Genomic DNA, 72,089 nt, shown 5'->3' with positions numbered 1-72,089 from the left:
GCAGTAGTCATTTTGTTCATACTTACTGAAGAGGGAGAGTAACATGCCTGGTCAAACCGTCTTCTGATGAGAGCGATAAAAATGCCAGTAGTTGCTTTCTAAAGTGGAGACAATTTTCTTGCTGGCCACCTACCAAGGACATAGTACTACAGATATAACTTTTCAAATGATTGTCTATATTCTGTATTAGATCAGTATTCTGCTCTTACACTGTCAATCACAATGTGAGTCCGAAAATGACTAATCTTATATAAAAAAAAGAAATAATCTGTTCACATAAGCTGTATGTGTCTCACACTATCCCTTTGCACAGATCATACTGAGCTACACTTGTCACAAATTGCTGCTCCATTCCCAATCACTTTGAGCAATGCATGTCATGCATTGACCTTCACTGACCTCTGTGCACTCTGCAAGACCTGTCACATCAATATGTAATTGTAAAGAGATGAGTTGCATTCATATTTCCAGTGAAGATTGGAGAGATCCTCAATCAGGGTCACGTAGATCATTTGCTTGAAAAAGAATGTATGACAAATGGAAAGAATGAAAAACCTCCTACAATCCAAATTAATTTTACAGCCCAAAGCAAAAGTCATAAAATAAAGGTGAAAATCACAAGGAAACTGAAATTTTCCTGGTGTTACAGAAGTTACTGTCCTAGCAAAGTGAGGCAGGGGCTTCAATTCAGACAGATCAATCAATGCCATTGGTCTCAACCAGTATGTCGGACACACAGCCAAGATCAAACTCCGATTTGACACAGTCAGAGTTGCTGTAATGGCAGAATCAAGCTTATAGAAAACAATGGAGATGTCTGGATAGAGAGAGAAAGGCGCCTGATACAGGGCATTCTGGTATAATGTGACAGCTGCATTCCTCTGTTACCTCGCGCTATGGAAAATCACGCTGTAGAAGATTGCTATACCCATTCAATGGAAAGTTTGCATTATCCAAACACCGCTCACAATTTGGCAATCGCATTATAGCCAGTTCGCTTTGACATAACTAGCAGTATATCAGAACAACCTGCAGGTTAATTGAAATTATGTTGTATGGAACAAGAAGAAAGTCATTTGTTACTTCTTGTTAAACAATTATATTTTTGTTTTGGAAAATCTTTTTTACATGTGAATTACTCTGACTTCAAACAGATCTAAAATCTCAAGATTGAGCATTCATGAGGCGCTGTTGACCATCAACAGCTGCAGAATTGTACTCCAGTATAATCTGCAACCTGTTATATCCCCCACTCAACCATTACCATCAAGCCAGAGAATCAACCCTGGTTCAATGGAGAGTGCAGGAGGGCATGCGAAGAGCAGCACCAAGCATACCTAAAAATGAGGTGTCAACCTGGTGAAGCTGCCAAACAGTTTTTACACAGCTTCAGCAACAAGTGATGGACAAGCTCAAGTGATCCCGCAATGAATGAATCAGATTTAAACTCTACAGCCGTGCCACATCCAGTCATGAATGGTTGTGGACAATTAAGCAACTCACTGGAGGAGGAAGACCCACAGATATTCCCATCCTTAATGATGGAAGAGCACAGCACATCAGTGCAAAAGCTAAGGTTAACACGTTCACAGCAATTTTAGCTGGAAGTGTCAAGTGGATTATCCAACTCGGCTTCCTCCAATTTGATTCACACCACCTGGCATCAAGAAATGGTTGGCGACACTGGACATTGCAAAGGTTATGGGCCCTGACAACATTCCAGCAATAGTACTGAAGACTTGTGGTCCAGAACTTGCCACTCCCCTAACCAAGTTGTTCCAGTACAGTTAGAACATTGGCATGTGGCATGTACCCAACAATATGGAAAATTGCCCACTTGTGTCCTGTACCCAAAAGGCAGGACAAATCCAACCCAGCTAATTACTGCCCCATCAGTCTACTCTCGATTAGCAGTAAAATGATGGAAGGTGTCATCAATAGTGCTATCCAGTAGCACCTGCTCAGCAATAATTTTCTCAGTGACGCCCAGCTTGTGTTTCACTAGGGCCACTCAGCTCCTGACCTCATTACAGCCTTGGTTCAAGAGCTGAATTCCAGAGGTGAGGTAAGAGAAACTGCCCTTGACATCAAGGCTGCATTTGACTGAGTGTGGCATCAAAGAGCCTGAGCAAAACTGGAATCAAAGGGTATCAGGAAGCAAAGTCTCCGCTGGTTGGAGTCATACCTGGCAAACAGGAAGATGATCATGACTGTTGGATATCAGTCATCTCAGCTCCAGAATATCTCTGCAGGACTTCCTCATGGTAGTGTCCCAGACCCAACCATCCTCAGCTACTTCATCAATGAGTTTCCCTCTAGCATAAGGTCAGAAGTGGGGATGTTCACCAATGATTGCACAATGTTCAGCACCATTCACACCTCTTGATACTGAAGCAGTCCATATTCAAAAGCAACATGGCCTGGACAGGCTTGGGCTGACAAGTGGCAAGTACCATTTGCCCCACACAGATGTCAGGCAATTACCATCTCCAATAAGAGACAATCTAGCTATCAGCAGTATATACTATCTACAAGATGCACTGCAGAAATTCACCAACAATCCCGACACAGCACCTGTGAGCACTTCCGTCTGGAAGGATAAGGTCAACAGATACATTGGAACACCACCACCTGCAGGTTTCCCTCCCAGCCACTCAGCAACCTGACTTGGAAATATAACACAAATCCTTCTCCGTCATTGGGTCAAAATCGTGGAATTCTCTCCTTAGGTGCATTGTAGGTCAACCTACACAACATAGACTGTAGTAGTTCAAGAAAGCAGCTTCTCACGACCTTCTCAATAGCAACTCAAGACGACAATAAATGTCAACCATCCTGCAACGTCCATTTCCCATGAATGAATTTTTTAAAAATGCATGTCAAAAATACTTTGTCTCACAGTGAAAACGATTTTGCAAAGCTGTTAGATTTATAGGTACTACTAAGAATAGTTTAGTCATATTGTATTCTGAGAACTTATGTACATGTGCCATTTTCATTTAAATGTATAAGTTGCATTTTTAATTAGGAAGGAAGAGTAATATATTGCAAGATCTAAACATTTTGTTGACTTATCTCATCTACAGCCCTCTCCCTTAGGGAAATATAAATTAAGTTTGTTTATTAAGGCCTACCTGAGCATGGGATAGTCTTACTCAGTGCAATGCACAACACTCTGGTTCTGCCTGAAGACTTGTTTCACACATCAAATCCAATCCTTGCAAAAGTACCTGTAAATACATCAGTATAAACAGACTGCTGCAGGCCATCATCCGATTCATTACCTCCATTTGGTCAAGAAACCTGAAAGTCAGTGATAAAGTCAAAAAAGCACTGGCAAAGTGTTGCTGAAACTTCTTTGATCCTGATGCACTGTCAAGTGGGTAGCAAAGTTAAAATTCAGCCTTTAGTTACAGCAATCCAGGACTCAAGTTGAAATACTGCTAATGGAGTTCAAGTGCCAGAGAGAACCATCACAAATACAGTTCAATTTTGTTGTGACTTCCCTCACTCCACTTCACTACTTTTTTTAGGACAAAACAAATGATATAAACTCAGCACTTAATCCGCATAATGAACCCCACTGCTCCTGACTCTTCAAATGGAACTATAAACTTCCATCCCTGTTCCTCAATTAATCCTATTTTATCTTCTTGATTTCTAAATATTTGTCCAGTTTTCCTTCTGTATAATGTTATAAACATGACCTTATCAGTCACTTGCACCTAAGCATTGCATGTTCCAATAACTTCCTGCATGAAAGTAATTCTCTCTTCATTTTTTTATGAGTTTAGGTTTATTAACAGATGATCTTCCTGCCAAAGTATAACAAGGTTCCATACAGTTATCAGACCCTCTTGGTGTCTCAAAATGAACATAAATAGTTTCCTGCATAAGTAGGAAATGCCTTTTTTTATGCAACAGGAAAGATGCTCACAGAAATGTCAAAATTGCAATGTTTGTTTCTCTACAAGACGTTACAGATATGATTTGTAACCTTTATACATACATATACAAGATTTTTTATGAGTAAAGAATATTTTGGAAATAAAAGTTAAACAGTTGGATATTATTTGTTGTTATTTAGCTTCTTTATACCTTGATGACTTTCTCTGGATTGGCAAAGAGTAAGTGTGGACTGTAGATGCTGGAGATCAGAGAGAAAAAGTATGGTTTTGCAAAAACACAGCCAGTCATGCAGTATTCGAGGAGCAGGCAGTCAATATTTCGAGCATAAGTTCTTCATCAGGAATGTGGGGGTGGGAGTGGGGGGCGCCCAAGGGAGCTGAGAGATAAATGGAAGGAGGGTAGGGCTGGGGGAAAGGTAGCTGGGAATGCGATAGGTAGATGGAGGTGGGAGGGTGATGGTGATAGGTCGGAGTGGAGGGTGGAGCGGATCGATAGGAAGGAGGATGGACAGGTAGGACAGTTCAGATCCTGTCTGTTTTGAGTAATGACTTCTCATTCTTGGTAACATTCAAGTGAGTACTTGATGTGACCTTTTTGTGGCTGCAATAGCTTTCCGATAATGGGCAGCCAGGATTATAAGATTTTGGTTCACCTTTCCTAACCCCTGTTAGTATGGCCATGTATAGGATTTATTTTTGACAACTTATATCTCTTTGAAAAATGTTATGGTGCTTTTCTACAATAAATACATCCTGTTCTGAAGTTGTTATTACATATCCCCAGTTGTGACTCTTTCACATTTCCATGGGCTCTCTGATGGCGCTACATGCACTTTTTCTGCAAAATACTTAACAAGCAAATCTTTTATTCCTTTATTTTATATAGATAAGAACACCTATAAGTGGCTCCAATTCTTCTATGCAAAAGTGTGAACTGAAGATGCTGGAGATTAGAGTCGAGAGTGTGGTGCTGGAAAAGCACAGCAGGTCAGGCAGCATCCGAGGATCAGGAGAATCGACGTTTCGGGCAAAAGCCCTTCATCGGAATGAGGCCGTGAGCCGAGGGTTTGGTGAGATAAATGGGAGGGGGCTGGGGCTGGGGAGAAGGTAACTGAGAGTGCGATAGGTAGATGGAGGTAAGGGTAAGGGTGGAGTGATAGGTGGGAAGGAAGATGGACAGGTAGGACAGGTCATGAGGGTGGTGCTGAGTTGGAAGGTTAGAACTGGGATAAGGTGGGGGGAGAGGAAATTAGGAAACTGGTAAAGTCCACATTGATGTGAGGTTGGAGGGTCCCGAGGCGGAAGATGAGATGTTCTTCCTCCAGGCATCAGGTGGTTAAGGAATGGTAATGGAGGAGGCCCAGGACCTACATGTCCTTGGCAGAATGGGAGGGGAGTTGAAGTGTTCAGCCATGGGGTGGTGGGGTTGGTTGATGCGGGTGTTCCGGAGATGTTCTCTGAAGCACTCTGTGAGTAGGTGGCCTGTCTCCCAAAAGTAGAGGAGACTGCATTGGGCACAACGGATACAGTAAATGTCATGTGTGGAAGTGCAGGTAAAATTTTGATGGATGTGGAAGGCTCCTTTGGGATCTTGGATGGAGGGGAGGGGGGTGGTGTGGGCGCAGGTTTTGCAACTCCTGCAGTGGCAGGGGAAAGTACCAGGAGGAGAGGGTGAGTTAGTGGGTGGGAGAGGGGTTGGGCATGGACTTTACAAGGGAGCCACAGAGAGAATGGCTCTAATTCTTCTATATCAATCCTCTTTACCTATTTCCTTAGCCTTTAGCCCTAATCTAACCTTTATATTGATTGACAGATTTCTTCCACAGCAGCCCCTGAACTTTCTTATTCTTGCACTAGTTGGTCTTCTCAGCTGTTATACTCTTCTCAACATTTTTCTGCATTTTCCATTCAATACTCTTCTTCTGTAACTTACACTGCATTCATCCAAACTTTCCTATCAAAACAAACCATATTCACCCACTTCCCTAGCTGCCTCAGTTTTCTTGTTTTACTGCAGCGCAACTACCTCTCAAAACATACATTTTGGCCATTCATTATCCTTCTGTACAGAATGTTGGATGCCTAATCCTTTCTCAAGTTTCAGTCCATTCTTGCATCATTGATTGTCATAGAAAGTTGACTTTTCGAAACTTCTGCTTCATGCAAGCTTTGTGCAACACTCGTTTTGTAAATTTTGCAACACTGCATTGATACAGACATGAAAACAACTAAAACAACTAAAAGGTGAATTGGCCATGCTAAATTGCCCATAGTGTTAGGTGCCTTAGTCATAGGGAAATGGTTCAGGGTGGGTTACTCTTGGGGCGGCACGGTGGCTCAGTGGTTAGCACAGCTGCCTCACAGCACCAGGGTCCCAGGTTTTGATTCCAACCTTGGGCGACTGTCCGCGTGGAGTTTATACATTCTCTCCATGTCTGCGTGGGTTTCTGTCAGGTGCTCCGGTTTGCTCCCACAGTCCAATGATGTGCAGGCCAGGTGAATTTGCCATGCTAAATTGCCCATAGTGTTAGGTGCATTAGTCAGAGGGAAATGGGTCTGGGTGGGTTGCTCTTCGGTGGGTCGATGTGGACTGGTTGGGCCGAAGGACCTGTTTCCATACTGTAGGGAATCTAAACAAGACACCCAAGCTAAATTCAACTGGAAGAATTGTAAATGTTCTTCAATTTGGAAATAATGATGTTGCCTAATTGTCGTGTTGACAAATCTCAGTGGAAGCTATTAGTTTGGTGGTAACATTCATTTAGAATTGGCAAGAGTTATCAATCACACAAAAATGTATATTTCATTAATGTTATTTTATGGTTCATTTTATTCTCAAATATTATGAAAAACGTATGGCTGACAAAGCATTATTATTTTTGTGGGATGTGCAATACTGCACTACTTAATCTTGGTACGCTTATAAAGATTGAATATGTTCTGGAATGTAAAACAAACTGCAGAAGGCATACCTGGCCAGTTCACAAAATCAATGAGTAGTTACAAGAAGGACAACATTTGACACAGTCTGTCTATACCAGGTATCTGAAAATTTAAATGCTTGAATACAGGAAATTGAGTGCCATTTATATTGTATAGATTTTCAGTTAATTGGAACTATCTGGAGTTCGGTAGCAAAGTAGGGGAGAGTCTAATGTTATTTAGACCGCTGGAACATTTTTTAAAAAGCATCTGCTGTTGTGCAAAATGCTTCTCAGAATTTGCTTGCAGAATTAAAACCCCTCTATTCTACAGATATAGAGAGTAGTATTCATAATTCTACGTACACCATGCAAGCTGTCTGTGTTTGTTACCAATACAGTTTGTGACTGATTGGCAGTGATATATACGCTGACAACAACTCACAGCACATTGTTTGTTGCCATGAAAAATCCACAGCTAACTGAAATTTGGGAAATGTATTTTAACACCTTAGTAATCAATATAGAAATGGTTGTGCTCTCATTTTGTAAAATGTATCTTCCATTATTTCTATTCCTCTCCTCTCTTATTGTAACAATTGCAATTGCAAAGTCATCCAAAAATTAAAGTTTGGAATAAAAGGATGTTGAAGACCTGCTTGTTTGACTTAGGTGTCTGAACTGAAATCCAGTGCAGAGCAGTACATAAAACAAAGAAAATCCTTCACTAGCCTGGGCTTCTGCTATTCTGGAGAGTTCCAGGATAGACAAATCTTTCATAACTGGATGCAATGCCTCCAAAGGCTGTCAAAGATATATTTCCATTCATCTTAATGGCAACTTTTCCCGTGAATATTTCAATTTTTATCACAATGCGTACTTAATATGTACCAAAAGAAAACAGACAAGAGAAAATTTTATACCTCCACACTCTGCAATGTAACTTTAAATGAAACCAGATTTTTTAAAAAAAACTTCATTGTATTTTTCAGCCTCCAGTCATGAGTAGCAAAGCTGTGCTAATTAAAAAAAAGAGGTCACTGGTGCAACTAGAATACTGATTTTCAGAAAGATGAAAGCCTGTGGGAAAAGACGCCTAATGCAGGTTTAGTTAAATCATTGCTTCCCTAATAGAGATGACAGTGTGAGTCCCTGAGTGAGCCTATTCTCTGCATTAAAATACGCTGGTGAGAATGTGAAAACTCAGCATGTGATCACTGTTCTAAGCTCCAGGGACTTAGCTATCCTGTGCAAATTTCTGATGACGGCTTCAGACGCTAAGCTATTTCTCTTCTCTCAATCATTTCCAAGTTTTAAAAAAAACAGATGGTTAGAAAATATTCCTATTTTTGTTGCCATCTCCTTAAGCCTGGGGTGTTAATGTGCAACAGGGGATGTTAAATTTATTTCCATTCAAACATTATTTATAAATAATTTTTCTACATTTCTATAATACGAATCCTCCAACAATATTGCCCGATTAGGTGATTCTGTATGAACCTCCTAAACAATGGTCACATTCTTCCATTTAACAGCATAATGTCAAGCAATCTTTCCAAAAGCAGGAAGCACATTTTACACCCAGTAAATGCAATTTGTCAAAGTAGGCATTTTGCTCTATTGAATACCTTCAGTTCCCTGAATACTGAGGAATCATTTCTTTTCCATACATAAAAGGAATGGCACATATTGTTAAAATCGCTTCCAGAATGGCATTAACTCTTCAAATACTGTAGTATTGCACCAAGGATATGATTTGCAAATAAGACGCAATGATATATATTCACTTAGAATTTAGTTAGATGTTTGGCCTTTGGTATGTCAATGGATTAGAACCTTAAAGAATTTATAGGCATATTTTATTTTTACTTCAAAAATGTGTTGTTTTTAAAAGAAGGGTTGCTTCTGAAGAACTGTGGATTTAAATTCAGTGACTATCATCCAATGTCCTGTATAAAGCCAATAGAATGTCACACATGTAAATTGTCAGGGAAACTTCAAACAGGGAGAGACTTAACAGGAAGAGGTAACAAAGGGGCTGACTAACATTTCCTTCATGGCTGAACACCACCACTTGCAGAGCAGGAATAGCTCCTTCAGCCCAACATGTCTGTGCTGACCATGAGGCCATTCTAAACTAATCCTATTTTTTCTAATCAACCTGTTAAGCGATGTTAGTACATAACTCTGGAGCAGGTGGGGTGTGAACACAGGCCTTCTGGTCCAGGCCAAAGTCTGCACCACTACACCACCAAACTAATCCCATCTACCCGCATGTGATCCATATCCTTCTATTTCTTGCCTGTTCATATGTCTGTCTAAATGACATGTTCCTATCATCTCTGCTTCTGTCACCTCCCCTGGCAGCATGTTCCAGGCGCCTACCATCCTATCACCCTCTGTTGAAAAAACATGCCTCTACGTCTTTAGATTTTCTCCCTTTCAAATAAAACCTATGCCCCTTAGTATTTGACATTTCTACACTGGGAAAAAGACACCTACTAACCTTTAAATCCGTGCCCCCTCATAATTGTATATATTTATATCAAGTCGCCCCTCAGCCTTTAATGCTTGGGCAAAAACAATCCAAGTTTGCCCAACCTCTCCTTATTGCTCATACATTGCAATCCAGGTAAACTTCCATTGCACCCTCTCCAAAGCCTCTAAATCCTTCCTATTAGTATGGCAACCAGAATGGCACACAACACTTCAAATGTGGCCCAACTAAAATCATATAAAGCTGCAACATGGCTTGCCAACTTTTGTATTTAATACTCTGATGGAAGAAGGCAAGCATGCTGTACGCTTTCCTTATCACATTATCCACTTGTGTTGCCACTTTCTGGAAGCAGTGGACTTACACCCAAGATCCCTCAATGCTGTATGACTCGATGACTCTATGATTAAGTACATTCTTTAAGAAATATGAGTAAATCCTAAGAATCTTCTCCAATAATTTTCTGACTACTGATGTAATGGTCTTTAGCCTATACTTTCCTAGGTTATTCCTGTTGCCCTTCTTAAACAAAGGAATAACATTAGCTGTTCTCTAGTCTTCTGGGACATTGCTTGTGGCTCAAGAGGATACAAAGATCTCTGTCAAGGCCGCAGCAATCTCCTCCCTTGCCTGCTTCAAGTGTCCTGAGATGGATCCCATCAGCATTTGTCAAGACACCAACACTTCCACCTTTTTAATATCATATGCCCTGGAATATCAATACAGCCCTCCTTAATCTTACCATAATCTGTGTCCTTTTTGGTGAATATCAATGTAAAGTACTCATTAAGAACCTCATTCACTTCCTCTGGCTCCACATATAAATTCTCTACTTTATCCTTGAAGATCTACCCGTTCCTTGGTTATCCTCTTGCTCCTAATACAAGTATAAAATACCTTGGGTTTCTCCTTGATCCTACATGTCAAGTACATTTCCTGGCCCCTACTTCCTTGTTTAAGTTTCTTCCTGCTTCTTTTATATTCTTGAGGTGCCTTGTCTGATTTCAGTTTCATAAACCTAACATATGCTCTCTTTTCCTTTTTGATTAAACTTTCAATATCGCTTGTCAAACAGTGTTCCCAAATTGTGACATCTTTATCTTTCCTCCTCAATGAAACATGCTGAGCTCTGATCAACTGGCCTTTAAAAGATTGCAACATGTTAACTATGGAATTACCCTCAAATAGCTGGCCCCATTCTAATTTCTTCAATTCTTGGCTAAGACAGTTGCAATTAGCCTTCTCTAGTTTAACACTTTCACCTCAGGACCAAGCTCATCCAACCGATCCATACTGTCTGAGAGGAGTTGCAGGTGGACACACTTCCTGCAGATATAACTGTCAGGAATATTTGATGTCTCTCACATCTTTCACATCTCACAGGAAGAGCAGACCACTGCAATGACTGCCATTGCTCCCCATCTAGTAATTATTCAATTAAAAGAAAAGGAAAGACCTTAGCTTGCCATACCTTAATACTGCTCACCCTCTTCAGTGAAGCCCAATGCTAACCAAAGCCCACACTTTGACCTCAGTAGCACTTTAACCTCACAACCGTTCTCCAAAATGGCTGGTCCTGCTAAAGCTTGCCTCCCTGTTATATGTTGCTGGTAAGAAGGAAAACCTCCTGTTGGGAGGAAGGAAAAACTTTTATCGAATGCTCTTCCTCCTGTTCAGGATCGGGTTCTCCGTGATTCCCTTCTCAGCTATAATGAGCAAGCCGACTTCTCCCAGAATCCTTCTCAGTCACTTCTAATAACTGCCCTCTGTTCCAAAGTTTTAAGCATACTGGTGTCATGTATCCACTTTTGTGCAATTTTTTAACTTCACTTTTTAAAAAACAACCTGTTCCACCATGTTATTACACAGCTCTAGGGCATGCAAGACATGAACCCAGATTTTCTAGCTCAGAGATAGAAGCATTACAACTGTGTCACAAGATCTTTTTGATATGTCAGACTTCCCCTCCAGGAATGCACAAAGACAATGTTTAAAAAGCCTGTTTCATCTCTATTGGAGTGGGCTAGTGAATCTGAAAGTTCTCGTGTCTGCCAACTTAAGATTGAGCATTAGTCTGCTGTGCAGGTCACAGTTGAAGAACTATCTCTTAGTTACTACTGTGTTGCAGGTTAAAACTCTCTCCAACTCCAACTGCTGAAAATCAGTTGTAACAGAAACAGTGCAGCAAAGGACCTCTCACTCATTCTGAATGGTGAAATTGAATTACAGGCAAAGGCATCAAAACTACAGAACTTCAACCAATCTGCAAAACTAAGGATTGTGAAGCCAACTGTTTATCTCCCAACATCAACACCGCCAGTAACATTCACACTGCAATGGGTTGCACCATTCAATTTTCTCCACAAATAGTTCATAGACTGATCTGTGTGTCTGTTTTCTTTAACCTTTTTTTGAAGACATTTCTTAATTGTTAAACAAAAACAGAAATTGCTGGAGTAGCTCAGCAGATCTGGCAGCATCTGTGGAGAGAAAGCAGAGTTAATGTTTTGAGTCCAGGGACCCTCCTTAAGAATTGAAGAACTGGATTCTGAAGTAAGGTCACTGGACTAAAAATGTTAATTCCGTTTTCTCTCCACAGAAGCCAGGCCGTTGAGTTTCTCCAGCAATTTCTGTTTTTGTTTGATATTTCTAGCACCTGCAGTCCTTTGTTCTTTTCTCTTATTTTTAATCAGTGTTTATGTGCATTGCATTACTAATTCTTCTCACGCTTGGTAATTAATAAACTCGGTCTTTGTTAAGTCAGGAGAAAACTGGTTAAATTGGCTCTGTTTAAAATGTAAGTTCATTTGGGTCCACATTTTCAATTCACCTTGTTTTGACTATTTGAGGTGATGGACAAATAAAGAAAGGAAGCCAGTTCATCTCTCCTCACTGGGGAATGTAATAGTCTGGGATACCCCATCTGGAGCCATAACAAATTGGGGAACCTTACCCAGCATCTGGCTGTAAATCTAAATATAATTCTCAAAAATCCTCTGGTGGCTGCAGCGATTGCTATTCTCAAGCTAGAATGCTTTATTTTCAACCTTGCACAAAATTCTTTGGCAAGATACCCCCCCAAAAAAACATATGAACTGTTGATGAAGCATTTCAGTATGTTCTTTGTATTTATTTATTCCATTGGCTTGGAAAGCTCTCAGCCAGTGACCCAGGATAGCTTTTTTGCTGGCCTGGGGAGAGATGCAATATTTCATATCTATTACAAGGAGAAAATCACTCACTTACAACTTTTCATGTACAAGTCACAGCACAAGAATGAGTTACATTTGTGATCCAGCAGTGTGAGCATTCAATGAAAACTGGGCCTTAAGGCAGTAACACAACCGATATTCTTCACTTGAATTACAGGATATCATCTATCCTGTAAGAATTGTAGAATCATTTTTGTACCCATTGTAGTGCAGCTTTCATTAATCACATTATCAATACTGCATAATTAAGTCTTCATGTGAGGCCAAGCCATGTATTAAAGCTATATATGCAATGGTATGAGAAAGTGGCAAGCTCAGTGACATTTCATAGCAGTAGTTAAGAAACCTGGGTTCCTCCAGAAAGTGCCAACAGATTTAGGTGAATGAATGCCTAATGATGAGGGGAACTTTTGATGGGGAAAATGCCATCAAAAGCTGATGAGCTAATCTTTGAATACAACATCAGCACACATAACCTACACCTTTTGATACAGCCTCAGCACTTAGTACATCAATGAATCAGTGACCATATCCAATCCAAAACACAATATCTGTGTCAACATTATCACTTTGAGAGGTGTAGAAGCCAAAATGTGGTTGACTCTTCACTACTGTCTGGGCAATTAGGAATGTGTAATAAATACTGGCCCAGTCATCAGTGCCCACATCCTGTGAATGAAAAAAAAACTCTGTGGTGCTCAGACAATATCTCAGCTTGTGATGATAAAGTTCTATAATAGAGAAAAAATATTTCTGTTTTGGTTGCAAAATATGATACATAATAAAATAAAACAGTGTACAATCAAATGTAATGATATGTATATTCAATGACATATTATGTATATTAAATGATATATATCATATTTTATGGCACTGTATAAGGCCTCTTTACATGGATAGTTTATGTGTGCATGAAGTTAACCTCACAGAGGTTTTGATTAGAGTGGTGCCGGAAAAGCACATCAGGTCAGGCAATATCCGAGGAGCAGGAAAATCGATGTTTCGGGCAAAAGCCCTTCATCAGGACTGATCTCCAGCATCTGCAGTCCTCATTTTCGTCTCATAGAGTTTTTGCTTGTCGCAATCATTTTTTTTTATCCTTTGTTTGAAATAAATTAATCCTGAAACAAATAAACCAAAATGACCTGCTTCCCCTGATTTCGAGTGGAAATTCTGCATCTTGTCCATTGCTTAAACCATCTCTAAGATTACTTCCCCATATCAAGAGCAACATTTTCTCTCAATATCTTTCTTTAAAACCCAGCTCCATTCATGATTTGAATACTGTTTAAAAGTATATGGATTCCTCATCTAACAACTCTCTTCAATCCATGAACAACTGCACATGAAAATATTTTGATCTTGTGGGCACCTGCTTGTTCACAATTTTGGACAAATGATAACAGAAACATGAGAGTAGTCCCTTTCTCTAAGCTTTTTCAGAGCTACTAATCCCGCTGAAAAACATTTTCTTAAAGAAAAATATCTTTATATCAGGAAAATTGTCCCCAAGTGTCTAAATTTAATGATACAATTCACAGCCTGTATAAAATGAATGTTTGCCCTGCTAGAATCATGGAGCAGACACTATTTCTGTAAAGAAACCTTCTACAAGCTTCTTGTGTTCTTTCACTGGTCTTTCTACTTCTCCACCCTGATTTTATTCCTTCTTTCCAGTTTCTTTCTTTCCAGGGTCCAATATATTTGAACCCTTTCTTTAACTTCTCCAGGGCCTTTTTCCCTTGCCAAGCCTCTTTTCAGCTCTCCTAGGATTTTGATGCCTACCTTTACCATTGTGTTTGTTTTTGTTGCTTTTATCATATATTTTACAGTATTGTTATGAAACAATATAGTGTGGGATATATTGCTTCTAGAACTAATAAAACTGTTAATATCAGGAAGAGTTTCATCTGAATCAATTAAAGTGGAGATCAACAGCCCAAATGCCTGAACTGTAATTTCAGTTAGAACCCTCCAATATTTAAGAAGTCTTCTTCTTGGGCGGTCATTCAGGACCAAGGAAGCTCTGCTTCCACTTGGTAAATTCCGAACAGGTTTACAAGTCCAATCTGCAATTGGCAGACTCTACCACATGCAAGGCAGATCAAGCTTTAAAGGTTGGGTAGTTTGGAGGGTTGTATGCTCCAACACATCAACTTCATCTTTGTACTTTCCTAACAAGTCAATATGCTTGCTGTATACCTGAATGAGCCCTCTCTATTCTGGTCAGTTGCAAGCTAGGGTTCAGGGATGTTTTTGAGCAGATCCCGAAAGAGTATCTGATGTTCTCCTGAGGCTCTCCTGTTAAGACTGAGAAGGATGTTTAATTCTGGAGTCTGGTCTTAAGCATAAAACTGCATGTCCAGACCAGTAGAGCTGATTTTAAGAGATTAGTACCTTAATTCTCGACAAATTGGCTTGGGACATCATGCTGTTCTTGCCATTTCTTCTTGCTGGATTTGCACAATCTTCTCACAGTTCCTTCTCATCCTTGCTATAAGTTGTCCAAGTCTCCAAAGCATGCAGGAACATAGGGATCATCACTGCCTGATAAACCTTGACCTTAGTCCCAGGTTTGAGATCCTGACTGTCAAATAATCTTTTTTCATTCTGCTGAAGGCTGAGGTTGTACACTGGAGATCACTATGAATTTTGTCATTGAAGCTTGCCTTCATCGCATGGAAGCTCCTCAGAGATGGAAAATGGTCTAGATTTTCCCAATCTCACTGTTGAATCTACATTATGACTGGAAAATAGCAGGCAGTAGTTTTAATCAGATAATTTTAATTTCAACCTTATGTTTTACTGGTAGTGTATTTTAAAATCACTAATCATAGTTGTAATTTTAGTCACTGTAAATGAGTCAGTTTGTATCTCATTTACTTTATTGTTTAAGCAAAACCTACAAGAAATATTAAGTCAGTAGACCAAACACTGAGCTACCATATTTAAATCTTTAAGCAATGATGAAACAAAGATTTTGCAGAATTTAATTTGATTATCACCTGGAATGAAGCTTATTTGTTCTTTGCACTATAAATCATCTTGACACTCTCTGTATTGTTAATAGTTTAGTGCAGGAAAGCAGTTAGAAAGTAAATGTTCCACGGCAATAGCTGCTGGCAGGAAAGAGCGAGTGCATGTTTCCCCAGTGGTTTCTCAAACACTAAATAATTAGTTAGTACTGCAGCCAGTTCTCTGCTTTTCAAAAGAATCAGATGCAAGCAAAACTTGATGTACACACAAAATTTACTGTCCTTCGGGATTAGTATTTCTGCAACTCTGGGGCAGCACGGTGGCTCAGTGCTTAACACTGCTGCCACACAGCGCCAGGGACCCGGACTCAATTCCAACCTCGGGGGACTGTCTGTGTGGAGTTTGCACATTCTCCCCATGTCTGCATGGATTTCATCCGGATGCTCCAGTTTCCTCCCACAGTCCAAAGATGTGCAGGTTAGGTGAATTGGCCGTTATAAATTGTCCATAGTATTCAAGGATGTTTAGGTTAGGTGCATTAGTCAGGGGTAAACGAAGAGCAATACGGTGGGGGAATATATTTGGATGGGATACTCTTTGGAGGGATGGTGTGGACCTGTTTGTCTGAAGGCCTGTTTCCATTCTCCATGGATTCTAAAACAAATGTAAATCTCCTTGAGGTTTCAATGAGCGATTCAATAGCCATTACCATTAGAGTAGTGGTATTCACAGAACGGCCTAAGAATATTTATTACTTGTCCCATCTCACCAGTAGGCCATAGCAGATGCACTGATCTATTAGTTCCTCAGTTCCTATCTTCACCCTGCTTACAGTGAGACAGTGGCTTGACTGCTCCCTGGCAAAGGGAAAGCTGTGTATAAGAAAACAAGCTAGGAAACATTGCTTTCATAGCTTTAATAATGTGAGCAAGCAAGCCCCACAGAAACAGAAATATTTCCTTGATAGTAGTCCATGATTTTATTTATCTCTGAAAATTCTTGGGTTTATTAAGCAACTATCCCATAGATTGCAATCAGAATCTTACTGTGTGAGAAAATCACAAATTTCCAACAAATGTTGAAAAGGACTATTTGAATTGGCTTAATGGTGGGAAACAGAGCATGATGGTGGAATGGTGGAAGGTTGTTACTTGGACTTGTGGCTGACACCAAAATTGGTCGTATAGGCAACAGTAAAGAAGGTTATCTTAAGGTACAATGAGATCTTGATCAGGTGGGCCAATGGACTGAGAAGTGGCAGATGGAGTTTAATTTAGATAAATACTGGGTTTTGCATTTTGTAAGGCAAACCAGGCCAGGACTTACACAGTTGATGGTAGGGCCCTGGGGAGTGTTGTTGAACAGAGGGACATAGAGGTTCAGGGGCATAGTTCCTTGAAAATGGGGTTGTAAGTAGGCAGGATACTGAAGAAAGTGTTTGGCTTGCTTGCCTTTATTGGTCAGAGCATTGAGTACAGGAGTTAGGACATCGTGTTGCGGCTGTACAAGACATTATTGAAGTCACATTTAGAATATTGTGTACAATTCTAGTCGCCGTGGTATGGGAAGGATGTTGTTAAAATGGAAAGAGTCCAGAAAAACTTTACAATCATGTTGCTGAGTCTGGAGTTATAAGGAGAGTGAATAGGTTGGGATGTCTTTCCCTGGAGCATCAGAGGCTGAGAGGTGACCTTATAGAGGTTTATAAAATCATGAGGAGTACAGATAAAGTGAATAACCAATGTCTTTTTTCAAGGTTAAGGAAGTCCAAAGTTAGAGGGCATATATTTAAAGTGAGAGATGGAAGATTAAAAAGGGAACTCAGGGGCAACTTCTTCACATGGAGGGTGGTATGTGTATGGAATGAGCTGCCAGAGAAAATGGCGAAAAGTGTGATTCTGGAAAAGCACAGCAGGCTTGGCAGCATTCGAGGAGCAGGAGAATCGACGTTTCGGGCATAAGCCCTTCATCAGGATTGCCTCATAGTGGTAAAGGTGGGTATAATTACAATATTTAAAGATATTTGGACAGATACATGAGTAAGAAAGGCTTAGAGGGATATGGACCAAATGTAAGCAAATGTGACGAGTTCAGTTTAGGAAATCTGGTCAGTATGGATGAGTTGGACTGAAGGGTCTGTATGACTCTATGAACTGAATGAGCATTTCTTCCCATCTGATGAAATAAAGAACTGTGGATACTGAAGATCTAAAACAAAAACAAGAAGTAATGGAGACACTCAACAGGTATAGCAGCATCTGTGGGGTGGAAGCAGGGCTAATGATGTTCTAAGGAGGGTTACTGGACTTGAAACATTAACTCTGCTTTCCCTCCACAGATGTTGCCAGACCTGCTGAGTTCCTCCAACAATTTCTGTTTTTGTTTCAGGCATTGCTTCTTGATTGATTAAAGAAATACTAATGGTCACTTCTTCTTGTCCTAATTTAGGGGAATGGGACAAGAAACTGAAGTAATGTTGATGAAACAATACCTGTTATTTCCATGCACAATAAAAGGGATTCAGGATTTTGTAAGGAAGGATTCTCCTAAATTCACATTTAATCAAATAGTTTGAACTGCTGATGTGACTACTGTTGACTCACAGACCCATTTTACATCACTGTCGTATTCCTGGAGAGTGATAAAGAGAAGTTTGCAGGTATTAAGATATGCTGCACAGATTTCTAGAAGGAGGTTTGGCAAAAAGCAAGAATTTTAAATGTAGTAGTTGCATAAGTACAAGGTAATACATTTTGACAGGACAAACAAAGCATGGTAAAATGCCGAAGGTTATGCTTGAACAGAGAGACTTAAGAGTTCAAATACACCATTTACAGAAAGAAGGCAGTTTATAAAACCATAAAAAAGGCCAACAGCAATTTGGGTTTCATAAATATGGGTTTAGAGTGCAAGAGAAAAGTGGTAATTTGTGCAAAGCATTGGTTAGGATTTAGTTTGACTACAGTGTATGGTCTGATGTCCCATTACGGAAGAAATTGAAGTTTAGACAGGACACAGCATTGATTCACCAGGCTAATTAGGAGAGCACTCTTGTGTGAATTGCAGCAGGGTGGGGTGCAGAGGTGGGTGGGAGTTAGGGTTGGGTTGGGATTGAGGGTGGGGAACAACACCAGTCATGAGAACCATATAGTACAGGCTGCAATCTTGATCCTAGAGAAGAGAGAAAGCTGGGTCGTGATATAACAGGAGTCTTATTCTAACCAAGCAAAACATGTGCAATGAGTATTGTGAAAGAGTATTTCCTCTCTTTTGGGAGTCAATGTCATGCAGCATCAAGTTAAAATTTTTAGTGAAAGAACGAGGAGAGAGGAAGGACAGATTTTGGACTATGGACTACTTCATCCATGCAGTTTTCCAATTTTAAAGTGAAAATTGTATGCATATGTGAAGTAGATGAAGATTGCACATTATGAGGAGTTTACAGAGCCGTACAACACATAGCTTTAAATTAAGGGGGGGTAGATATAGGACTGAAGTTAGGGGTAGGTTCTTCACTCAGCGAGTCGTAAGTTCATGGAATGCCCTGCCAGTAGCAGTGGTGGACTCTCCCTCTTTATGGGCATTTAAGTGGGCATTGGATAGGTATATGGAGGATAGTGGGTTAGTATAGGTTAGGTGGGCTTGGATTGGCGCAACATCGAGGGCCAAAGGGCCTGTACTGCGCTGTATTCTTCTATGTTCTATGTTCTATATGGGAAATTGAGGATGAAATTAAAATATAGGAAGGAATGGTAACATGCTTTCAATGTTATCACAATCAGATTGTGTTTTGGGCAAGTTATCAGATAGAATTGTCAATGTACAACCAGACTACTGCTTTCCCATTTGTGGAAAGTGGTTGGCAATGATCTGATTTGCCCTACGTGGGAATTTTAAACAGCTCCCCCGTCATTGGTGAAAAATTTTTTTTATAAACATCAGGAATCATTAGAGGGGAGCCCAGGGAAACTACAGAATTCCACAAATTCTACAGTCCTCAAGATAGGTTCCCTATTTCCACCTTCCCCAAATACTCCTGTTACAATCTCTTCACATCTCTAAGATCCTGCTGGAGAGCTGACTGACACAGTTATTCGTGATAAAATGCCTGAGCTCCCTGCAGAGATGCAGGAAATCTCTGCAGTTTGATTTTAAAAATGCTAACGAAGATCAATTTCATACAAGTACTTTTCTTAAACTTTTTGTGGGCTACCTAATTGAGGGACACACTGCCTGTGCAGCATTGATTCTAGACTAGAAAATGAGGTGAGACTGATTTCCACTCACAACTTCTATATGCTCATAATCTGCCAATCAGATCAAGTTCTCTGTGACTTACTTGCTCTCTTCAGTGCTTCCCAGCAGTAGTAAGCCTCTTCCCTTGACCTCTACTTGTTGTTGAGATTGTAATATTCTGTAGCTGAAGCTGAGACTGATAGTTTGACAATGCTCATTCCAAACTGCTAACTTTCTCACTTCCAACCAATGTTTGAATTGAGGCAAGTTAATGAACAAGAAATTCCTTGAGGAAATCTTCATAGCAAGAGACGATATAGAGTAGTTTTCAAGTTTTAATATAATACAGTTTCACTGATGTGTAAATTGCCTATTTCAGCCTCTCTTCTCATCTTTAACATTGTACAGAATCACCTCACATCTGACGCCCGATTGCACCTCTCTTAACAGCACAAAGGAGTAATCAGAGACGGTGGATGGAATCTTCCATCATGAAGTGTTTTCTGGTGTTGAACATCAAGTCAGAGAATCATGGAGATGTACAGCATGGAAACAGACCCTTCGATCCAACTCATTCATGCCGATCAGATAACTAATCTTGTCCCATTTACCAGCACTTGGCCCATATCCCTCTAAACACTTCCTATTCATATACCCATCTGGATGCCTTTTAAATGCTGTCATTGTACCAGCCTCTGGCAGCTCATTCCACCACCCTTTGTGTGAAAAAGTTGCCCATTAGGTCCTTTATATATCTTTCCCCTCTAACCCTAAACCTATGCCCTCTAGTTCTGGACTCCCCCACTTCAGGGAAAAGACCTTGTTGATTTATCCTATCCATGCCCCTCATGATTTTGTAAATTCCTCAGGCACCAATGCTCCACAGAAAACAGCCCCAACTTATTCAGCCTCTCCCTATAGCTCAAATCTTCCAACCCTGGCAACATTCTTGTAAATCTTTTCTGAACCCTTTCAACTTTTACAACATCCTTCTGATCGGAGGGAGACCAGAATTGCACATAATATTCCTTTGCTGTGAGCTCACCCACAACGGTTCCCCTAAGGTCAGCTGTAAATTTTGCTGTTTGTTCATTTTTCCTAGACGCACTCTGATGTCTAGAGATACATAAACTCAAACAGCAAAAGCTGTGTCAGTTAGCAGTATAGGTTTCTTTCTCTCTCTCCCTCACTGACCATGTGGTTGCTGCCGTTTTTCTGTACCTCCTTTCAAAAGTGCTGTTGTTTTCATCTTTTTTCCCCAAAATTCCAAAACAACACAGCCGCTTATAAGATTACAATTGCTGCTCCTGGAATTTGAAGAAGTCACCTCCAACACCTAAAATACCTCAAAAAAGGAGCAGCTCTTACAGCCACAATTGCTTTCTCGTCCTCCATCTTGGATTACCCAGAATCCTATTTTGTTGTGACTAAGCGTGGTGCAAAAGAATCCTAGCAAACCTGGATGCAACGGGAATCAGGCAGAAAGCCTTCTGCTGGTTGAGTCATGCCGAGAATAATTGAAGGCAATTGTGGTTGTTGGAGACCAGTCATCTCAGCCATTGGATCTCAGCCACAGAAGAAGTTTCTTAGGGTAATATCCTGGATTGACTTTAGCTGCTTTATTAATGACCTTGCTTCCATCATTAAGTTATAAGACGAGATGTTTGCTCATGATCTCGCATTGCTCAATGTCATTCACAACTCCTCCAATACCAAAGTAGTCTATGTCCAAATGCAGTGAGATTTGGTAATGTTCAGACTTAGGCTGAAAAGTAGCATGTAGTATTCATGCCACACAAATGCCAGGGAATGACCATCCCCAACAGAGAGAAATAGCCACAATGTCTTAACATTCATTGCCTTTACTATTACTGAATCCCCCATTATCAACATTTTAGGGATTACCATTTTCCAGAAGTTGAATTGGATTTGCTGTCTAAATACTGTGGTGACAGGAAGAGGTCAGAGGATGGGAATTCTGAAGCGAGTAACTCAATTCCTGACTCCCCAGAGCTAGTCCATCATCCACAAAGCAAGAGTCAAGAATGAGATGAAATGTTCTGCACTTGTCTGGATGAGAGTAGTTCCAACAACATTCAGGAACTCAACACCATCCATGACAAAACAGGCCATTTGATAAGCACTCCATCCATCACCTATAACATTCACACCCTCAAAAAACAGCACACAGTGGGAACAGAGTGTAGCATCTACAAGGTGCACAGCAGGAATTCAGCAAGACTCCATAGACAGCATCATCCAAATCCCTTACCTCTATTAGCTAAAAGGGAACGGCAGCAGATACATGAGAGCATCACAACCTGCAAGTTCCCCTGTAAGCCTCTCACCATCGTGACTTGGAAATATGTTATTGTTCTTTCAGTGATACTGAGATTCCCCTTCTACAGCATTGTGGCTATACATTCACCATATGGTCTGCGGCGGTTCAGGAAGGCAGCTTCTTGCCGTTTCCCTAAGGGCAATTCAAGATAGGTCATAACTGCTGATCTAAGTTGAAACTTTATTGCTGGAACAGCACAGCAGGTCAGGCAGCATCCAGGGAACAGGAGATTCGACGTTTCGGGCACAGGCCCTTCTTCAGGATCTCCAGCATCTGCAGACCTCACTTTCTCCCCCATAACTGCTGATCTTCCCTGCAGTGCTCACATCCTGCAAATGAATGTGTAGGAAAGTCCTTCTGACCAGTATCACTTAATAATTGCCAAAAACAAAAGCCTTCACTCATCACCTTTATTCACAAACACATTTATAATACAAAAAAGTGCCGTCTTATCTCTGTCTCTGCCCTGGTGCTCATACACTATTCTCCCAGTCACTGCAGCCCAGTGGAAAGCTGCTGACCTTCACAGTGGAGACGGTAGATAACTCTGGGTGTGGGGCACCCTGCTTTGATATGGGTAGCAGTGGTTTGAGCTGGTTTCATGGGGAACAGGCAGAATGGCAGGAATGATACGACAAGTGCTATCATCCGGGGTGAAGTCAGCAGTTTTATGTTTCAAGGTATAATTGTCATTCCCACAAGGCAGTACAACAGCAAGTATTGTCATATATTCAGTTGTTGGACTGCCTCAAAGGGCTGCAGGTCCTAGTTGCTCAATGAGATCCATATCCACAATGGGAGCTGGTTTTGGCTGGCAGGTAACAGCAGGGAATCTGATGATCTCCAACTCCAACTGAGTGGGCAAAGATCTGGCAGATGGAGTACAATCTTAATAAATATGAAGTTGTCTATTTTGGTAAGAATAACAGTAAAAAGGACTATTATTCGAATAGAAAAAAATTATGGCACGCTGCCATGCAGAGGGACCGGGGTGTCCTTGTGTATGAATCACAAAAGGTTGGTCTGCAGGTGCAACAGAGAACTAAGAAGGCAAATGGAATTTTGTCCTTAATTGCTAAAGGGACTAGGTTTAAAAGCAGGGAGGTTATGTTGTAGCTGTACAACATGCTGGTGAGGCAACACTTGGAGTACTGTGTACAGCTTTGATCCCCTTACTTATGAAAGGATGTACAGGCACTGCAGGGGGTGATTCCAGAGTTGAGGGAGTTGGCTTACAAGGAGAGACTTAGTAGAGTGGGATTATATTCATTGGAATTTAGAAGAATGAGGGCGGATCTTATAGAAACATGTAAAACACAGAAGAAAATAGAAAGAAGTAGAGAGGATATTTCCACTGGTGAGTGAAACCAGGACGGGAGGCCATAGCCTCAAAATTAGCGGGAGCAGATTTCAGATTGAATTGAGTGGGTTGTGAATCTATGGAATTTCCTGCTCAGTGAAGTAACTGAGGCTTTTAAGGCTAAGGTAGATAATGTTTTGAACAATAAAATAATTAAGGGTTATAGTGAGAGGAGGGTAAGTGGAGCTGAGGTCATGAACATTTCAGCCATGAACTTATTGAATGGCGGAGCAGGCTCTAAGGATGAGATAGCTTACTCCTGTTCCTAATTCTTTATGTTCTTATGTTCTAACTAAATTGTCATTGTAGTAGTGAGACAGTGGGAGGACCATGATCTGTGTTGCAAGAGAATTTGAGTCAGTGTCCTGATGATAATCTGTCACAGGTCAGTCAGGCAGCACTGACGTGAAGATGCACACCACTCCCATTGTGGAAAGGATGGGCTCCATGTCCTACACAACATACTGTACCACTGTAGGCACACAAAAAATTCCATGTTCCAAACTAGTGACAGGACGTTTTTTGAGATGAGTGAAAATGCACTAAGGATCTTATCTGCCTTGTCATCAATGTTCTTCTGTAGTCTGTCCCAAAAAGAATCTTAGCTGAGACTCCTGCAACAGAATTGGTTGCAAACCCACCTTTGAGGGAAGTTGCAGTCAAGTCAATCTATGCCATGTCCTGACTACAATACACTGAAATCTGCTTTTTTTTTACATGTGGGCTATAATTCTAATCTAGCCTCAAAGGTATATACGAGTGGCTGTCACTATAACATCCAATGATGATCCATCTCCCTCAGCTTTCTTGCCCTCCCCCTATGGTTTCATTGACTGATCAAGGAGCACTTTTTGACAATCTGAAAGCACATGGGAGAGCAGCAGTCAGGGAAAGAAAGGTGTAAGGAAAGCAAGAAGTTAATGATCATTCTTACCTCAGTTTCCATTTCATGACAGCTTTGAGGAAAGGAATGAAGACTAAATGAAGAAGGTTTATGGAGCAGCAACATTGTGCCAGGTATGACTCCAACCAGTATGACATTAAGGAAGATGGTTATGGTTGCTGGAGGACAGTTAGTCCAGCTGCATGATATTTCCACAGGAATTTCTCAATGTGGTAACCTAGGCCCAACTATCTTCCTCTGCTTCATCAATGTCATTCCATCCATCATAAAGTCAGAAGTTGGGTTATTCACTGATGATTGTACTATGTTCAACAAAATTTGCAACTCTTCAGATACTGAAGCAGTCCATGTATAAATGCAGCAAGATCTGAACAATATTCTAATTTGGACTGACAAGTGATAAGTGCCAGTTGCACCACATACTGCCAGACAATAATCATCTTAAACAAGAGAGAATTTAACCATCACTCCTTGACATTCAATGGAATTACTATCATTTTCAATATCCTGAGCATTATTATTGTCCAAGGCCAACCTGGACTAGCCATACAAATACTGTGTCTACAAGAGTAGGACAGAGGCTAGGAATCTTGGAATGTGATGGAATATTCGCACTTGTCTGGCTGAATGCAGCTCCAACCATTCTCAAGAAGCTTGACACAATCCAAAAAGAAGCCACTTGTTTGATTTGTATCATTTCCTCAAACATTCTTCCCTTCCACCACCAATACTCAGTAGCACCATTTACAAGATGCAATGCAGAAATTAATCAACAACTCATGGACAGCACCTTCCAAATCCATGACCACTACTATCTAGCGGGATAAGGGCAGCAGGTACATGGGAACACCACCATCTGCAAGTTCCCCTCCAACCCACTCATGACTCAGAAATATATCATTGTTTTTCTAGTGTTGCTGGATTCCCTTCCTTACAGCATTGTGGATGTATTGAAACACATACACTGCAGCAAATCAAGAAGACAGCTCACCACAATCTTCTCAAGTACGTCCAGGGATGGGTGAAAATGCTGGCCCAGCCTGTGAAACCCATATCGCATTAATGAACAAAAAAAGTTCAAGTTAAAAAAATGATCTATCAAGTCAGATTTCATTCTGAGTCTGACTTGTTCAGTAGTAGCATCAATTGAGATTAGAGCAAGGCTTTTATTTTTGCAAGTTTCATCATTACATGCTTCTCGAAAAAAAATGCTATGTAATAACAAAGGTACACAGGTAATTGCTCAGGCTATGCACAAGGTGGTGATATTCTCGAAATCTATATTCAAGTTAACTGTTAACATTTCTGGCAGAGAAAAAAATCCTCTTGATGCAATCATTCTCCTGTATCAGTGTTTTTTTTAAGACCTATTCCACAATTATCATTATTATTTATAAGTTCTGCTTGGCTGTGTCAAATCCCCTTGCCTAGTATAAACTATTAATCTCTAATGAAATATTTTATGCATGCTCATTTTAAAATGAATCAACAAACATGTATTTCAAACAAATAATAAATCATTAAGTAACAGAATCTTTCAGGTGAGCTCATTTCTTAACGGTCCTACCATATCTTGTCACAACTACTTTTCATCTGGATTTATCATCAGTTTTGAAACTGACAATGTGTTCTCACTCTTGAGCACTGACTGTCGAAAACATTGGGGGAGCAGGAATGAAGTGCACTGCACCGCATGCCAGGTTTGACACTGCCTGGTAATTTGTCTTTCCTCACCTGCCTGGCTGATTCCTAATGCGCTGCCTCTTCCCACTCTTCTGGCTGAGATTCAACCTCACTAAAATGTGATTATTGCCATATAAAACTGTAGAAGAGTTATGGAACACTGTACAAGGCTATTAAAACATGATTTACTGCAAGCTCACCTCATGCGAATTTAATTAAAGCAAACTTCAGCATCAGATATTGCGCTTCAGTTTTAATAGAGTAAAACTTATATAAAGGCAGAATTTAAAGAATCCATGTAAAGTACTGCAAGATATTTGGAAGAATGCAAAGAAGGAAATGATTTGTTGATTGTGCTGTAGATGCAAAGCAGAAATAAATGTTACTCTTTTCCTATTCCTTCATGCAATATTTGACAATGGCTAGTCCAATCATTAAACCTAATTGTAAATCAAAATATTACTTACGCCAGCTGCAAATCTAAACCAAGAAAAATTAAATGCTGCAAATAATCAGGTCAGGCAGCATCCAGGGAGAGAAACAGAGCTCAATGATTTTCATTAGAACTCTAAATCTATTTTCTCTGTCTCCACAAAACCTGTCTGGATGAGTGTTTCCAGAGTCATTTTTCTTACATGTGGTATAATTTTTGTTTTGAGTTCCAGGCTAGTGCCATCATCCTGACCAATCCCTAAAACATCTCATCAGCAAATTATTTTGAAATGTATTTACCTGAAAATCCCCTCACATTGCCACTAGATTCTCCTCAAATCCAATCAGATGCACCTTTTTTGCACATTATCAAACAAAGTATCAATGGCTTCAAGCAAACTATTTCAAGAAACTGCACACAATTTTAATAAGGAATGTTGTCCCTATTACTTAATGTTTTTAATGTACTTCAGTTAAAAATTTTCTTTAAACAACAGGCATCTGGATGGATATATGAATAGGAATGGTTTAGAAGGATATGATCTAAGCACTGGCAAATGGGACTAAATTAATTTAGGATATCTGGTCAGCATGGATGAGTTGGACCGAACAGTCTGTTTCCATGATATACATCTCTATGGCTCCATGACTGTAATTGCCAGCCTGGTTTATTCATAAATGCAAATTTTCAGAAAGGAACATATATAATATACCAGCTTAATCACATCTTAACTCACCCCATTGGCAAATACTATAGTCAGTCTTGCAGCAGTACTTTCAGGGTGCTCATGACATGAGGGTTGTGACCAATTGAAGAAGCATATACCAACTCCTCTCTTTTTAATCACTTGGCCAGACACAACAAAGATTTTACTTTGTTAGCTTACAGCTTTATTACAAGTCAATTAAACTATAGTTAAACTATAGTATGGGGCAGCATGGTGGCTCAGTGGTTAGCAGTCTTGCCTCACAGCACCAGGGACCGTGTTAAATTCCAGCCTCAGGTGACTGTCTGTGTGGAGCTTGCACATTCTCCCTGTGTTTGTGTGGGTTTCTTCCCACAATCCAAAGATGTGCAGGTCAGGTGAATTGACCATGCTAAATTGTCCTTAGTGTTAGGTGCATTAATCAGAGGGAAATGGGTCTGGGTGGGGTACTCTTTGGGGTGTTGGTGTGGACTTGTTGGGCTGAAGGGCCTGTTTCCACACTGTAGGGAATCTAATCTAATCTTAATTATTTCAAAAAATTATTGAGTCAATTCCAAGGTTTTATTAAGTGAAAGGAAGAAAATGTTTTTGCATCCTAATGTCAAGAAAAGTAATAAAATGAGGTATTGAAAACACACACACACACAAACAAGCGTGAACACACAAACCAAGTTTAAAAAGGACAGAGTGTCTAATACAAAAATGAAGAAGCTAGGATATTCAGTTTTAAAAGTCCTTAGCATCCTTGATGGAAACCTAAAGCGAACCAATGATTTGAATCCTCTGCAGTCGTGAGATTTGTAGATAAAATAAGTCCTTACTAAATGGAGATATCTCTGATGTGCTATACACCAAGTGCTCTCTCCCAAGATGCTAAAAGAAAAATAGAAAGAAAGAGAGCAAGCCTTCCAGTTACATTGGTACAAATCCATCATTCTTCTGTCTGTGTTTATCCCAAAAGCTATTGCATGAACTAGAGTTCATTTGTGATATCCCATATCTGGCTTCATTGGTTTTTCCATGATGGATAATCTGCATAAGGTACATAGATATACATAATCTGCATAGATAAGATGACTTTAAGATCAGTGCGTAAAGCTTCCAGAAAAGTTTCAGTGACTTTAGTGGCATATTAATTTCAGTTCAATTTGTTTATTGTAGTTTTTATGAACTGGTGTAGCCAGGTGATCAGTGTGACCATTTTAAGTCTGTATTTTCTTCTATGTAAAAGAACATTTTAGTCATGAAAGTTCTCAGCTGTTAAAATGTGTGTGTTTTTTTCAGGTAACCAAGTTAACAGTGAAGGAAAGACAGGGACTTCCAATATTTCAATGCTTCAAAGATCCTTTACAACAGATGCCACCATTACTCTCCTGAACATTGTAAAGTTAACTGTGCCAATTTAGCTTGCATAAACATGGATAAACAGGCCTCAGTCACAAAGGATCAATTCTGATTGTTGTTTCCAATGTCTGGATCCTATTTGTTCACATTTCTCAGAACATAGCAAGTTTTAATTCATTGATTTAACTCATCAGGCATATAGATAATAAAAACAATAACGTTCATCAAGCAATAAATGACAGGAGACCACAACAGGACCAGGAGAAAGCAGAGTTAACATCCCTGAAGAAAAGTTACTGACCTCCAATGGGATGCCATCATCTGACACATGTTCCCCTCTTTGCCTTGTCAGCATTTTGCAGAAATTGTTCACTTCTGGTCCACTCCTCCACCACTCCGAGCACCTCCCCACAGCTTGGGCACCACAGCATCTTCCCGTGCTATCACAGAAGGTGGAACACCTGCCCATTTACTTGCTCCCTTCTCACTATCCAGGACCCCAGACACAACTACCAGGTGAAGCAGTGATTTACCTGCACTTCATTCAATCTAGTCTATTGTATTTGCTGCTCACAAAGTGATCTCCTCAAAACTAGGGAGACAAAACATAGAGCAGTTGACTGTTTTACAGAACACGATATTTTGTCTATAAAAATAACCTCGAGCTTCCAGTTGCCTGCCACTTCAACACACCAGCCTGTTCCCTGGCCAACATCTCTGTCTCAGGCTTGCTACAGTTCTCCAGTGAAACTCAGCACAAGCTGGAAAAACAGCATCTCATTTTCTACTTGGGGACTCTGCAACCTTCAGGACTCAACAGCAAATCCAATCTTTTTAGAGTTTGGAGACCTTCTTTTATGTCCTTTACCCGCCCTCGCACCCTGACCCTGTCATGATTTTGGCAACTTTCAGTTCAGCCAACATATTTTCACTCAGTTATGAAACCTCACTTTTCTTTCTCCTTGGCATACTATCATCCATCCCTTTGACTGCCTAACTGTCAGTCCCTCTCTTGAGGCTCCATCTCCTCATATCTGCTCATTCTTTTCCACTGTCACTCCCTGCCTTCAGAATATATACCAATCCTTTCGTAGCTACTATCAGTTCTGATGAAGGGTCACTGAACTTGAAATGTTAACTCTGCTTTCTCTCCACTGATGCTGCCAGACCTGCTGAGTTTCTCCAGCAATCTCTGTTTCTGTTTCAGGTCCAGAGAGGTACAATTTTATCTTTGTCATCTATCTCATAAGAGGACCTCGGACAGCTTCAGCTGATTGACATAGGCCATCAGTATACATCACTATTACTGGAAGACGAAAGTGAGTACTGCAGATGCTGGATATTAGAGTCAAGATTAGAATGGTGCTGGAAAAGCTCAGCAGGTCAGGTAGCATCTGAGGAGCAGGAAAATCGCCTTTCAGGCAAAAGCCTTTCATCAGGAAACTTCCTGAATCTTCACTCTAATCTTGACTATTACTGAAAGCCCGAACATCCACTATCCAGCACCAGATGATGAGTGCTCCATGCTGTTTCTGGGGCAACAGCTCTCAAGCTGGGGTGTGTAATGAGACCTCTAGCAGCAGGTGACAGCAGTGAGGAATGGCAGTGAGAAGTGACTCAGAAAATTATGAGATTATCAGGCAGAGTCCTCATGGGGAGGGACGGAGAAAGAAAAAGGACACCACCATCAGTGAACTCCAGGCTTAATCCAATAGCACTACTCTGTTTTCCTCATTTTAGACTTAATTTCACTTATTGTTTGCAAAGACCCGATGCCAGTAGAATGAAGATTCCCTGCTTCATGATCTTGGGCTGTCCATATACTAAATTCTTAGATTACACTAAAGCTTTGCCAGAACTTTTTTAATCACTTTATCAAGATGAGAGTCTGATTTATCATAGGTAAGAGTTATTGTTAGTGTTCGCACACTCCCTGCTTAGGGCTGGAAATGGAGAGCCAAACGCTTACTCCACATTATCTGTGAGAATACATGAACATTTTCTTGATCATAGATCAGCAAATTATAGGTCGTTTTTCATTCAGAAGTGTGATTGGGACGTTGTGTTTTGAAGTTGAAATGAACATTGCGACATATGTCTAAAACAGCAAACATTCTACCATCAATTATATCGTAGGCTGAATAGCAAATGGATAGCATCATTAGTCCATTTCGGCTGTCTGCTGCAGTTTTTTTTATCCAACATATTTAAATCTTAGAGAAATATTAAAAATCCATGTACTTTTTAAAGTGTCAATATTACATTTGATATTCAACTTATTAAACTTGAATGACAAACCTCACTTCAAAGGGAAAACTACCTTTAAACAAATTGTGTCTGCCTTTTTGTAGTTTAAACACATATCTACCGTAAGAAAACCAATACCATTGTTCACAACACACAATATTAGCATTTTGCTAAAGCTTAGTAAGGTAAGCAAAAAAGCCTTGAATGTTTGGATTTCTGTGATCAGATTCAGATTGCCTACTCCCTAAAAGGTACCTGGTACTACAATTTATTCATCCAGTGAGCTTGATTCCTGAGTCTAATGAAATCACCACAGTTCTCTGCTTTTACTATATATTGTCAGTGCCCATTACATCACTTAAAGGTGAGACTTGCTCAGATCTTCCAATTCCCTTGCTGTTATCACATTACAGGATGCATCTGAATATCAATGGAAGTTCATTGAACCATCACCATTATGTACAGTGGAATGAATCTGGATGATATAGGTGCAAGCAGAAATAACTTTCATCATAGGGTTGACCACTTTATTATCTCTCAGTTTCTCCAGTGCTTTATTGATCAACTTGCTAGGCCATGAACTGCCCAAACATTTTACTATTTATTCATTCATAGAGTTGTAATCACTGGCGAGGCATTGAAGGTGGTGAAGAGGGTGTCAAGAAAAATAAACGGTTTTGTCTTTGTAGTGTTGAGCTTCTTGAACGTTATTGTAGATGCGCTCATCCAGGAAAGTAAAGTGTATTCTATCACCCTCACTTCTGACTTGCACTTATAGATGGTGGAAAGGCTCTGATAGGATAGGAGGTGCATTTGCATGCCACAGAATGCCTAACCTCTAATTTGTTTTTTTAGCTGGGTTCATATGGCTGCTCTGGCTATCTTTCTGGTCAACAGTAACCCCTGAAAGTTGATGTTAGGACATTCAACAATAGTAACGCCATGAACAATCAAAAGGACACAGTTAGACTCTCTCATGCTGTAGATGGTCATTGCCTGGCAATTTTGACTCAAACGTTTGACATAAATATTAAATGCCATTTACAAGCCCAGGCCTGGATGTGATTGAAGCTTAGTTTCACAATTAAGGACACAATGGGACATTGTTCAATCATTAAATAATGTCCCCATTTCTGATTTTATAGTGATGGAGAAGTCATTCTTGAAGATGGTTGACCCTTGGACAATGCCCTGAGGAATTCCTGCAGTGAAGCTTTTTTTTCCTTATTCTGTATCTTTTTAACAATTTGATATAACAAAGTGGCCATTTCAGAGAACACTTAAAAGTGGACCACATTGCTGTGATTCATATAGGCCAGACCAGATAATAAGGATGGGAGATTTCCTTTCCGAAATGACATTAATAAGCCTGTTGGATTTTTATAAGAATCAACAACTTCACAGTCACCATTACTGATACTATTTTTTTAGTCAAGAATTATTTAATTAACAGAATGCTAATTTATAAACTATCATGGTGAGATTGATTCATGATTATCAGTGCACATCTCTGGATTACTAGTTGCGTTACATAACCATGTATTATGTCCATATGATTTATCTGTAAGAACGCTACTTAAAGATTTACTTTTCTTTTAGTCATCATGCTGAAAAATATGTTTTTTTGTGGATTAAAAACCATAAGAACTGTGGTTGTTGTAAATCAGAAACAAAGGCAGAAGTTGTTGGAAAAGCTCAGCAGATCTGGCAATATCAGTGGAGAGTAATCAGAGTTAACATTTCGGGTTGAGTGAAACTTCATCAGAACTCAGAGAAGAATCACTGGACCCAAAATGTTAACTCTGATTTCTCTCTACAGATGCTGCCAGACCTGCTGAGCTTTTCCAGCAATTTTTGTCTTTGGTTCTTATGTGATTGTTGTATAGTACTTCAGGATAGTTTCCTGTAAAGCCAGCACTGTTGACTATTTTTCTTTGCTGTATGTGCTTTATTTGCTCACAGCATTTACACCATGAGTGGTACTGCTCCACTGACTTGTTAGATAGTGTCATCTATTATTTCATTTTCAGTACTGCTTACAAAGTTTCCAATAGATCTAATGTATTCTCGGGGGAGATGTGCAGCATTTCACTTCCAAAGACATTTTGTTAAACCTAAGCCTGGCTCTCTAAGGAGTCTCTCCTTCAAATGTGAGATTCTACTATCATTTATGATCATAATTCTGTCAACTATTCCCAAAAAGTGTAGGTGGCTGCTAAAACATTCAACTTAGTTGTTTATTTATCCAGATACTACTTTGTTTGCTCTTTAAAAAAGAATTACATTTAACCATGTAGTATTTATTAACTCTGAGTTACCTTAGCAATGTGATGCACTCAGTAACAAAGAAATCTGTTAAACATCACTTTCTTTTCTGAAGCTCTATTGCTTAGGAACAAAGGAACAGGAATAGGCCATTTAACCTTTTAAGCCAGATACACCATTCAATGAGATAATGGTTGATCTGCAACATAACTCAATATTCCTGCCTTTCTTCCTTAATGCTGTTGATTAACAGCAACCTAGCAATCTCAGCTTTAAAATTTACAACTTATTTAACATCAATTGGAGTCTACAGGAGTGACTTCCAAACTTTAAATAGATCAACCCTTATCACATTAAAAGCATATCAAAACCACACAAAGCAGTTGAGGCCAAATCATTGCATGCTTTCAAGGCATTGGGTTTAGCACAAAAGGCATCAAAGGATATGAGGGAAAGTAGGAGTAAGCTATTGAGTTCAGTGCAAGGCTCTTTGCTACCTTCTCCCCACCCCATTTATCTCTCCACCCTGGAGGCTCCCTGCCTTCAGTCCTGATGAGGGGCTTTTGCCCGAAGCATCAATTTTCCGGCTCCTTGGATGCTGCCTGACCTGCTGTGCTTTTCCAACACCATTCTAATCTATACTATTGAGTTCAGTGATTAGCCATAATCATAATGAATGGCAAAGCAGGTTCGAAGGGCCAAATGGCCAACTCCTCCTCCTATTTTCTATGTTTATATGTATTGCAGAATAGGCTTTAGTGGTCAAATGATCTGTTCCTATCTCATTTTATGCTCATAAATTTGATAATCTCAGAATATCCCTTTTTGTAATTTTATTCTTCTGTGCTATACAGTATTTATACACTGCTATCTAGTTTCATGTAATTAGCCAATTTGGATATGTGGTTTTCCTGTTCAACAGTAAAATCAGTAATAAATATTACGAATAGTGAACAGCCTTACACAGTTCCTTGTGGATCACCACTGGTCACATCTTGCAATTCATCCAATAGTTACCATCTACTACCACTCAATTTATTTCCTGGCCAAATTAATAATTTACTGGCTGTTTCAAGAATTGCAACTTTTGTTAGCAGTCTCTTGTGAATGGCTTTATCAAATATTTTCTATAATTCTTTTTCATCAATATCTATAGATCGTCCTCTCTCCACTACTTTAGTCAACTCTTCAAAATTTTAATCTGGTTTGTTGGACATAATTATGCTGGAAACTGAATATTATTCCTTAACTTTCTATCTTGGTAAACATAATCTTAAATTGTTGCCTTTTCCTGCTTATCATAAGAGGTTTTGTATAACTGTAATCTTTTGGTGGTTTTATACCAATAATAATGGACAGATAATCTGTTTTAGTCATAGAGTCATAGAGATTTAAAGCATGGAAACAGACTCTTCTGTCTAATTCATCCAGGCCGACCAGATATCCTAACCTAATCTAATCCCATTTTCCAGAACTTGGCCCATATCCCTCTAAACCCTTTCTATTCATATACCAGATTTTTTTTTTTAAATGTTGTAATTGCACCAGCCTCCACCACTTCCTTTGGCAGCTCATTTCAAACACACACACCCACTGTGTGAAAACGTTTTATATTTTAAATTTTTCCCCTCTCGCCCTAAACCTATACCCTTTAGTTCTGGACTCTCCCACCCCTGGAAAAAGACCTTGTCCATTTACCCTATCCCTGCCTATGATTTTATAAACCTCTAAAAGGTCACCCCTCAGCCTCCAATGCTCCAGGGAAAACAGCACCTGGAGCATTGGAGGCTGAGGGATGACCTTTTAGCCTCTATTCAGCCTCTCCCTATTCAGCCTCTCCCTGTAGCAGAAATCCTCCAACCTTGACAAGTTATATTGCTTGAAATATAAGCATTGACAAAAAACTGGAGAGAACTCCACAATTCCTCAAAGTAGGGTCATGGGATCATTTACTTCTCTCAGAGAGGACAGAAGGGGCTTGATTTAACATATTGTCCACAAGGCATCAAAACTAAGTTTCATCCAATTCAACCTCATTATGTAGCAGAGACACTGCAATTAAAATCATTTGACATAAAATTTGAGTTCAAGCATCCAATGCCAAGAACAGTTTGCACTTAATGTAATACAGTGTCCCAGGAGTGTTATAAACAAAAAGTTGATACTAAGCCACATAAAGGGATATTAGGACAGATAGCTAGAACATTTGACAAAGAGATTTTAAAGAGGTGGGTCCCAGTTTTCCACAGGTTTATGTTTGGCCCAATAAGTAAATCAGCTAATAAATTTCACCCAAAGACAGCACCCTATTTTCACCACAACAACAATAATAGTAATTATTATTGTATTTTGAAGTCTAATCCCTTTAATGTAAAATGTATGTGATGGTTAAATGAATTCCATTTTTAGTGAGTGGAGTGCTAAGTTAATATAACACAGTTCACTTCAGCAAAGATTTTCAAATTGGCTTATTTTATCTGTACTTTACAGAACTTCTGATCCTAACATAATCCTGAAACAAGTGAAAAAAACTCTTACGAAACCATTTCTGTACTTATTATGTTAGTCAAAATTTTAAATGCTAGTTTTCCAGGTCGTAAGTGGGTGTTTAATACAAAGGAATTTCAGTATTCAAATGGTTACTAACATAATTTCTGCTAAAAATGTATCTGCTAAAATGTATCTGAATCTGAAAGTCAAGTATTTCTGTCATGGAGTTGATTATCAGAAGTCTTACTAATTGATGCTGGATGTGTTGACAGGTTACATAACACAAATAGAATTGTGACTCATTGTTACACCCACATTTCTTTCCTGCTGCTACATAAACAAGTCTAATTGTTATATAGTTATCTTCAATATCAAATTCACTGGGAGAAAATTTTGTAATTTTGTTGTAGCTGTTGGACAAACATCAAGTCACGTATTGGTCAGCACACTGTAACTATCTACAGTGTCAATACTCAGGACAACTTGAACTGCATCAAGTGGCATTTCTGATGTCTCATTCATCTAACAACAAAGTTTGAATAAAGTTGAGTTGGCTATTACTAAGATTGAACCTGTCCTTACACCTGATTTACTAATGTTCAGCCTGTGATTTAAAGAGACAATTTTATTGTTGTACTATGCTTGAAATGTTTTATACAAAAAAATTAAAGCAGCTATAGTCAGTGTTAGTCCTAACATCTATAAACAAATCAAATCCTAATGTTCTAACAATTGTTGAGGGGGTTTTGTCATTTTGAGCATGTAGTCGTGATACTCCCTCACATTATATAACTATACAAGGCATCATAAAATTCATGCAAATCAACCGTTCTACAGTGTTATCATGTCTCCCACTGCAGCAACTTCAGAGATTTAAGGATGTATACACCATACATGTCACTGAAACATTGTGAACCTGTAGTCACGGAGACATCATCTGAAGGTGTTAAATATTTATTTCCTCAGCTGAAGGAATTTAGACATGAAGCTCAGTAATTTGGTCTGTATCAAAATAGCCAAGAGAGAGGTTATAATTCATCATGTCCACAAACACCTTGAAACAGCTGAAATTGCATTTATTGCAATTAAACAGACAGATAGTATAGTATATTACCGATATTAGTAAAAAGTAGTCAACACATCTACGAGAGTAGAATACAATCACACTGCCTCCTAGTTCATTAACATGTTGTTTTTGCTAAATCTCACCTTTGAATTCAACTCAGCTGACCTGAATAGAATGGATGAGGCTGTAGGAAGATATTATCATCCTTTAGCCACAGTTTGGAGAAAGTAAGGACTACAGATGCTGGAGATCCGAGCTGAAAAATGTGTTGATGGAAAAGCGCAGCAGGTCAGGCAGCATCCAAGGAGCAGGAGAACCGACGTTTCGGCCATAAGTCACAGTTTCTCCATCCACTGTTTGATTGACCTTTGAGAAATAAGTTGCAATGCCAAGAAACTACATTAAATATAAATTTAAACAACAGTTTATTACTTTTCTGTGCTGCATTGTTCTCAAAATTACATTCAAGATCATGCCACTAGTTTGACATGAAAGAGGATATTTTTAACAATTGGTTTCTTCCACAAACAGGGGACAAAGTTATTCTATAATTTTTGTGAATGAGCATCATATGATTTGTATATTAGAATGTCCCTGAGTTAATATTTTCTCTGACCTGTAGATGTATCCATATTTAAATTTATGAACAAATTTATGATTTGTTCATTGGAACCACAAAGTATGAAGATTTGTTGTTTGAACATGAATTCACAAGTAAGTATTCTGTATTCACACATAGCCTGCTATGGAAATTAGCCAACAGACCAAAAACATGCACCTTTCTTTAAAAAGCTTATTTAAACTGCTGGTTTGCATTTCTACAAGGATGAAGGATCAGAATGCATGCTCGTGAGTCCTGCTCATTATTCTTGGGCTCATGCTTCCCTTCCACTAATTAAGAAAAGCTGTGAAATACAATTCTGAAAAAGGACAATTAGAACAATTAGTTCTACAAAAGAACAATTTGTATATGTACATCTCTTGCCATATCTCAACTGATAATGAAAGGTATTGGCACATTCTGTGACTTTCACTGATTCTCAGGAATGAGATCCACGATTCATAACCTACCCATTCCAGTTCTGTTGGATGTGGACATTTGAGATATGGTGCCCATCCCATTTTTATGTTGTAGCATTGGATCAAGTGGCATCTGTGCCACTGGCTGCATCTCGACATTCCCCTATCCAAGCTACTTTTCATCCTGCTTTAGGGAAAGCTGCAGATGGTGTGACCATTCCACCTCCTGCCCATGCACCAAACTTTTTTTTTCTGATTTCTTGCTTTCAGTCAGTCAGTAACTACAGCCTGCCAAACCACAGCAAGCCAAAGAAGAAGAGAGCACTGTACCGATATGGAGACTCCATGTTTGATTTGACACTCAAAATCACCAATTCAGACACTGGAATTACATGCAATCTAGAGACCAATAGAGAGTTGGGACCAGGCCACTGTATGTCACTGGCATGAACGGGTTGCAGATGAAGAATGGTACCTTTCTCAGCTCAGCAGAAAGCACAGATACTAAGGCATTCTCTTGTCGCAGACTCAGAAAAAGATCCTAATAGGGCAGGTTACAACAGAATGTTGATGCTGGGCTTATCCAGCATGATGCACTTGCATTCCTGTCAGACAGCCTCTTGTCACTGTCAAAGAGAAGGAAGAGTCTGGTTCCAGTTGACAGAGATCATTGCACAGAATTTGATTTCTCCATCTCTGCTCCTCTATCTTGCAGTCATGCTGTACACCAAGAAGATGTACCTACCAAACTAGACCTGCAGCAAGGAAGGTGGGAATGAATAAATAGAAAAAGCATACATCCTCATCCTCACCAATCTATCAGTCGTAGTTGCACCCATCATCATTGCACAGGTAGGAGTAACCACCACATAGTCCACATGCAGACAAATTCCCTTCTTCACAATGAGAACATGCTCTATTGTGTTGTGTGAAGAGATCTAGCAACTCAAAAGCTGAGCATCCATGCAGCAGAATTTTATGAAGTGGCCAACTGCATTCTCACGGCTTGATGTATCCCAAACTCCACAGTTACCATCAACCCAGGGGATCAATTGCGATTCACTAAGGAGTGCACGCAAGAGCAACACCAGGCATACTGAAAGGTGCTTGAAAGGATTGACCCTTTCTTATCTTGGATATCAATGACTCTGTCCCAAAATGCTGTCATATGAGCCTACACCTAAGGAAAACACCAACAGCTCCCCTCAACTCATATTCCATTGTGAAATATGTTTCATCTCTCCCCTCACTGTTAGCCAGACTGGGCTAAGGCTGCAATGGAATTTCAATTTAGTCCTGATGAATTGTGACCAGCAAAATAAAAATCCAATAAATAATCCATTACAAACACACATGTTTTATGTTTATCACAGGTTTAATGCTAAGATACCTCAAGAAAATTCTGATATATACTACCAAAATGAAACATATACGCTATAAAAGAATTCAGAGCATACCACTAGTAGCACGGGGTCTACCATATCATGATTTTCTCCTCTAAACATATTCCTTCCAAACCAACAATAAAAAAAGAGCACCAGCGATTAAAATTAGTGAAATACATTTGGATGTTTTCTTTAAGTTCAAGATGAAGGAGACACAGTAATCATACCTCAAAGTAAATGTGCACATATTTTGAATATCTTGTATAACTTCTCACTTTTATATAAAAGTGTCTGAGCCTGCTCAAGAACATGTTTCAATGCATTAGTAAATCTGTGCTGAAAATGTGTTGCTGAAACAGCGCAGCAGGTCAGGCAGCATTCAGGGAACAGGAGATTCGACGTTTCGGGCATAAGCCCTTCTTCAGGAAGTAGATCTGTAACTACCTAGAAGGACTGCTGACAGTCTGGCTTGATTAGGTGAATATATTTGTGTCTTGGGTTGAAAGGTGGACTAATTTGTCTATATCTAAAGCTGTAATGATTTCTTGAGGCCTGAACCTTGGCATTTGAGGGTAGCAGATATATTGAAATCTAAAAAAGAGGAACAAAAAGCTCCCATTGAGCCTGTTCTACATTATCATAAGACCATAACACATAGGAGAATAAATAGGCCATTTGGCCCATTGAGTCAATTCTTTCATTCAACGAGAACATGGCTGATCTGATAATCGTCAACTCCTCAAATTTCCTGCCTTTGCCCCAAATGCGTGATTCCCTTACTGATTAAAAATATGTCTATCTCAGCCTTGAATACAATTAATAACACATCTCTACAGCCTTCTATGGCGTCCTGCTCATTCGATTCTAGCCCTATCTTATCATGTGCTGTTCCTGGAACAACTCAACACTGCTGGAATATCACCGGATTGACTGACGTTCCTGTTTCACTGTTCTCTTTAAAAGGTGCTATACACCCAGACATGCATTGTCATTCCAGAGCTGCTCTGTCCAGTTCCTGACATATGCCATGGGACATGGGAAATTTGGACCTTGCTTTATTGGCCAGGACCTGGAGGTCCTGCTGGATGGGGGGATGCAATGTCCACTTCCCTCAGGACTAGCATAGGATGCCACACACCAGATCATGTCAGCATGGTCTGAGGTTGTCACTGGCTCAGTACAGATTTAACCACCAAGAAGAATGCGCACAATGTAAGAAAAAAGCCAATGACCTTGCCACTCTGCCAGCATAAATACTTTATCTCTGATACTTCAAACTCACACTATTTCTGCAACTTTACCAACTCTGCCACTGCAGTTAACATCTACCACTCTGACTATTACCAACCCCAACCATTGATGCCACTAACTTTGACACCGTATGCACGACCCACTGACTCAACTATGACACTTTCTCATCTGCAACAACAGTAAAAGTATTTCATCTCAATTATTGCCTGTGATTATTTATTACTTGTGGAATGCTATTATGCTCTTCTACTGTGAAAATTAATGTAAAATATTTATTCAACTCCTCTGAAATTTCCTAGTTTTCCATTATTATTTCTCCAGCCTCAATGTCCAAGGAGCTCATTTTTACATTCATGTCTCTTTTGCATTGTACATGTTTAAAGGGCCACTTACAATCCCTTATTATATTACTTGCTAGTTTTCCCTCAAAGTTTATTTTCTCCCTCTTGTGATGATACTATGACTTTAACAGATGTACTTTGTCCTCATTTTTTATGAAGAAAGGTTGAGACAGAGGTACAGAGTTGACTACTCAAAGCTAATAAAGGAAACAGCTTGTGAGGTGTTTTTTTTTTAAAGTTGGAACAATAGAAGCAGCCTGAATGGGTGGGGTCAAACTCCCACAGAACCAGGATTTTAACTTTCTGCAGTTACTGGGATCTTGAAGCTGGATGTGGAAGCTATTATTCCTCTCTCTTTTAAAGCTAAAAGGTGGGGTTCTCTTCCTGCTGTTAGAATTATACATGAGATAATCTATTTTACTGAATTTGCCTTTGCCAAGGGTATGTTTATGGGATTTTACCATACTGGAACAGTTAATTAGTAGTACTTAATATGTATAATAACTTGTTAGCATTTTGATAGAATTACAGTTACGTCAATTCTTTTCTCCTTTTTATCTTACTTTAACAGTGGTGTAAAAGTAAATATGTGTTTTGCTTAATATTGGGGAGTTCGACCAATCAAATTGCATCTGAAAAGTAACAAGTTACACTTAAAGTTAAAATAAAAAAAGTTTGGGTCTAGGCTGTCCTCTTAATATATTTTGGTGGGGTTTGATCTAATCCATCACAAATTGGGGGCTCTTGTCAGGATCAAAGTTTCTAATTCCTGGCTGGCTTTAGGACTATTGGATTTAAAGGCAGTGAGTCTGAGTGCTGGTGTTCTCTTTTCAGGTGTTGAATTCAGTTGGTTTAAGTAGAGTGTGCCTTTGTAATAATGGCTCTTTCAATCACAGAGTTTCCTGGGGTTGAAAGAAGTCACTTTGGGAGTTTTACAGAAAATGAGCAAGGCAATGCTTTTGGAACTGGCAGACAAGCTGGAGTTGGGGTTGCCTTTGCCCATCTGAAAATTGCTGCAATAGCTCAACATTTACAACTGCCAGAAATGCCATCAGAATAATTGAAAATGGTTAAAATTCCATTGTAAATGAAGCAGCTTGATCATGAAAAGGAAATGAATCAGTTTGAATGATAATTGAAAGCAGAAGAGAAGCAGCAAGAGAGAATAGCTCTTGCAGAGGAAAATAAAATGGGAAGAATAGCCCTGGCAGAACAAAAAAGGAAAGGAAGGACCTAGCAGAAGAAAGGAAGAAAGAGAGAGTTTTTGAACTTTGCAGGTTGGAACTGAAAACTCAAAGTCAACTTAAAATGGTGGAGGTAAAGGTGGAAAGTAGGAGTAGTGATGATGACAGTGATAGAGAGCAATCCCATTGTAGCCAAAGGCCTGGCAGGGATTGATTTAAATACGTCCAAGCATTGCCAAAGTTTGACAAGCTGAATGTAGAAGACTTTTTAAAATTTTATTTGAGAAAGTGGTTAAACAAATTAAATGGCCAGTAACCATGTGGGTATTATTGATCCAAATGAAGTTAGTAAGTAGAGGTAGTGAGGTATTTGCATCACTATCAGTGGAGGTATCTGGGGAATATGATGAGGTGAAGAAAGCCATCTTAACTACGTTTAGGCTACTACCAGAAGTTTACAGACAATGTTTTAGGCGGGAACCTTGTCAAACAAACATTGAGTTTGAAAGGATCAAACAAAGCAATTTTGATAGGTGGCTAAAAGCGTTGAAAACAAATCAAACATATGACGCTCATGGAGGCACAATTATTTTGAAGATATTTGAAAATTCACTTCCTGAATTAGTAAGAACTCATGTGGAAGAGCAGACAGTTAAAACTGCAAGATTAACAGGGGAAATGGCAGATGATTATGAATTGGCTCATAGATCAAATTTTGGCTTCTGACATCAATTTCGATCTATGAGGAATAGCAGTTGGGGAAAAGACAAGGTAAAGGAAAAAGGAGGTCTCATTGAAGATAATAAAGATAGTCGACCACAGGGTAAAAATGAAACCCATGAGGGGGAAAGAGAAGTAAAGAGCAGGTATTCTTCAGTGCAACAAAGTAGGCTACATGAAGTCACAGCGTTGGTGGTTTAGAAAAGTACTGGGAAGATGGATGTGGCAAAATAGGATAAGCCAGTGAGTTTTGTTGAAGTGGTAAAGAAAAACACAGTGGAAGAAAGTACTACATCTCTTTAAAAAATTTTACTTGCATGGGTAAGACTTACTCATGATTGCTGGGAGGAGTATGCAAAGAAATTGAGATGTTAAAAGTTACTGGAGCAAGTCAATCTTTGATAGTGTGAGATGAGGAGATAAGTAATTCAAAACGAGTATTGGCTGAAGAAATGGTAATATGTGGAATGTATGGTGAGAAGAGAACATTCCAATATATAAAGTGGTGGCATAGTTGCTCAGGGTAAGCACTACTGCCTCACAAAACCAGGGACCCATGTTCGAATCCACACTGTCAGACGATTATTTATCTGGAGTTTGCATATTCTCCTCGTGTCTGTGTGGGTTTCCTCCAGGTGCTCTGGTTTCCTCCCACAGTCCAAAGATGTGCAGGTTAGGTGGATTGGTCATGATAAATTGCCTATAGTGTCCAGGGATGTGCAATTTAGGTGGATTAGACAATAGACAATATATAATAGACAATAGGTGCAGGAGTAGGCCATTCAGCCCTTCGAGCCTGCACTGCCATTCAATTAGCCATAGGGAATGCAGGGTTACAGGGATAAAGTAAGATTTGGGTCTGGGTGGGATGCTGTTTGGAGGATCAGTGTAGACTGGATGGGTTGAACAGCCTACATTCACATTGTAGGGATTCTATGATACAGTGAGAGTGGAGACTCCGGTGAAAAGTGGTGGTATGAGTAATAGAGAAATTCTCTGTTCCGGAAATGCAGGTTATCCTTGATAATGATATACTGTAGCTAGATCACAATGGGAGTGATGCTCACTGTGGTTGAAAAGCCAGTGGAAAATCAGGCAACTGAAGTATTCCAGGAAGTATATCCTGGGGTTTTTCCTGAGTGTGTGGTAACTAGGTCACAAAGCCACAAGTGGAAAAAAGGGGAGAAATCAAAGAATAAAGACAAGAAAATTGAAGTACAATTCTCAGAAACGATGTTTGATAAAATGGTTGAGAAACAAACAAGAACAGGTGGAGGACAAAATGGATATTTTTAGTTCAGAGAAATCAGCTGAATTACAACAGAATGATGAAAAACTAAAGCAGTTGTATCAAAGAGGAGAATCTGAGTGTATCCCAGAAGGTTGTTATCTTAAAAATGAAGTCGTGATGAGGAATTAGAGACCATCACATATTCAGGTGGGTGAAAAATGGGCAGACGTTCATCACATTGTATGGGTTATAGAAATGTGGTGTTGTCGAATTTGCAGTAGAAGGTTATTTGGGACTCAGGAAATCTCAAGCCAAGATACAAAAAAGTTTCTTTTGGCTTGGACTGCATAAGAACATGGTTGACTTTTACTGAACATGTCATATGTGTCAGGTCATTGGAAAGCCTCAGGCAGTGATAAAACCAGCACCCTTAATATCCATTCATACATTTGAGGAACCTTTTACAAGAGTCTTAACTGATTGTGTAGGATCCTGACCTAAAACAAAAATTGGGAATCAGTATTTATTGACCATAATGGACATGCCTAGTAGATTTCCAGAGGCCATTCTATTACACAGTGTCATAGCTAAAAGGATTGGAGAAGAGTTGTTTTTTTTTTACGAAATACAGACTACCTACAGAAGTACAATCAGATCTAGAGTCCCATTTTATATCAAAATTATTCAAGGAAGTTATGGATAACTTAGGAATAAAAAAAATCAAATCCCACTGTGTACCTTCTAGAATCGTAAGGACATTAGAACAGTGGCATCAAACTTTAAAGACTATGTTGAGGGCTGATATTCAACACTCTCCAGAGGATTGGGATAACGACATTGCATTTGTACATTTTGCCATTAGGGATGTACCTAATGAATCAACTAAATTCAGTCCATTTGGATTAGGTTTTGGACATGAGATGAAAGGACCATTGAAATTAATTAAGGAGAATTTGGCAAATCAGAGTTCAGAGATCATGTATTTGTTATGTGCTCTTAATTCATTTATATTGCTCCATGTACTGTGTATATTTAAATAAATAGACATTAATTCTGTTTTTTTTTAACCATGTTTTCCCCTTTGACCCAATTTCATTCTTTTTATTATGTTTTCACACACTGCCCCTTCCAGTCCCACACTGGGTATCATTATCCAGTCTTGCAATGCTGCCATATCTTTTTGCTTTGTAAACCTATGTGTACTCTCTCTGGACCATACATGGTGTTTTCCAACTTGCCCTCACCTCACCCCAATTCCCTATTTAGTTCAAAACCTCTTGTGTTCAATAAGGTGGTTTGATTTGAATCTTGCTTAAATCCATTTACCTGTCTGTTCCCATAAGCCTTGTCAGTCCATAGTCTATTTAATTCAGCTTGGTATTGGACTCAGTGTCTGCTCCTCTCTGGGGAAATAATTTCCACGTGTTTTCTCATAGTGTACTGCATCAGCCAATCCTTTTACATGCCCAACCCATCTATGTCAGTTTGCAGACTGTTTATGTCCTACTCACTTTTCTACCTACTGACATATCATCAGCAAATTTGGCTGGTAACTCAATTCTTGAAAGAGCAGTACTGTATATAATAATATCTCAGAGGTTAGTTTTCATGCTTGGGGTCAGGGACTCCTCCTATCTTCTTCCCAGCCATATGTACAGATACATCCCATAGTCTGGTGATGCATAGCAATATCAGAAATGCCTTTAAACATTAATCACTACACACCACTGGGTTACCGTTTGTGGTTTATCCCTAATCAATGCTAGTTATTTTGTTATTCACCTTCACTGCAAGTGTATCACCCCCAACACGACAACCTCTTACGTTTTACATGGCATCTTACCAAATGCCTTTTCACAGACACCAAATGCACCACATCAACTGGTCTCTCTATATCCTGCTTGTCACATGGCCAAAAAAGTTTAATAAATTTTACCAACACTATTTCCCTTTCAGAAAACCATGTTGTTTCTGCTTGATTGTATCATAATTTTAGAAACGTTCTGCTCCAACTTCTTTAATAATGGATCCAAGCCTTTTCCTGATCACAGATGTACAGCTAACAGGCCTACAATTGAGTGCTTTCTGTCTCCCTCCCCCTTGTTTTTGAATAGCAGTGTAACTTCATATTCTCATGCACTATACTGTAAGGGAAACCAATCGTTTTTCCCTTGTGATATGGGAGAGCCACAAGTCACAGCTTATTTTCACAAGCATCTGAAGTGACAGCTTAGAGAAAAACAGATTCTGGTCCATATTCGAGGGCTGCATGACCTAATTCCCTTCACTCTTAAAAACAAAATTGCCTCACCTCTCACCTGAAAGCATCCAGTAGATGAAAACTTTTAAATTAGAAATGAAGAGAAAGTAGGTCAGCCTGAAAGTGAAGGTGGATCATAAACAAACCAGGGATAGCTAGGAGGTGATCCAATATTAAAACGAGAGGCAGCGAAGAGATTAGCCACATTTTCACTGCAGGTGTTACAGACATGGGTTATTACTTTCACGAGACACACTCCATCAGGATTTGACACTCTACATGAACACTGGGACGTTATCGAAGCTTATCGAATTCTTCGTTATCACTTGGCTAGGGCTGTTGCTGCTTTTGTATTAGACCATTTTTAATAATGGAAGCACTGAATTTTGTTTCATATGAGTTTTCTCACCGAGGGGCTGCTCTGTTTAATGACACAAAAGTATGAGTTTTTCTTAAATAGATAAATCGATCAACAAAGTGATATGTGATGCAGCAATCATCTCTCTTGCCACCCTTAGCATCCCAAGCAATCAGCAGCATCTATATTATAGGGAGTTGTAGAGAATCTTTTGTCTTCTGTTTACCTTACTGATTTTATTGAAGTGCCTTGGATGCTATCTGACATGCTCTGATCAAGATAGTTACTCCCCAGCCAGGAATTCTCTTGTCTTTTCTCTATAGAATTTACATGCTTGCTGCATGACTCTGCCTACACCCTTGGAACAACATTCTAAGTTTCAGAGAAGTCTTAAGCACCCAACTCATTTCACCCAGCTACACATGTTAAATCAACACATCATCACAACTTTATCAGCCACAGGGGTCAGATTTGTTCTAATAAGCAAATTCAAGTTAAATTTATAGCTTATGATATGCATTGGATTCTTGGTCATTTTGTCAGTTCCATCAGTAAATACAGGATTGATACAATATCATTCTGCAGAGTTGGAGCAGGCCCATTCAGCTCACACGAGTCCTGGGCCCACTCATTCCTGTAATCCTGCATTTACTATGACTAATCCACTCAGTCTGCACATCCCTGGACACTGTGGACAATCCACCTAACCTGCACATCTTCAGACAGTGCGAGGAAACTGGAATAGCTGGTCGAAACCCAGACAGGTACCGGGAGAATGTGCAAACTCCACACAGACAGTCACCCAAGGGTGGGTCCTTGGCACTGTGAGGCAGCAGTGCTAACCACTGAGCCATTGTGCCACTATTTTATGAATCTTGGTGGAGGCAGTACAAGTGAATTAGAATGCAATTTGACTGCTTATGATTTTCATGACAAATGACCAGATCTACTGGTATAAATTTAGAATGAAAATTGCAGTTTCGCACAGACTCCAGAAACTGTTTGTGTGAAACCATTAAGCTGGAAAGAAGATCCAATACAAGTTGACTGCAAAGTGCACAAACCACCCACATCCCTATGTGAGCTGACTCAGAAGTGGACATTTCAGGAACAATTTCATGTGTTTTAAGCGCATGCTGTGTTGCTAAGTGAATCTGTGGTAAATTTATTGAATTACGGGTGTCCTTAATTGTGCCAAATCATCATCTCTGGTTATGCAGCTTGAAGAGGCAAGACACTGGTGACAACACAATATAAAAACATCTCTAGGGTAATAGTCAAAGTCCATTTAATGAACAATCTTGCAACTGCAAAATGAAAATTGATATTTTTGAACCTATAAAGCTGATGACAGCAAATCGTAAAGTGGCAGCATATTTTTATTTGATACTAAAAGAAAATTGTGATAGATACAATGGCCTAGAAATCCACTCATGCAGCTAGAATTTTTGGAGTGCTAAACAGCCTATAATTTGTCCCATACAAACAAGCAGAAAGTGAGTTCACATTTGCATCTCGAAATGCATTGTGTCTGCCACCTGAGTCAAGATGTTTGTGCTTGTGATAGGTGTGCATACTGTTGGAATTTTAAGTGGTGAATATTTCATTTGTTTTTTTTATATTTCAGCTTAATTAATCACATCCTGAAGGATCTTTTTTTGATTTCCAAACATTCCAGCACTTCACTCACCATGATCTGGAGGTGCAGGTGTTGGACTGGGGTGGACAAAATGAAAAATCACACAACGCCAGGTTATAGTCCAACAGGTTTATTTGGAAGTACTAGCTTTCTGAGCACTGCTCATTCATCAGGTAGCTCTGAAAGCCAGTGCCTGTACTTTCACAATAACCTAGTGTTCTGTAATTTTTCATTTCATTTATCATGTACTAAGTATGTGCAGAACAATGTGGCACTAACTGTCAAGAAGGTCCCACACACCTCAAAGATGTCCCCATCTTCCCCATCCCTCCATGAAAGACCAGCAACCTCCATGAGTGCTGTCCCTACTCACCTCTGGCTGCCTGGTGATTTCTAAGACCCTTTGACCTGGCTGCTGATCACTCTCAATGGCTGCTGCTTCTTTCACTTCAGCCTGATGTTCAATCATTAACCATGACTGATGATCGATCAGCCATTTCCTCTCCCCCTGATACTCAGCCAGCAAGTAATCACTGTGAATAATCATGCAAGGTCAAAAGTCACACAATACCAAGTCATAGTCCAACTCGTTTATTTGAAAAGACAAGCTTTCGGAGCCTCACTCCTTCTTTAGGTGTTAGAGAGAGGGAGACCTTAGACACAGAATTTTTAAGCAAAAGATCAAAGGGTCATACAACTGATGCGAATGAATTAAACACACCTATGATGACTGTTAAATCTTTAATCAGTTAGATCGGAGGTGCAGGTTTTGATTGATTAATATGCAAATCCCAGAATATCTTTCAAGTCACTGCCCTGAGATAATTTAAGCTTTTAAGTGTATACAATCATGCACACATCTTCCCCTGTCCCATCAATTTCCACTCCAAATTTGAGCCCTAATGCCCACCAGCTAACTCATAGCCATAGTCTGCTCACTCCTACCTCAATTGTCTACTCTAGTTAGCCACCCTACTGTTCAAATCATGATTGTCCAAGCTCCCTCACATACAGATCAGTGACCCACTGTCGATTATTGACTCGTTAGCAACTCCCCGCAGCTAGCTGCCTTCACTGAAATGAGAATCACTGCCAAATATGAGGGATGCCTGAAGCCTTACCATTCAGGTGTACATATCACAACCTAATCCTTCTATGTGCCAACATATCGGAATTTATGGGTCAATATATTTAACTAGGCAGCATGTTATACCTGAAGAGCAAGACTAATAACTGAAATTCATCACTGGCTTGTACTTATTTAAAAACATTCAGTGCTATGTGAAAAAAGTAATTCAGCTATCTCCACTGCATTCAAAATGTAATTTGCTGCACACAACATCTTGGGAAACACAATACTGAAAGCAGTTTCATTTGACTGAATGCTTTTTGCTTCTGTGGTTCTTTTCAGCATTAAGCTAGTGATAGTCACTGGCAGAGTTGTTGAGCTGCAGTCTGAGCTTCAAACACTATGATACATCAAGGAGTGGGGGGGGAGAATTAGTTAAATGCTGTGTTTCAGGAGGCAGTCACACTCCTTAGAATAACTACCTCACATTCAGTCAGTGGTCAGGGACAGGAAGCTGTGTCCAAGAGATCCAGGAGGCAGTACAAGTGTAGCCTCAGCCCTTAAACTTGTCAAATGGTTTGAATTTCTTGTTTTTTGAGTGGATGAGAGTAGGGACTGGAGGGAATATGAGCAAATTGACCAAAGAACCATGAGACAGAAAGGCATTCAAGAGTTCAAAGTTTGTGCGAAGATTTGTAGCTCGGGTGCTCATTGTTGTGGTTCTGTTCGCCGAGCTGGAAGTTTTTGTTGCAAACGTTTCGTCCCCTGGCTAGGCGACATCATCAGTGCTTGGGAGCCTCCTGCGAAGCGCTTCTTTGATGTTTCCTCCGGTGTTTATAGTGGTCTGTCCCTGCCGCTTCCGGTTGTCAGTTTCAGCTGTCCGCTGTAGTGGTTGGTATATTGGGTCCAGGTCGATGTGTTTGTTGATGGAGTTTGTGGATGAATGAAACATGGAATGAAATATCCCAGGTTGCCTGCCTGGGATATTTCATCTGGGCTACAGAGGAACTTGGAGTGGGAGAGGAAAAATCCAGTTATTGTTATCCACGTAACTACCAAAGATATATCTAGAAAGAGAAATGAGGTTTTGCTGAGGGAATATGAGTAGCTTGGAGCTAAATTAAAATGCAGAACAATAAAGACAATAATTTCTGAATGACTACCTGAACCATGAGCAAAGTGGCACACAGTGAGAAAGATTAAAGAGGTAAACCTTGTGGCTCAAAAACTGGTGTTGGAGGAATGGGTTTGAATTCATGGGACATTGGTGCCAGCACTGGGAAAGGAGGAAGATGTTCTGATTGGACGGGCTCCACCTTAATCATGTTGAGACTAGAGTCCTGGCGAATCATGTAACTAAGCCTTTGTCCTGGTGAGTTTCACTTAAGACACCGGAATGAGGACATACCACAACCCAAAGGACTAGCCATATTACCATACATCAAGAACATTTCTGAACTGACAGCCAGACTACTACGACCACTAGGACTCATAACAGCACACAAACCAACAGCCACTCTCAGACAATAACTCACCAGGACAAAGGACCCGATACCCAGCATGAGCAAAACCAACGAAGTGTACAAAATCCCATGCAAGGACAGCACAAACACTACATAGGACAAACAGGAAGACAGCTAACGATCCGTATCCATGAACATCAACTAGCCACGAAACGACACAACCATCTATCCTTAGTAGCCACACACTCAGATGACAAGCAACACGAGTTCGACTGGGACGACACTACTATTATAGGACAAGCCAAGCAGAGAACAGCTAAGGAATTCCTAGGGGCATGGCACTCATCCACAGATTCTATCAACAAACACATTGACCTGGACCCAATATACCATCCGCTGCAGCGGTCAGCTGGAACTGACAACCGGAAGCGGCAGAGACAAACCACTATAAATGCCGGAGAAAACATCACAGAAGCGCTTCACAGGAGGCTCCCAAGCACTGAGGATGTCACCTAGACAGGGGATGAAACGTCTGCAACACAAATTCCCAGCTCGGCGAACAGAACCACAACAACGAGCACCCAAGCTACGAATCTTCTCACAAACTTTGAAGGTTATTAAAGTATCCAGAAGAGTGTAGTTAGTGCAGGACTGAGGCTGTTGTCCTTAAATGTACACAGAATAGGAAATAAGGGTAAATCAGATTGTAGTGCAGATTGAAATTGGCAGGTACAAAGTTGTGGGAATTGTAGATATGTAGCTACAAAGGAATCAAGGCTGGGAACTAAAATCCAAGGAAACTATGGAAAGGACATGCAGATGGACAGGCTTGGGTTGCCTTGTTAGTCAGAAATAAAATTAAATTGCTAGCAATAAGTGATATTGAGCCAGAAGACATAGTATCTGTGTAGGTAGAGTTGAAGAGCCACAAAGTTAGAATGATCCTGATGAGAGTTGAGTAACAGGCCTCCCAGCAATAGTAAGGATGTGGGGAAGAAGAAGATAACTCAGAAGATAGTAAAGGCATGTAAGAAAGGCACTATTACAATAATCATACGGACTTCGTAATGCAGGTGGACAGGGAAAATCAGGTTGGTAGTAATTCATAAGGAAAGGAATTCATGGCATGTCTACAAACTGGTTTTCTTGGAGCAGTTTGTGGTGGAACCAACGGGGAAGCAGGCAGTTCTGGATTTGGCGAGTAGCTAATGTTGTTCCTTTGTTCAGGAAGAGAAATGAGAATAATGCGAGAAAACTATAGACTGGTGAGTCTCACATCGGTAGTTGCAAAGCTATTCGAGAAAATTCTTAGGGACAAGATTTATGCACATTTGGAAAAGTATGGCCTAGTTAGGGACAGTCAGCATGGCTTTGTGCAGGGCAGGTCGTGACTTACTAACTTGATTGAATTTTGTGAGGAGATGACAAAGCTGATCGATGAGGGTAGAGCAGCGGATGTTGTCCACATGGATGTTAGTAAGGCTTTCGACAAGGTCCTTCATGGTAGGCTCATCCAGAAGATTAAGATGCATGGGATCCACTGTAACTTGATCACGTAGATTCAGAATTGGTGTTTTTCAGGCTGGAGATCCATGACTAGTGATGGTCCGCAGGGATCTGTACTGAGAACTCTGCTGTTTCTGATACATATAAATGACAGATATGAAAATGTAGATGGGTGGTCAGTAGTTTTGCAGATGATACAAAGATTGATGGAGTTATGGATAGTGTAGGAGGTTGTCAATCAAAAAAAGTGGGATATAAATCAGTTGCAGATATGGGCTGAGAAATGGCAGATAGAGTTTAATCCAGATAAGTGCGAGGTGCTGCATTTTGGGAGATCAAATGTTAAGGATTAGTATACAGTTAATGGCAGGTCTTTGAACAACATTGATATATGCAGAAGGATCTTGAGGTTCAAGACAATAGCTTCCTGAAAGTGACCACATAAGTAGACAGAAGGCATATAGTATGCTTGCCTTTAATGGTCAAGGAACTGAGTACAAGAGTCAGGATTTCATGTCGCAGCTTTATAAGACTTTGGTTAGACCACATTTAGAATACAGTGTTCAATTTTGGTTGCCTCATTACTTGAAGGATGTGGAGGTTTTGGAGAGGGTGCAATCGAGATTTATCAGGATGCTGTCTGGATTAGAGGGTATGAGCTATAAGGAGAGGCTAGAAAAACTCAGGTTGTTTTCTCTTGAGCAGCAGAAGCCGAGAGGAGTCTTGATAGATGTCTATTAAAATGATGAGATACATAGATAGGGTTGACAATCGGAATCTTTTTCCCCAGGATTGAAATGTCTAGAGGGCATTAATTTAAGGTGAGATGGGAAAGTTCAAAAGAGACGTGAGGGGCAAGTTTTTACAGTGAGAATGATGGGAATCTGAAACATACTGCCAGTGGTAGTGATGGAGACAGATACAATAGGGGCATTAGAGACTTTTAGATAAGCAAGGAATGGAGGGATATGGACCAAGGACAGGCAGAAGGAATTTGTTTCATTTCACGTCATGTTCAGCATGACATTGAGGACTGAAGAGCCCATTCTTGTGTTCTACAGTGCGATGTTCTTTGGTGATGTTTAGTAGGGCCAACTCAATTATGGGGTTTAAGGTGAAAGCACCGCGAGGGGTCACTGACCATAATATAATAGAATTCACTCTGCAGTTTGAGAGGGAGAAGCTAGAATCAGATGTAATGGTATTACAATTGAGTAAAGGCAGAGACATAAGACAGGAGTTGGCCAGAGTTGATTGGAAAGGGAGGCTATCAGGGAAGATGGTGGAGCAGCAATGGCAGGAATTTCTGAGGTAATTCAGGAAACACAGCAGAAATTCTTCCCAAAGGAAAAGAAGCATACTAAGGTGAGGACAAGGCAACCATGGCTGATAGTGGAAGTCAGGGACAGCATAAGAGCAAAAGAAAAAGCATACAATGTGCTGAATGTTAGTGGGAAGCCAGAGGATTGGGAGCCTTTAAAGAAGAGCAGAGGATAACTAAAAAAGCAATAAGGGGTTAATAGATGAAATATGAGGGTAAGCCAGCTGGTAAGACAGAATGAAATCGCATGAGCTTTTTTAGATGTATAAAAAGGAAGGGAGAGGCACAAAATAGAAATTAGACCTGTGGAAAATGAGGCTGGAGAAGTAATAATGGGGAACAAAAACAATGGTGCATCGGTACTTTGTGTTAATTTTCACAGTGGAAGCAACATACCAAAACCTCAAAGAGAAGCAGGGAGTAGAGGTTAGTGTAATGGGCATCACTAAGGCGAAGGTGCTGGGGATGCGGAAAGGTCTGAAGGGCAATAAGTCACCCAAATTGGATGGACTACTCTCCAGAGTTCTGAAGGAGATAACTGAGGAGACTGTACAGGCATTGATTGTGCTGTTTCAGGGATAATTGGTTGAAGACAAAAAAAACTGCACATGCGAGAATCCAAAGTAGACAGGCAGAAGGCTGGTAGAACACAGCAAGCCAGGCAGCATCAGGAGGAGGAAGAAGTTGATGTTTTGGGTGTAACCTTTCTTCAGGACTGGAGTGTGGGTGTAGGGGAGATGCAGATAAAGAGGGTGGTGGGGGCAGGGTGGTGAAGTGGAGTAGATGAGGACAGGTAGAGGGGTATGACCTGGTTGGTCAATGGGAGGAATGAATCTGGTAGATGGCTGGGAGGAGGGGAAGGGTGGGGCAGGGCTGGGAAGGGAGCCGGGGGATGGGAAGGGAGGTTATTTGAAATTGGAGAACTCAATGTTGAGTCCTCCGGGTTGTAGTCTGCCCAGGTGGAAGATGAGATGTTGTTCCTCCAATTTGTGATTTAGTTCATTGTGATAATGGAGGAGGCCAAGGATGATCATGTTGGAAAGGGAGTGGGAAAGGGAATGAAAATGGGTGGTGACTGGGAGGTCCGGATGGCCCCTGCTGGCCCAACTCAGATGCTCAGTGTGCCGTTCCCTAAGAGAAGACCATCTCGGGATCACCTGATGCAGTAAACTAGGTTGGAAGAGAGGCAGGTGAACCTCTGTCTTCCCTGGAAGGACTGTTTAGGACCCTGGATGGAGGTGAGGGGGGTGGTGTACCAGCAAGATTTTCCAGTTGCAGGGGAAGGGACTTTGAGGTTTGGGGGTTGTTGGTGACAATGGTGCAAACCAACGTCTATTAAAGGGAATGGTCCTTGTGGAAAGCAGAGAGGGGTGGGGAGGGGAAGATGTTCTTTGTGGTGGGGTCTAGATTGGAGTTGGTGGAAGTGTTTAAGGATGATGCATTGGATGCAGAGACTGGGGGGGATGGTAGGTGAGGACAAGGGGAGCTCTGTCTTTATTACATTTGGAGGGAGCGGGGTTTAGAGCAGTGGAACAGGGAATGAAGGTGGTGCGGTGGAAGACCTGTCTGGATGAAGGAAGGAGGATAAGCACATTGTTCAAAATAGGTGGACTTTGAGTCAGGGAGGGTCTAAGAAGACTGGAAAATGGTAAATGTAACATCCCTGTTTAAGAAGGGAGGGAGGCAGAAGACCGGAAACTATAGGCCAGTTAGCCTGACATCAATCATTTGTAAGGTTTTGGAGTCATTACTAAGGATGAGATTGTAGAGCAGATAGAAAGTATGTTAAAATAGGCCTGAGTCAGCACAGCTTCATCAAGGGAAGGTCATGCCTGAAAAATCTGTTGGAATTCTTTGAGGAGGAATTGAGTAATTTAGACAATGTAGAGCCAGTGGATATGATGTATTTGAATTTCCAGAAAACCTTTGACAAGGTGGGGCATAGGAGGTTGCTGATTATGATGTGAGCCCATAGTGTTAAGGGCAGGTGCTGGCAGAGATAAAGGATAGCTGACTGGCAGAAAACAGAAATGAGGGGATAAAGGGGTCATTTTCGGGATGGCAGCCAGTGACGAGTGAAGTTCTACAGGAGTCAGTATTAGGTCCACAATTATTCACATTATACATTAACGAACTGTATGGAGGAACTGAGAGCTTTGTTGTTAAGTTTAAGATGGCACAAAGATAGGTGAAAGGACAGGCAGTGTTGAGGAAATGGGCAGGCTGCATAAGGACTTGGACAAGTTAGGAAGATGGGCAAATAAGTGACAGATGGTATTAAAAAACGTGGCCAAGTGTTAAGGTCTGAGCTTTGTAGGAGGAATAGAGATATAGACTTTTTTCTAAATGGAGAAAGGCTTTGAAATCTGAAGTTCAAAGCAACTTTGGAGTCCTAGTTCAGATTTCTCTTAAGTTCAGTTGGCAGTTAAGAAGGCAAATGCAATGTTAGCATTCATTTCAAGAATACAAGAGCAGAGATGTATTGCTGAGCATGTATAATACTCTGGTCAGACTGCAATTGGAATATTGTGAGCAGGTTTGGGCCTGCATCTAGGGAAGGATATGCTGTTGTTGCTGAAGGTCCACAGGAGGTTTCCTGAGAATACAGGGCTTGTTATATGAGGAGCAGTTGACGACTTTGGGTCTGTACATGGTGGAGTTTAAAAGAATGAGGGGGGATCCCATTGAGGTTCACAGAATACTGAGAGGCATGGATAGAGTGGAGGCAGAGCAAATGTTTTCATGAGTAGGAGAGACTAGGACCTGAGGGCCTCAAGAATAAAGGGATGACCCTTTAGACCTGCGATGAGGGGGAGTTTCTTCAGTGAGAGGGTGGTGAACCTGTGGAACTCATTGCTGCATAAGACTGTGGAAGCCAAGTCATTGCAACATATAGATAGGTCCTTGATTAGTAAAGGGGATCAAAGAGTACAGAGAGAAGGCAGGAGAATGGGGTTGAGAAACATATCAGCCATGAATGAATGGCAGAGCAGATTCAATAGGCAGAACAACCTAATTCTACTCCTATATATCTAATGATCTTATGGCAATTTCATAGCACTTTGTTGAAACTACAACTCTGCTGCGAGTTCATAATCAACTAGGAGAAAGTGAGGACGACAGATGCTGGAGATCTGAGTCAAAGAATGTAATGCTGGAAAAGCACAGCAGATCATGGCAGCATCTGAGGAGTAGGAGAGTTGACAGAAGGGCTTATGCCGGAAATGTCGACTCTCTTGCTCCTCAGGTGCTGCCTGACTGGCGGTGCTTTTCCAACACCACACTCTCATACTGCTACGAGTTCATGTTTGTGTGCGGCGAATAGGGAATCTTTCCTTTTTCACAGTTTGCTTTACACATGAGTAAAAAATAAAACTTCTAATTTGCATTTTCAAAGTACATTCACTAAAACAGGTACAAATTCTAGTGACAGGATCAATAGGAGTGAATGAAATATAAATAGGAGAAGGAGAAGGTCATATGGTGTTTTCAGTCTGCTCTGTCATTCCATACAAGCAAGACTAATTTCCCACTTCAAGAAGTATTTGATGACATGAGAGACCCAAATCCATCTAATCAATCTTGTATGTGTTCGATAATGGAACATCCAAAACTCTCTGTGGTAGAGAAATCCAAAGTTTCACAAACGTTTGTGTGAAGAAATCTCTCCTCATCTCAGTCCAAATCTATTCTATGACTGTACCCCAAACTTTTAGATTCCCTAACCAAGCCTCTGCGTCTACCTTCTGAAACCACTTCAAGAACTTATACATTTCAGTGAGATCATCTTTATTTTGTCTAAACTTCAGACAATGTAGGCTCAGTTTATTCAATTTCTTATCATAGGGTAACCCTCTTATTACAGGAGCTAATTCAGTGAAGCCACTGCATTGCCTCTGATGCAAGTGCATCCTCTCTCAGATGATGAGAGCAGAACTTGCATAGGGTGTTCTCACCAAAACAAAACTGGAGCAATTCCGTATCATTTCTGTACTCCAATCTCCCTGGAATAAATGCCCTAATGTGACTTGCCTTCCTAAATGATTGCTGCATTTACATATTAATTTCCTGGCTGAGATTTAGTGGTCAAAGCACAAAGTGATTGGATGGGCATGATCAGTGGCAATTGAATCCCTATCCCCTTTGAGAAATCTCACTGGATTGAGCTTTTATTAAGTAGTGCCTAATGTGCTTCTCATCAAGCCAGAGTCCTCTTTAATGCCAAACAATATTCTAGCCTTTCTCAGATGGTAGACAGGATTCTTCCATGTCTCGTAGTTTGGAATCACAGCGAAGAGGGAGTCAGAGGGATTGAAGAAATAGTTGCTGTTGGCTTTGAGTGGTGATCAGTTTGGCCTCAGGCCATACTTAAGGTTGGCACAAGATTGGAGCAAGTGCAGTCCTCCCACCAACCCAGCAGGCATGTTGCCCTCATTTCCCAACTGGGAAGTCGTTCACTTCTCTCACCTGCAATGAAGGTAGGCAGTAGGGGCCAGCGGTGAGTCAAGTCCCAGTAAGTGGCCATTAATTACCTATTTCAGGGCCTCAATTTGTCATGAGGCAAAACATCTACAATGACCTTTCTCATCCAGCTATCAATTATGAGAAGTGAGTCAGTATTTCTCTCCAGCAATTTCATTCAATTGTCCAAGGTATGTGCTTATTGATTTGGGGGTAATATATTAACACGGATAGAGCAATGTTTAATGGACAGCAATTGGAGAATAATGAAAAACAGAGTATTTCCAAGTTAGCAGGCTATTATTGGTCAAGTGCTATAAGGATTAGTGCAGGGGAGGTTCAGTTATTTATAATCTACATAAATGGCGGAGCCAAAGAGAATGGGATTGATGTATCCTTATCTAATTTGTAGATGATGCAATGGGGAGGTAAACTGTGAGGAGCACACAAGAAGCTATGAATGAAACATAGCAAATGGAAAATAATGTGGGAAAATGTGAAGTTATTAATGTTTCAAGTAAAAATAGTAAAACACAATATTCTTTAGAGGTTCTAACAATTTAGGTATTGAAGTTCAGAGAAACTTAGTTGTACTCTTACAAAGAACATAAAGGATCCAGGTGTGCCCTCCTTGGAGTTGACAGGGAATGTGATGAGAAAGGCAAATAATTGATACCATTACAAGTTGTTCTTGGAAACTATCAAAAAGTTTTCTAACAAATTATTTTCTGGATTTCCTCTGCCAATTCAATTAGTTCATTCCAAATGAAGATGAAAATCCCCCACAGTTATTATACGCCTCTGTTTCAAACTTCAGTTATTTCTTACCTAATGCTCTGGCCATGTCCAATGGTGAATAACTGTAAGGATGTTATAAACTACTCCCACCAACATTTTCTCACACTAGTTAGTATTAATTTTCATTCATATTGATTTTGCATTATTGTTCTGAGCCAAAATTCTATCCTAATACTGTCCTTATGTCATTATTTATTGCCAAGGTTACTCACCCTCCTTTCCATTCTGTCTGTCCTTTCAAAATGTTAAGTACCCTCTTATTTATTTTCCAACCTTGATCACCTTGCAACTATATCTCCGTAATAGCTGTTCTGTCAAACCCATTTATCTCTATTTATGCCACTAATTCATCTATTCTCTTATGAATGCTTCATGCATTCAAATAAAGAGCTTGTAATTTTATCTTTTACTGATTTTCTTTCCATGGAGTTTATGCACTATTACCATTAAATTTCTTGAGCCTTACTGTCCTGCTCTCCTTCGCTCCACCTAGATTGCCTGTGAAAGGAAGAGCTGGAAGCATATTGCCGGCAATCTGATATTGGTTCTTACCCTCCTACAGGAAAAGGGAAAGAGGTTAGCTATTTGGTTAATATATGGCTTTTTAAATTCATTTGTGGGATGTGGGCATTGGTTGCTGGCCAGTGTTTGTTACCCATCCCTAGTTGCCCTTTAGAAGGTGGTAGTGAGCTGATGTTTTGAACCACTGCAATCCACCTGCTGTGGGGTGAACCACAACAACTTTAGGGAGGGAATTCAGGATTATGACCTAGTGACACTGAAGGAATGGCAATATGTTTCCAAATCAGGATGGCGAGTGACTTGGAGGGGTAGTGTTCCCACGTATTTGCTGCGTTTGTTTTTCTCGACAGAACTGCTTGTGGTTCCGGAAGATGCTGGCTAAGGATCTTTGGTGAATTTCTGCAGTGCATCATGTAAATAGTAAACACTGCTGTCGGTGGTGGCAAATATGAATTCTTACAGATGTAGTGCTTAACAAGAAGGCTGCATTATTTTGGATACTGTCAAGCCTGGAACTGCAGCCATTCAGGTAAGTGGGGAGTATTCCATAATACTCCTGACTTGTGCCGTGTAGATGATGGTCAGCTTTTGGGTGTGAGGAGGTGAGTTACTTGTCGCAATAATCCTAGCCTCGGACCTGCTCTTGTCGCCACAGTGTTTTAATGGTGAGTCCAGTTGAGTTTCTGGTCAATGGTAACACTAAGGATTTTGAAAGGGGGGATTCAGAGATGGTAACACTATTGAATATCAAGGGACAGTGGTTAGATTGTCTCTTATTAGTGATAGTCATGGCCTGGCATTTGTGTGGCACAAATGTTACTCCCCACTTTTCAACCCAAGCCTGGATATTGTCCAGATGTAGTTGCCTTTAAACATAGACTGCTTCAGTATCTGAGGAGTCAGGAATCATGCTGAACATTGTGCAACCATCACAAATATCCTCACTTCTGACCTGAGGGAAAGTCATCAGTGAAGCAGCTGAAGATGGGTGGGCCTAGGACAATACCCCAGGGAACTCCTACAGAGATGTCCTGGAGCTGAGATGACTAAATTCCTACAACCATAACCATCTTCCTCTGTGCCAGGTAAAATTCAACTAGGGGAATGTTTGCCCCCTGATACCCATTGATTCCAGTTTTGCCAGGGCTCCTTGATGCCACATTCTGTCAAAGGCAGCCTTGATGTCAAGTCCTGTCACTCTCTTCTCACCTCTGGAATTCAGCTGTTCTGTCCATGTTTAAACCAAGGCTATAATGGGGTCAGGAGCTGAGTGGCCCTGGCAGAACCCAAACTGGGCATCACTGAGCAGGTTGTTGCTGAGCAGGTGCTGCTTGGTAGCACTGTTGATGACCCCTTCCTATACTTTAGTGATGATTGAGAGTAGACTGATGGGGCAATAATTGGCCGGGCTGAATTTGTCCTGCTTTTTCTGTATAGGACGTACTTGGGCAATTTTCCAATTTGTTGGGTTATTGCCAGAGTTGTAACTGTACTGAAACAACTTGACTAGGGGAGCTGCAAGTTCTGGAGTTTAAATCTTTAGTACTATTTCCAGAATGTTGTCAGGGCCCATAGCCTTTGCAGTATCCAGTGTCTTCAACCATTGCTGCATATCACTTGAAACAAATTGAAATAGTTGAAGACTGGTGTCTGGAATGATGGCTGCTGCTCTGCAGGCATTCTATGCTAGTACATGAGTTACAGGATGTTAGTGTGCAGGTAAAGCAAATAATTTAAAAGCTGATATCCTCTATTACAAGAGGAATTGTGCACAAAAATAAGACTGTTACAATTCAGTTATATAGTGTTTTGTGAGATCACATTTCAAATACACTATGCAGTTTTGCTCTCCTTATTTAAGGAAGTCTGTAAATGTATTGCAGATGCAACAGGGCGGGTTTAATTGATTGGTACCTGGAAATAGAACTTGGCTTATGAGAATAAATTGGACAGACTGGGTTTTTTTTAACTGAAATTTAGAAGAATGAGGGGTGACTTGATGGAAGTACATAAGATACTTAATAGTCTTGACAAGTTCAACATTGAAAGGATGTTTCCTGTTGTGGGTGAGTCCACAATGAAGAGACATCATTCAAAAATTATGGGTTGCCCTTCCCAGACAGAGAAGGAAGCTTTTCATCTGTCAGGGTGATTTTTAACGCAGAGATAAATAGATTTTTGTTAAACAAATGCATCTGCAGTTATCAAAGATAGATGGAACGTTAATTTTAAAACACTAACAGACCGGCCATGTTCTTATTGAATGGCTGAGGGGTTGAATGCCTGCTTCCTCTCCTAATTTGTATGTGCATATTGCTGTTTTGCTATAATGCTTCAGCTTTTATCTTCAGATTTCTAAATAACCCCATCTTGGGGCAGCACAGTAGCTCAGTGGTTAGCACTGCAACCTCACAGTGCCAGGAACCCAATTTCAATTCCAGTCTCGGGTGACTGTCTGTCTAGAGTTTGCACATTCTCCCCGTACCGGCGTGGATTTCTACTGGGTGCTTTGGTTTTCTCTCACAGTCCAAAGATGTGTGGGTTAGGAGGATTGGCCATGCTAAATTGCCCAGAGTGTCCAGGGATATGCTGGCTAGGTGGATTGGCGTGGGAAATATAAGGATAAATTGGGGGTGTGGATCTGTGTGTGATGTTCTTCAGATGGTCAGTGTAGAGTTGATGGACCAAATGGTCTGTTTCCACACGTAGGGATTCTACAATTCTAACTCTAACACCTGTCCTTATAGTTTCAAGCCCTACTCACAGCTCAGTTAGGCAACTCGCTTGGATGTTAATCCCAGGTCATTCCAGCCCATGAAAACATTGCAACAGAACACAACTTGACAGCAATTTTGAGCTAAAAGCTTTAAAGCCTGCTCAATTCAAGTTCTAAAGTCACTAAAGGAGAGGTGAATGCAGAGTAACATGAATACTACAATTCCTGCTGTTGGATTGTACATTGGCACTGTTGCTGTGATAATATTTCAGACATAATCCTGTACTAGGTTAATGTAATTTGCTGCATAGACTTGTTCCCACTGTCCAGAGGATAATAGATTACATGTTTCATCTCATGAATAATGAACAATTCATAGAGAATTATTTCACAATTCAGAATTAATGCTGCTTATGCCAAAGCATTTTAAGATGAACTGGCCAGACTCCAAATTTGAAAAAAAGGTCAGACTAAACCCAGATAAAACTAATTTAATATTTTTTGGAATTACTCAAATTACAGTCAAACAAGCTAAAAACATTACACAAAATTTGCTGTGAAACAATTTATTTGGAATACTGAACATGAAAACAACTCAAAATAAAAACTAGTGCATCCAGTGATCTAAAAGCTAAATATTACAGATGCTGGAAACTCAAGCTACAGAAGAAAAAGAAACTGGAAAACCTCAGTAGCACTATTAGGAGAGAAACAGATGAGTCAATGAGGAGTCAAGATCTTTGCTGGGGTAGGTGTTCCGAACTTGGAGATAAATTGTCTTTGGGTTGTCTAGGATTCCCCACACCCTGCTGAATTTTGAATACGTGGCATTTTTTCATCATCTGGAAGCCAGCTTGATTGATGGACTTGGCCAATAGTCAGTTGGGGAAAACTGAAGTAGGCTGCCGGTCAGTGGGACACCAAGGAGCCTGTAGCTAGAGTTGTCGTAGCATTGAGAATGAATGAATTTTAGGCAGAGGCATGATCGATAATGGAGGTGTCGAATCCTGGAGGAAAGGAGCAACAATCCTAATAGAGTTGTGGGATGTAGTCTGATTCTAAAGTGTAATCCTGATATATAGTCCAATCCTACAGGGAGATCAGTGATCCTTGGGGGTTGGAGATTGTTGGTGAAGACTGGATGGGCGACTGGGGCTTCAGAGATCATTCAGTGTTTCCAATCCTCAAGGGTTTGGTGGAACAATACTGATTTGGCATTTCACATCTTGGAGGAGGGAGTCCAATCCTTGATGGAGAGATGGCCAACAAGCTCAAAGTGGAAGAAGCAGGTAAACCTGGTGAGCTGATTTACCTCATATGCAGCAGCCTTTGCTTCCCTTTAGATGCTGGGTTACCCAAGGCCTGGGAAACTTGGCTGGCCAGAGTTAAACCTGAAAGGCAGACCTAATAAGAGGCATGTACCCTTATTAAAATATCCACATCTATTTATTTAAATGATTGACCTACCTCCTTCTAGCTGATTGGTTGTCTACACCCACCCACACCAGTATTTTCATGGTAAGCAAAAGGATGTGGATATGATTCGATTCAAGTTTTATAACTCACACATAACACCAGACCCAAGCCCCTCAACCTTTCAAGATTAAAATTCCCTCATGATGGTTTGGACATAGATTCTTCACCAACATGTTCTTTGTCTTCTTGTTTTTAGCATCATCTACTTTTATTTCCGGAAATCTGGTGAGTTTTCCTTCAAGTATGAATAACATCTAGCTATTTTAATTTCTTTGTCTTTCTCATTAAACAATAACATATATAAATGTATAAGACAATCCAGGACCTGACAAATACATGAAAATAATTAAAACAATAAACCTCTACACAACACCTTTTTGTAACTTTAAATGCTGCATCTTTTAAAACAGCCAGAAATGCACGATACATGGGTAAATGGAATTTAAATTATGGAGCTGACCTAAAAATGACAATAAATAGCTCTGTATGAATCCTGCAGCTTTGATATCTTCTCGATTTTATTGACTCTGTTTTGACTAGCTATCATTGCCGGTTATGCTGTGTTTGTCAGCTCAGTCAGCAGGATGCATGCTTTCATCAGGGAAACAGATACAGGGTTATTTTCCAACCATCAGAGCTGTTTTATTGAATTGTATATGATGCCATGGCCTGAATCCAAAACACTCATGATACTTAAAAAAAAATTGCTTTATTTCATTGAAAGATATTCACACCAATCAGTTTTGAAACATGACTCCAACCTTCGTCTGCAATACATAACAATTAAGACAGCTTTCCTCCTTAACACAATGTTTTGACATGCTAACATTTCTTGTCATCTAATCAATCCTGCTCTTTGACACTTATGGGGTAATATTAACATAATTTGCCCTTTTGGAAGCTGATGCATCTCCTCTCCCCTGAAGTCAAACAGAGAGTCATACTTGGAGTGGTGGGGGGGAGGTGTTGGTGGTTGGATGGGTTGCAGGTAATGCAAAACATACATTTCACCTGATTCCATGGATGCAAATCCCTGGATAAAACATCAATTAAGCATATAGCTCAATTCCAGGTCTTGGCCAGTGTTATTCTATGACTAGTGTCTGGATTAGAACACTCACATATATTAGTACAGAAAAGGATGCAGAATGGCAGATTATTTTGCATATTCCAGTGAGTATTTGACCTTTCAGTTTCCAGTCGAACAAAAACATTTTCTCTATTATATTATTTTAAAAGAAAGAAATTGCACAATTCACACAACAGAGAAGTCTGGATTCCCTGGTGTGCGAATTACAAGAAATTAGTATTCAACTACAGCTAGTGTTAAGGAAGACAAGTGGGATGTTTTCTTCCTCATTGGTTAATGCAAGGGAAATGAAACATTAAAGTAGGGAAGTTTTATTACAGTTGTACAGGGTGTTTCTGAACCCATCTCTGGATTAAGTGCAAAGTTTTGGTTTCCTTATATAGGAAAGGAGACAATTGCAACAAAAGCAGTTGAGTGTATGTTAGCAACCTCTTCCTGGGATGAAGGGATTGCCCTATAAGAAAACATTTGATAAGTTGAACCTGTATCATTTGAAGTTTAGACAAATGAAAGGCAATCTTTTTGAAATATATAAGATTTAGGGGGGCACACCGTAGTGGATGCTGGAAAAAAGTTTCTCATTTTCTTTGTAAGGGGTGTGGGGGGCCAGAGCCCAGAACTGCGGACATATAAAAATATTGGACTCCTCATTTATGACAGAGGTGAAGAGATCTTTTTCTTTCTCCCTCCCAGCAGTAGAGGCTGGGTCATTGAATGCATGTAAGTCTGAGTAAGATAGATTATTGACCAACAAGAGGAAAACGTATCATAGAAGGCAAACATTTTTAAACCACCAAATAAGGTACAATGTCTGACTCATAGAATCACAGAAACAGAGAATAAAGGAGCAAGTTTAGGCTGTTTGGCCCTTCAGGTCTGCTCGCCCATTCAATATGATCTTTCTGATCATCCAACTCAATATCATGTTCCTGCATAATCCCCATATCCTTTGATCCCTTTAGTGCTAAGAACTTTATCAACATTTTTCTTGAAAGTCTTCAATATTTTGTTTTCAACAATTCTTTGTGGCAAAGTAGATGAAGAAATTTCTCCTCATCCCTGTCCTAAAGGTCCTACCGCTTATCCTTAAACTGTGACCCCAATTCTGGACACCCAGTCTTCAGGAATATGCTTCCTGCATCTACCATGCCCAATCTATTTGAATATTATCAATTTTTATAAGGGCCCCTCCTCATTCTTCTAAACTTCAATAAGTATAATCCTAACAGATTCAGTGTCTCCCTGGGGACTCATCTTGTGCATTTCAAAATGGAGGTCTCGTATAATCAATATATTCATTTCCAAGTATTACCATTTTATTAACTGGCTTTTCCTCTGGGATAATGAATAGACGGGAATGCAGAGGCCACAGTCTGATCAGCCATTATCTTATCAAACGGCAGAGGAGGTTCCAGGGATGAATGATCTATACTGTTCTAGCTTCTAATTCTTATGTTCTTATATCAATTGACAACTGATCTATATTCAGATGGACATGGCTGGAAATGATTGATATGTGACTCCTATTTAACAGGAATGGTTGATTATCTCTTGTTAATTTGGATTTGACAACAAGTAATGGTCTAGCAAGTGCACTCATACTGAAATTCATACTCATACCCAATGCTGAAAAATTAACACAGCTCAGTATTTTGTAGATCTAAAATTGAACAGTATCAACTTGTTATATACCTATGGGCAATTCACATATGGCAATTAGCTGGCAAGTGTATTAAGCAACATGAATTAGAAAGTGAGCGTAATTATTTCTGTTCATGGTCTTTTCTCAACATCTTTTTCCTAAGGTCGTGACTAGTTAACAATTTCTATTAGCAGAGTTTCTATACACTTCCATCTGTGTCCAATTGTGTGCTTTGTATGCATTAGCATGCCCCAGTTTTAACAATTGACCTGTAGTTGTGGTGCTCAGTTCACTGGAGAATACTTAGGCTATCTAGCACATTAATTTTTCCACTTCAAAACACAAGAAAGCAACACATTGTCAGACAGAAGTATTCAACTAATTCTATAATGCACAGAAAGCAAGAGTGTACACCTAGCCAAGCTATTCAAACAGACCTACAGCACAGGCACCTACTTCACAAAGTGGAAAACCGCGTGGGTACGTTTAGTCCACAAAACGTTGGACAAATTCCATCATTCTACATCCCATCAGCTTATTCTTAATCAGCAGCAAAGTAATTAAAACATGTCATCAACAGTGTTATCAAGCAACACTGATTCACTAATAACCCACCGACTGATACTTCCTTTAGGTTTTGCCGGGAACATTTGACTCTGGACCTTAATAGAGCCTCAGATAAAGGAATTAAACTTCAGAATGAGATGAATGCAGATGACACCAGTGTTGGAGGTGCAGTGGACAGTGAATAAGGTAATCTCAGCGTACAACGGAATCTTGATCAGATGACTCAATGGGCTGAGGAGTGGCAGATGGAGTTTAATTTAGATAAATGTGAGGTGCTGCATTTTGAAAGGCAAATCAGGGCAGGACTTATACACAATGGTAAGGTCCTCAGAAGTGTTGTTGAAAAAAGAGACCTTGGATTGTAGGTTCATAGTTCCTTGAAAATGGAGGTCTCGTATAATCAATATATTCATTTCCAAGTATTACCATTTATTAACTGGCTTTTCCTCTGGGATAATGAATAGACAGGAATGCAGAGGCCACAGTCTGATCAGCCATTATCTTATCAAATGGCAGAGGAGGTTCCAGAGATGAATGATCTATACTGTTCTAGCTTCTAATTCTTATGTTCTTATATCAATTGACAACTGATCTATATTCAGATGGACATAAGAATTGGGAGGTCATATTGTGGCTGTACAATATTAGGCCACTTTTTGAATATTGTGTGCAATTCTGGTCTTCCTCCTACAAGAAGGATGTTGTGGAACTTGCAAGGGTTTCGAAAAGATTTTCAAGTATGTTGCCAAGTTTGGAATGTTTGAGCTATAGGGAGAGTTTGAACAGGCTGGGGATGTTTTCCCTGGAGCGTCAGAGACTGAGGGGTAACCTTATAGAGGTTTACAAAATCATGAGGGACATGGATAGGATAAATAGACAAGTCTTTTCCCTGGGTTGGGGGAATCCAGAACTAGAGGGCATAGATTTAGGGTGAGAGGGGAAAGATATAAAAGGAACCTAAGGTGCACACAAAGGGTGATGCATCTATGAAATGAGCTGCCAGAGGAAGTGGTGGAGGCTGGTACAATTACAACATTTAAGAGGTATCTGGATGGGTATACGAATAGGAAGGGTTTGGAGGGATATGGGCTAAATTCTGGCAAATGGGACTGGATTAATTTAGGATAGCTGGTCAGCATGAGCGAGTTGTACTGAAGGGTCTGTTTCCGAGCTGTACAGCTCCACGACTCTATTACTCGATGAATGGGACTGCCTTTGACCTCTATGTGGCTTTTGACCTGGTGTGGCATCAAAGAGCCCGAGTTAACTAAACTCAGTGGAGATTGGGAACAGGTTGGAAGAACTCTCCAATGGCTGAAGTAATACCCAACAAAAAGGAAGATGGCATAGTCAGTCAAATCTGTGGAACATTGCTGAAAGAGTTCCTTGGGCTGGTGTTCCAAGTCTAACTATCTTCATCTAACTTCCCTCCAACATAAGGTCAGAAATTAGTATGTTTAATGATTATTATGCAATGTTCAGATCCAACTACACTTCCGCAGAAAATGAAACAATCCAAGCATACAAGCATTAAGACCTGAGAAAGTGAGGACTGCAGATGTTGGAGATCACAGTCGAGAGTATGGTGCTGGTAAAGCACAGCAAGTCAGACAGCATCTGAGGAGCAGGAGAATCGACATTTTGGGCATAAGGAATGAGGCCTCATTCCTGATGAAGAGCTCATGACTGAAAGGTCAATTCTCCTGCTCCCCAAATGCTGCCTGACCTGCTGTGCTTCTCCAGCACCACACTCTCGAAGCAATAAGATCTGGGCAACATTTGAGCTTAGACAAAGAAGAGGCAAATAATATTAATTCCACTGAGTACATGAAATGAGTGTATCCAACAAGACTGTTTATCCATTACTCATTGACATTGAATTTAACCCCATTAGCATTTTGAGAGTTGCAATTCACCTGTGTACTATGGGTAAAATGTGTGGTAGCTGTTGGAGTTTCCTTTTCTACAGCATTTCCTAAACCAAAATCTTCACCATCTAAGAGGACAATAGCAACATGAAAATATCCCTATTGAATAAGAGACTGGTACTGAAAGGATTAATGCTGAAGGCTGCTTTATTCTCCATCCAATATCATTACATCGTAAGGGCTTGAGTGGGAACATAGATCATCTTGGGATCTTGAAGGAGGTTCTTGATTACTAGCATGTCTTGTTTAAGACAAGAGCATATCCTCTTTAGACTAACTAGTGCTGTTTCTTGATCATTGTAGACCAAGTAAAAGGAGAATGGTGGCTGCAATCTACCCAAATAAATGTGTGAACAACCACCACCTCCCAGTTCCCCTCAAGGTCACACACTATCCTGACTTGGAGTATTGTTGTTCCTTGTTTGTTGGTCTGTAAAAACTCTGCAAAATTTTCACTACATGATTGCAAGAGTGGCCACAAACATCTTCTCAAAGACAATCAACGCTTGGAAATAATTGTTGATTTCACAGCAGCATCCAGATCTTAAGAATGAAATTTAAAGCAAAAATACACAGTAAGATAGAGAGAAAATAAAATATATAGAACTTCAAAAACAATAAAATTACTCATCAGTTCATAGACATGTAATATTCTATTATTTAAATTGTGTCTCTTATGGTGTCTGATAATTCAGTGTACTTCAATACACTAGCCGTTAGCCATATGTGGCTGATTGAATTTTTGATTAGCAAATAAAAAATGAGAATTAGACATGGTCTTTGAACAAGTGATGTCAATTTCCACATAACAGAGACCTGCATGTGTTGGTCACATGGTAAGTTGAAAAGTAGTGTGCAAATTTTTTTTTATTTAAGTATTTCTTCTTGGTTTAAATGGGATCCAGCAGGAATTTCAGTGCTGGGTTTGTGCAAGAACTATTATATGAACAGCAGAGGCATTACCATAGTACATGAACCACTAACATCACTCTGGCTAGCAGGAGAAAGCAAGCCCAAGCCATAACAAGCAGTCCAACAAGGCATATTACACAAAGGAGAAGTAACATCATTCTGATAGGGTAGCACGGACAGGTCAGGATTATTATTGTTGAGAATGGACTCACGCAAAGTCATCTTTGCAGATGTTGGATAAAATCATAGAATCTGCACTAATATGTGTTGGCTGGGGTAAATTCATATCAGAATTCCAAACTTTGGTGAAATTGAAGTCTGTAAGGTTTCACACTAAATAGAAGTTAATCTTTGTTAAGTAAATATGAATTTTAAGTGCATTTGCCTGAATTGCATGTAAGGTGCTTTATAAAAAGCTTTGTGCATATGAACATAGAACATAGAAAAGTACAGCACAGAACAGGCCCTTTGGCCCACGATGCTGTGCCAAGGTTTAATCCTAATGTAAAATATAGTAACTTAACCTATGCACCCCTCAACTCACTGCTATCCACGTGCACGTCCAGCAGTCCCCAGTGACTCTGCTTCCACCACCACAGCTGGCAATGCATTCCATGCATTCACAACTCTCTGTGTAAAAAACCTACCTCTGATGTTTCCTTTATGCCTTCCTCCTAATATCTTCAAACTATGACTCCTCGTACCAGTCAATCCTGCCCTGGGGAAAAGTCTCTGGCTATTGACTCTATCTATTCCACTCATTATCTTGTTTACCTCAATCATGTCTCCTCTTTTCCTCCTTCTCTCCAGAGAGAAAAGTCCAAGCTTATTCAACCTTTCTTCATAAGGCAAGCCCTCCAGTCCAGGCAGCATCCTGGTAAACCTTCTTTGCACCCTCTCCAAAGCCTCTGTATCTTTCCGATAGTAGGGCGACCAGAACCGGTCATAATATTCGAAGTGTGGTCTCACCAGGGACTTGGAGAGCTGCAGCAAACCCTCACAGCTCTTAAACTCAATCCCCCTGTTAATGAAAGCCAAAACACTTTCTTAACAACCCTATTCACTTGGGTGGCAACTTTGAGGAATCTATGTACTTGCACACCCAGATCCTTCTGTTCCTCCACACTGCCAAGAATCCTGTCTTTAATCCTATATTCAGCATTCAATTTTGACCTTCCACTTCGCATTTATCCAGGTTGAACTCCATCTGCCATTTCGCAGCCCAGCTCTGCATCCTATCTATGTTGCGCAGCAGGTTGCAATAGTGCTATATACAATCGAGGACACCTCCAACCTTTGTGGCATCTGCAAATTTACTAGCCCACCCCTCAACCTCCTCATCCAAGTCATTTATAAAAACTACGAAGAGCAGAGGCCCAAGTGTGGGACCCCACTCAACACTGACCTCCAGGCAGAATACTTTCCATCTACAACTACTCTCTGCCTTCTGTCAGCCAGCCAATTCTGAATCCAGATAGCCAAATCTCCCTATTTCCCATACTTCCTGACTTTATGAATGAAATTATGATGAATATAATGTTGACATTATATTCATGATTTGTATCGGTCAACACCAAGATAAGCAATAAACATTTGTATTGAATATGATATTGTGATAGAGCTTCAGGCAGATCCTGATTTGGTCAGAGAGCTACCCATAATGACAGCTTTGTATTTATGATATTAATTATCTTGTGGACTTCGACTAAATTGACAAGTTGAATGCTCATTGGACCCAAAAGTTTTGTGGGGTATTTCTTCTATTTCAGTTGAAAAGCTGAAATCTTATCTTAAACCTCCATCGAATATTGCTACTAAGTTTCTCTACACTTCAAATGTATATGAAATCCAAGCACTGCATGGGCATGCTGGGGCAATACCATGTAATAACCTCCTGAGATTTGACTCTCAGTAGATAGTCATCAGCTACTTCAGAACCAACAGCCTAAATAATTGTCACTGATTCAGATGGCTACATTTGAGTGCTTTCTTTCTCCAACTGCAGTAGATACAGTGTTGGATGCACGGAATAAAGTTACTTAATAAACAAGGTATTTATGCAAGCAATGCAGGATTAAAATATGTTGACCTGTCCTTACAAAAAGTCATTCAGACAGGATAACCTTTAAGAGAGTACTGAATACATTTCCCAACCACAGAGGACTGTTCCCCTGCAGAGAATAAATAAAAGATCTCGACAGTAATGCAGACATTTTGCTTGGTGTCTCAAAGTCACTGACTACGATTTAATTTGAGGGTGAGAGTTGCACTTTCGTTAGTGTGTTCCATTTTGACTGAAGGATTATACAAACTTCTTGAAGTGAAGCTTTCAGGTACTGATGAATCAGGTTTAAATGAAAGCAAAGCATATATTGTGACAAGAAGAGTAAGTCAAGATTACTATAATTTTTTTTGCACTCCCAGCAGGAAACCTACTTTCCAGGGGGCTACAGTAAACTTTTGGGTATGATTGTTTGAACTATCCATGTAAATGGTTGGAAGATCATTCACCATGCATACCCAAGACTTTGATATATGCTACTCATATAGATCCCTATCACTTTTTTCTTCTTTACTTTGTTCCTTAAAATCAACTCTTGGATGAAGATTTTAGATACCTGTCCTAACATTCTTTGTACT

The sequence above is a fragment of the Chiloscyllium plagiosum genome, unplaced genomic scaffold, assembly GCF_037043375.1.
Source record: "Chiloscyllium plagiosum isolate Xiang-an unplaced genomic scaffold, Cpla_swu_hap1 HiC_scaffold_25, whole genome shotgun sequence".
NCBI classification, from domain to species: domain Eukaryota; kingdom Metazoa; phylum Chordata; class Chondrichthyes; order Orectolobiformes; family Hemiscylliidae; genus Chiloscyllium; species Chiloscyllium plagiosum.
The sequence above is the reverse complement of the archived record's forward strand: the minus strand, read 5'-3'. Positions refer to the sequence as shown.